Source organism: Puccinia triticina, chromosome 7A (genome assembly GCF_026914185.1).
Source record: "Puccinia triticina chromosome 7A, complete sequence".
In the NCBI taxonomy this organism is placed as follows: Eukaryota; Fungi; Basidiomycota; class Pucciniomycetes; order Pucciniales; family Pucciniaceae; genus Puccinia; species Puccinia triticina.
In genome coordinates, this window is record NC_070564.1 from 2,610,685 (window position 1) to 2,681,898 (window position 71,214).

General features: G+C 47.2%; 8 protein-coding genes across 8 annotated transcripts; 5 read left to right on the plus strand and 3 right to left on the minus strand.

Annotated features, from left to right (window-relative positions):
• Positions 1–3,157: 3,157 nt before the first annotated feature.
• Positions 3,158–4,093, plus strand: PtA15_7A319 (uncharacterized protein; the record flags this gene model as incomplete). The annotated part of the gene is made up of 2 exons (XM_053170914.1): positions 3,158–3,306; positions 3,679–4,093. The coding sequence occupies 2 exons, from the start codon at positions 3,158–3,160 to the stop codon at positions 4,091–4,093; spliced, it is 564 nt and encodes a 187-aa protein (XP_053022148.1).
• Positions 4,094–15,396: 11,303 nt separating this feature from the next.
• PtA15_7A320 (uncharacterized protein) lies at positions 15,397–15,741 on the minus strand (the record flags this gene model as incomplete). The annotated part of the gene is made up of 1 exon (XM_053170916.1): positions 15,397–15,741. One exon carries the CDS (start codon positions 15,739–15,741, stop codon positions 15,397–15,399), a length of 345 nt encoding a protein of 114 aa, XP_053022149.1.
• A 4,030-nt stretch (positions 15,742–19,771) lies between these two features.
• Positions 19,772–20,889, minus strand: PtA15_7A321 (uncharacterized protein; the record flags this gene model as incomplete). The annotated part of the gene is made up of 4 exons (XM_053170917.1): positions 19,772–20,140; positions 20,226–20,391; positions 20,466–20,623; positions 20,692–20,889. The coding sequence occupies 4 exons, from the start codon at positions 20,887–20,889 to the stop codon at positions 19,772–19,774; spliced, it is 891 nt and encodes a 296-aa protein (XP_053022150.1).
• Positions 20,890–32,093: 11,204 nt separating this feature from the next.
• PtA15_7A322 (uncharacterized protein) lies at positions 32,094–33,112 on the minus strand (the record flags this gene model as incomplete). Its single annotated transcript, XM_053170918.1, has 4 exons — positions 32,094–32,360; positions 32,422–32,587; positions 32,649–32,806; positions 32,867–33,112. 4 exons carry the CDS (start codon positions 33,110–33,112, stop codon positions 32,094–32,096), a joined length of 837 nt encoding a protein of 278 aa, XP_053022151.1.
• A 201-nt stretch (positions 33,113–33,313) lies between these two features.
• On the plus strand, positions 33,314–35,218 carry PtA15_7A323 (uncharacterized protein; the record flags this gene model as incomplete). The annotated part of the gene is made up of 3 exons (XM_053170919.1): positions 33,314–33,511; positions 34,498–34,786; positions 34,887–35,218. 3 exons carry the CDS (start codon positions 33,314–33,316, stop codon positions 35,216–35,218), a joined length of 819 nt encoding a protein of 272 aa, XP_053022152.1.
• Positions 35,219–37,006: 1,788 nt separating this feature from the next.
• On the plus strand, positions 37,007–38,193 carry PtA15_7A324 (uncharacterized protein; the record flags this gene model as incomplete). The annotated part of the gene is made up of 2 exons (XM_053170920.1): positions 37,007–37,772; positions 37,856–38,193. The coding sequence occupies 2 exons, from the start codon at positions 37,007–37,009 to the stop codon at positions 38,191–38,193; spliced, it is 1,104 nt and encodes a 367-aa protein (XP_053022153.1).
• A 1,288-nt stretch (positions 38,194–39,481) lies between these two features.
• Positions 39,482–40,163, plus strand: PtA15_7A325 (uncharacterized protein; the record flags this gene model as incomplete). The annotated part of the gene is made up of 4 exons (XM_053170921.1): positions 39,482–39,534; positions 39,597–39,727; positions 39,833–39,994; positions 40,069–40,163. The coding sequence occupies 4 exons, from the start codon at positions 39,482–39,484 to the stop codon at positions 40,161–40,163; spliced, it is 441 nt and encodes a 146-aa protein (XP_053022154.1).
• Positions 40,164–41,215: 1,052 nt separating this feature from the next.
• Positions 41,216–42,048, plus strand: PtA15_7A326 (uncharacterized protein; the record flags this gene model as incomplete). The annotated part of the gene is made up of 4 exons (XM_053170922.1): positions 41,216–41,251; positions 41,355–41,560; positions 41,633–41,860; positions 41,928–42,048. The coding sequence occupies 4 exons, from the start codon at positions 41,216–41,218 to the stop codon at positions 42,046–42,048; spliced, it is 591 nt and encodes a 196-aa protein (XP_053022155.1).
• Positions 42,049–71,214: the final 29,166 nt, after the last annotated feature.

Genomic DNA, 71,214 nt, shown 5'->3' on the forward strand with positions numbered 1-71,214 from the left:
GGTTATAAACATGTCATGTGACAGAGTCAGGGAAATTAGTCTATTACAATACAACTAAAATACCCACAGCCAAGCCCTTTTCACGGCTACAACCCTGGATACTCCCATAGGGAGAAAAGGACTCAGTGTTTACGCCCACTGAAGTCCCCTCTATAAATAGAGGCCTATTTGGCCCTCAGGAAAAGATCCCCCCGACCATTCACCGCCCATAAACCGTAAGTTTGCCGTGAATATTCTCCTCTGCTACTACTGTAGCCCCTTTTTCCTTTAAACCATCCCCAGCACGTAAAATCCACTGGATTAAACCTTTAAATATCAAAAATCCCTTATTAGCATATTTACAAGCTTTATCCTTAAAAGTAGTTGCCGTGAGACTCCCGCCTCTGACAAGCAGCCAATCAGCTTAAGCGCTTACCACCTACTTTTTACGCCAAATTTATTCCCTGTAATTAATAATTATATATTATTAATTACATAATAAATCCTCCTCTTTTTAAAGAGTGTTTAAAACCCTTTTAGTGGCCAAATTACCACGTAACAAGTTTAGTAATTTACATTACTAGTGTTATATCAGCACAGTTATAGTGCTAGGGCCCAAAAAACCCTTATTTTGACGGGTTTTTGCCCTAAGCTTCATAAACAGAGCTGTCAGGTTCAGCTGCCTTGGGCCCTGCAGCGGCAAAGCCGCCTTGGCCTCTAGTCAATAGAAAAGCTTATTATTGTCCTCTGTGAATTTATTTGGAGTTTTTTGAAGCTTCCTTGTATGCTTAAAAATCCCACCAATAAAAAAAACAAGTACAGCCATTTGGGGACCTGGAATTCATATTCCCACATGCCAAAAAATCTAAGGGCCTGTACCATAGCCGGGAAAAAAACAGTTTTTCCCCCGGAAATTAATTTATTTGCAAAAAAACTGTTTTCACCAAAAAACACGTACCACAGCGCCTGTTTTTTGACATATCCGGAAAATAGTTTTCCTCGAAAATGGGTGCTTTTCAAAAACAGGTCTGACCCTGTTTTTTGGAAGCTATTTTTCCACTTCTCTGCACTGCACCAACATCCAAGCAGCATGCCGAAGTCCATCGACAATCTCATTGACCCTGTTGTCCTAATGGACACCATCCCACCACCCACATCGGAACCCAACCTGCCAACAACGCCTGCTCCAATGCCTCAATCCAAGAAATTCAAGCCCAATAAAGTCGTCTGTACTCGAGAACGACGGCTATTAATAGGAGTACACTCCCTCCTTGATGCCCGGTCCGTACCTGCCATCAAAAGTCACTCGCCCAATTCTCGATGACCGGCTTGTTCCAATCCTTGAGAGGAGTATGTACTTCCCAAGATGACCGGAACGAGCCGGTCATCAAGAGGAAGATGTACTGATCAAGATGACCGGTTTGTTCTGGTCATCAAGGAAGTATGCACTCCTCCCGATGACCGGAACGAACCCTTCCCTTGATGACCGGGTCGTTACGGTCATTTGGAGGAGTGCATATTCCCTCGATGACCGGAACGAACTGGTCATCAAGAGGAGTATCTACTCCTCAAGATGACCGGTTCGTTGCGGTCATCTTGAGGAGTACATCTTCCACTCGATGACCAGTTCGTTCCGGTCATCAAGGGAGTATGCACTCCTCCCGATGGCCGGAACAAACCGGTCATCTAGAGGTAGATATGATGACCGGTTTGTTCCGGTCATCTTGATGAGTACACCCTCTCGACCACTGGTTTGTTCCGGTCATCTTGAGGAGTACACCCTCCTCTCGATGACTGGTTCGTTCCGGTCATCGGGAGGAGTGCATACTCCCTTGATGACCGGAACGAACTGGTCATTGAGTGGAAGATGTACTCCTCAAGATGACCGCAACAAACCGGTCATCGAGAGGAGTGGATCCTCTGGTCATCTTGAGGAGTAGATACTCCTCTTGATGACCAGTTTGTTCCGGTCATTGAGGGAATATGCACTCCTCCAAATGACCGTAACGACCCGGTCATCGAGGGAAGTGATTACTCCTGCGGTCATTGAGAGGAGTAATCACTTCCCTGGATGACCGGTTCATTTCGGCCATCTGGAGGAGTAACCAAAGGACATTGAGGGGAGCTCTCGATGATCAAACGGACCTGTCATCGAGGGGAATAGTCTCGCATCTGATCACATGGTCTTTTTATTGGGTATTGGTCAGCTGGATCTCCGATGATGTCGATGCAATGGTGGTTGATTGTGGATATCCTGGAGCCATGGTGGGATGTTTGTGGTACACGTTTTTCACATTCTGTTTTTTCAGAAATGTGTTTTTCAAAAAAACAGAAAAGCGCAAAAAAAAAAACTATTTTACCTGCACCAAAAAAACAAATTTTGTATGGTACAGGCCCTAAATAGTTTAGTGAATCCAAGTTTATTAAAGACACAGATTTGCTGGAACACTAGAAAAAAAATTCAAGGGTTCCCCCTGTAAATACACAAAATGAGAAAAAAAAAACATTGGTTTCCCCATTGTATAAAAAACCAATGCAAAATCCACAGCTTTTCCTCAATCAATGTGAATCAAAAAAAATGTAGCTCTCTAAATTCTCAACCTAGCCTTCCAACATCAGCAGTGCTGTGCCCCCAGGCTCAACCTCCAGCCCGCGTCAAGCGCGCGGGTCAAAAAGGTTGGACGTGAAGGCCCCTGGCCTGCAACAAAGGCTGCTGACCAGTGGGGGGCCCACTCTTTGCTGCTCAAACTGTGCATGTGCAACAGCGGAGGGGTTGAGGGTGATGGATAGCTGGAATTGCAGCATCTCCAATCACCCTGGGGAAACAAGAGACTGCCAGCCTATCCACATTTTAAGCTCTCAGCTACCTCACCGCTTGACTTGACACCCTCACCCTCCCCAGGCCAGAACTTTGGTTGCATTCTCCGCAAAGGCCACGCCGTGGCGCCGTAACCATAAACGATTCCACAGCAACCACACCAAATCAGAAACCGGACTGTATACACTCGCCGCCACGCAATTCACCTTAACTACGAACAATCCTCGCCGCGGCCCTATGATACTGTTCGTATGTAAGTCATCCCATTGCGTTCAACGTTACACGGACCCCTGTTTAGCCAATTCTGTTTTGCATACACCCGCAGAACCAGTTTCCTAGGATCCATCCAAATCTGTTGCCATGGCCAGCGCCACTCCAATATCCTCGCAAATTCCACCGTATCAACCCAGAGGCGACTCCAAAGGTCAATCAGCTTCATTACATACCTTTGATCCGCGCTCAGGCGTCCTGCTCAACTTTCCGGAGCTCGGCAGCTTCGGCCGGGAGATGTAGATCCAGATGGCCATCTTCAACTGCTTCTCCCCCATCTTCTCAAACACTCTGATACACCATAACACCAAACAAAAGACAAGAAGCAGCTAGAAGCAGGCCTTTATGGCCTGTGAAAAGAATTCAGTCAAGACAAGGAAGGCAGCGGCTATCCCCTGGCCAAGTTAGTGCTCTTTATAACCCGGTCGCGCGCTTCGATGCAAAGTCAACGCTGTTCGTACTGAAACAGACAACACTATTTTAATCAAGGAGGACTTCAGTGAGATTACATTAAGGCGGCGATATGCTCACGGGGCTGGCCGCGATCAGCTTCTCTTCGCCAAAATATTCCGGTCATCGCTCGAGTCACTCCATACTGATCTTTTGTTCAGCTTCGTCTCCCAGGTCATGACCCAGAAACGTAAACATAGCCATCATCTCGCCGATCGTTGGAATCAAAGACCGGCAAACAAACGCAACCGGCCCATTCTGACCGCTATCAACCCCAACCAAAACATCCCCAACGGCTTGAACAGCACCACCACTACCATCCTTATCGCCAGCCTCCAGCCGATCCTGTTGCTTGCGCGCGCGATTTCGAGCGTCTTTCCCTCTCCCACCAACACTTTCCTCCCCTCAAGAGTACGCAGACAAACTCACTCCATAAACCCCCATCACAATTCATCCCAGAGCTTACTATACTCACTCAACTACTCCCGCCCATCTCAAACACCCATCCTCATCTCCTCCTTTTCTGCTACCAACACCGTCGGCTCACGGGATCTTCAAAAAAATAGAAACCACTAAATCGACAGTCAGTCTTCAAAAAAACTGCCCTCTCTAATCCTTGTCCACAGTCACTCATATCCTCCTTCACAATGGGACAGCTATTGTTCGGAAAAGACGGCCCGCACACCGAGCTCGACAGCGCGTCCTTCAATAGCAGTGAACTACCGCTTCCCTCGTCCTTTTTTCTTAAGAAAGCTAACCCAGAGCTTCTGATTTTCCTCTTCTTTGTAAGTTTCAGCGAAACTCGCCTTACCAACCGCTCCACTAACAGCAGCGGTAATAAGATCAAAGAAAAGTTTGGGAAGAGAGCCTGGCGAACTCATCGCGGCTCTCAATCTCGGCCGGGTGCGCTGTCTGCCTCAGTTTGTCACCACTAGCTTCTCCGTCCTGGAGGATATGAGGTGGGGCACGCCAGTCACTCCAAACCACATTTTCTCCAGGTTTGGCTCTCTGCAGATCAGTCAACGGTAAAATGACCAGCTCACTGCTGTTTTTGGCAGTCTCTATCTTATCTCTGATGCCTTGCAAATACATACTGAATAATACTCATAAACAACCTACAATCAGTTGAAATATTTGTTCTTGCTCCCCTTCAATGTCTAGCTGTTTTCAATATTAAATCCACCCAATATTCCAAATCCCAAATAATTAGGTGTCTCTTGATTTTGTCAGAGATGCTTGGCCACATGTCTTTTTACAACTGGCCATATTGGCAAACCACCTGCATATATATGAGCAAAAAGCAAGAAAATGAAAGCAGCTCACCAGAGAGGGATTTGAATACTTCCAACAAAGCAGTGGTGTTCTCCTCAATTGAGCCCTCCAAATTATCTGCATCTGAAGAAAAAATATATGGTGGTGGTGGCGGTGGTAGTGTTGTTGTGTAGCAATGGTTTATCTGTTCCAGTAAGATGGCCTGGGGCAACGGTGTATCCGCTGCGCTGCGTTTAGCGCAGCGAAGCGGGTAGCGCAGCGATTTTTCGGGTCGCTGCGCTACGCGCTACGCGCTTTTTGATTTTTCCGGAAAAAAAATCAAAAAATAGCGCGCTAAAGAAGCAAACACGTAGCGGTCAGCGTCGCTATTCTCTATGCCATGGGGAACCAAAAAAAAAAAAATGAAAAAGGTTTTAAACCACATAAAAACATGTTTAGAACATAAAACTGTTCTGCTATCCGCTAATTTAGCGGGTAGCGTAGCGAATTTTCGCTTTCGCTGCGCTTTTGCTAATGGCCCTGGGAGGTAGCGGACAATCGCTGCGCGTAGCGAGTAGCGCAGCGGTGTTCTCGCTGCGCTATCGCTTTTTGGTCTGGTCACGTAGCGGTCAACCGCTGCGCTACGCTAAAAGGCCGCTTTTTTTAGCGTAGCGCAGCGGATACACCGTTGCCTGGGGCCAGGTGGGTCCAATCTTTCATCCCCTGATGTATTCATGTCATTGTCTACATATCATGACCTCATTGGGGCTCTTTGGCAGAAAGGAGATCAGATTACTGGCCACTGGTTGGAGGGAAGTGCCTCACATTATATATTTGACCTTATATCATTGAAATTAGAATTTCAGAACAAAATTAGAATAAGCAACCAGAAATTAGAATAAGCAACCAAATAATGTGCAGGTTACTCAGTTTGTGTTGAGAAGAGTGATATTTATCATTTGACCTTCCTGCAGGCAACTCTGACCAGTGTTTATGAAATTAAATTGAATCTGAAGTAAAACAAGCTGGCCCCACTTTAAACTGAAATGTATGCCATAGCCATAAATATTGGTATTTTTGAGCTTTTGAGAATGGATGAATGGGAATGCAATGGGTGGGTGACTCTTTCCAAGAATCAACCTCAATATCCTGTGAACCATAAACTTAATATAGCTTTGCCACTAGATTCTACGGTCAAGAATACCCTTGGACACCTGGGAAAACATACCTCGACACCTCTGGATCAGAAGTTACAACCCCCTCAAGACACATGGTTCAGTTACACACACAATGATACCCAGTTAATTTTAATCAGTTAAATGAAAAAGAGGAATGGAAACTATTTGCAGGCGATTTGAGGGCTATATGGGTGGGTTTGTGAGCTATCCAATTAGGTTAGAAATTTAATCAACAAGAGGGGTGGGAAATGAACCTAAAATTTGCAGCGGCGAAGCCGCCTTGGCCTCTAGTCATATTAAAAATGTATTTAAAAGTTTTAGAACTTTTTGGCCACTTTGTACAAGGAGAAGGCTTTCAAAAACCAGTAACTTTTTCTCAAAATATGCCAGAATGCACCAGTAAGTGGTGAACTTTCCTAATTTTTGAAAGCCTTATTCTTGCACAAAGTGGCCAAAAAATTAAATACATATTTATCATGATTCACTAAATTATTTTGATTTTTTGGCTGGTGGGAATATGGATTCCAGGTCTCCAAATAACTGTACTTGTTCTTTTTATTGGTGGGATTTTCAAGCATACAAGGAAGCTTCAAAAAACTCCAAATAAATTCACAGAGGACAATAATAAGCTTTTATATTGACTAGAGGCCAAGGCGGCTTCGCCGCTGCACTCCCAGGTCCCAGTATCTAAGGTTTATGGAATATTTGTGGTACTCATGGAGTACTCTCTCGATTTTCTATCCAAGTTTATTAAAATCACAGAATCACCGCAGGCAAGTACATGGTTTTGGCCTGTGTTCTTTAGCAAAAGGCCCCCAAATGTTGAAAAATAATCCCCAAACTCCTGGAGGGAGCCTCGGATTGACCTTCCAGCCAGTGCAGCAGCAACAGGCAAAAAAAGGCCGGTCAAAAATGATATCAAGAAGGCCCTAATCAAATGATTAGTGGGCTCCAGGGAGGGGGTAGGACGAAACCGGATCCCCTGGGGGGGAAACACCCCTCCCCCTCCCCTATTAAATAGCCGGCGGGTTGCCACCCAACCCTCAATAAACCCGCTGTCACACGTCGCAAATGCCCCGGCCCAAGCCTCGTTGTCAATCCACAACGGTCTCGCACGCGACCTATCTGTATCGACCTCGACCATATTCGGACCCTTCCCCCTCTCCCGGGTGGGGGCTTGGAAGCTCATTGGAGCGGGCCCCGCAGATGTCAATTTAGACCAGAAAAAGCTAAAATATCTTTATACCAGCCAGCCGAGATGTCTTCCTCTCGGCTGGCTGGTATACATCCACCAGCTCGCCGAGAGGGCTTCCTCTCGGCTGGCTGGTATACATCTACCAGCTCGCCGAGAGCGCTTCCTCTCGGCTGGCTGGTATACATCCACCAGCTCGCCGAGAGGGCTTCCTCTCGGCTGGCTGGTATACATCTACCAGCTCGCCGAGAGGGCTTCCTCTCGGCTGGCTGGTATACATCCACCAGCTCGCCGAGAGGGCTTCCTCTCGGCTGGCTGGTATACATACACCAGCTCGCCGAGAGCGCTTCCTCTCGGCTGGCTGGTATACATCCACCAGCTCGCCGAGAGGGCTTCCTCTCGGCTGGCTGGTATACATACACCAGCTCGCCGAGAGCGCTTCCTCTTGGCTGGCTGGTATACATCCACCAGCTCGCCGAGATGGCTTCCTCTCGGCTGGCTGGTATACATACACCAGCTCGCCGAGAGGGCTTCCTCTAGGCTGGCTGGTATACATCCACCAGCTCGCCGAGAGGGCTTCCTCTTGGCTGGCTCCTCTCGGCTGGCTGGTATACATCCACCAGCTCGCCGAGAGGGCTTCCTCTCGGCTGGCTGGTATACATACGCCAGCTCGCCGATAGGGCTTCACGCCAGCTCGCCGAGAGGGCTTCACGCCAGCTCCCGAGAGGGCTTCCTCTCGGCTGGCTGGTATACATATACCAGCTCGCCGAGAGGGCTTCCTCTCGGCAGGCTGGAACACGTACACCAGCTCGCCAAGAGGGCTTCCTCTCGGCGGGCTGGAACACGTACACCAGCTCGCCAAGAGGGCTTTCTCTCGGCGGGCTGGAACACGTACACCAGCTCGCCAAGAGGGCTTCCTCTCGGCGGGGTGGTATACATACACCAACTGGCCGAGAAGGCTTCCTTGCTTACTTAGCCGCAAAAATTCTCCACACCCGCGGGTACCTGCCGCAGGTACCCGGGTACCTGCTTCCTGCTCCTCAGAGGGGTGCCGGTGCGGGTGCGGGTGCTGAGAATTAGTGGTTTTTTGGGGAGGTACCCACACCTGTGGCGGGTACCCGGGTATCAAGTGACATCTTTATGCGGTATACCCAACGTAATGAGTTCATTCGTGTGCAACTGAAATTGACAACACTTTTTTTTTGATATTTAGCTCGGTGCCAGCACTAATCCTTGCGATTGGGACTACAAATGCTTGGGGTATATTGCTGATTGCAAGAGTGTTTTCTTGATGATTCATTTCAGTCTAGCACGTTCCACCCCTTGATATGAAAGCTTTTTTTTTGTTAAATTTTGATGTTTGACAATCTAGATGGCCCATATCTCAGGACTGATAGGCAAACCAGTGGAAAACAACCCCTTTGAGGAGTATGATGTGGTGATAAAGACAAACAAAAAATGTCACAATGACCACGGTCAAGAATGATATGTTTCTGAAAGGATAAAAATGAAACAATCAAGGATTGAATCTAGAAGGCGGTGTTTGCGGGCTGCCAGGGCGGGCCACACAATCACAAAATTGCGGCCATAGCTGTGGCTAAGCCGAGCTTTGTACATTAAGCGTGCCTAGCTTTGTAGATTAAGCGCAAGCGGTGATCAAGAACTGCAAGGCTCTTCTGGCAGAATTGTTGAGCTTGGGCATAACTGGAAGCAAGGTCAAGAAGATCCGTGATCTATGTTGATTCCACCCCTTTGTTCAAAAAGGATCCTTCACTTTTTGCCTGAAGAGACTCTCACTCTTGAGGTGATTCCTTTTTTTCAAGACTTGTTTACTATTAACAAGACAATTCCATTTCTGGTGACAACAAGCCCATGTACCACGATAAGTCCAGCTATGAAGGTACCTCAATAATCAGCACACGTCTTAGGAGATGAGTGAGAAGGCCAACTTCATGCATTGCGTTGTCCAGAAGCTAGATTTTTGACGCTTTTGAGCAACCTTTTCTTGTCATCATCTCACTCCCCGAAGCCTTCAGGCCAAAAGCAGTCAAGTACTTCATCAACCATTCCAAGACAAGGCTGGTTTTCAACACCTGCCACATCATTCATGAGCTGCACTACGCACATGTGAACTTGCCCATTAAGGTCATCATCTCCGCCAAAAGCACAGGAACTCCAGCCTGCTGAGCCCAAGACTGTCTTTGCTGGGGACCAGCCCCGGCGCCTGAAGTGATTGGACTAACAGCGTGGCAGCAGCATCCAAGAAATTGAAGCAAGGATGTTGGACGCAGCACTTTCTTTGGGACAAAAAGTTACACATGTGTACTGAAATCAACACCCTTTCACCAAAGCTTGAAGTTGTTCCCATCCTACATCTCACATTCCTTCAAGCCCAGCCTCACTGAATTCATTTGGCTGCACCTCTGGGATGCTTGGGATGCTCAAAGGAGTTGCATGACTCAATCAAACCATTGCTCTTGTGTGGTTGGGCAACTGACCTGACTCAGGTTGGAAAAGGGCACAACATTGTGTTCTTCTCTAAACTCAGTGGCTACTGTGTCTCAGCCAACCAACCTATATATTTGATTGCAGCTTAGCTATGTTTTGAACTGCACTGATGCTCTGGTTAGTGAATTCTGCCTTTCTTTTCCCCCTCCCCCCCACTTCCCCCACATTTTGTTATTTGTGACTCCTTTGACCTGCCAATTTCAGTTTATTTTTTCTGATGCTGGAGATTAGTTGGTTTTTTTTTCTGCAATGCCATGCATCCTGAGGGAAGAAGAAAAATCAAAATGAGGCCTGTCCTGATTGGGTGTTATTTTTCTTTTTTTGAGTTTTCTCAGATGTGTCAAACTGTGGTGAGTGTTGAATGAGTCCCCTTGAATCTTTTGAACTGACTTATTTGTGATCCATACTTCAAATAAGAAGAAAGCAAAGTTTGATTTTCTCAAACTTATGGGTCTTTTTCAAGTTCCCCCAGGCTGTTCTGCAAAATCATGCAATGGTTATACAGTGCCCTATCAAGTGTTTAGGGTGGTGCCAAAGCTTTTCCACCAGACCTCTGGCTAAAAAAAATTCATAGGAACCTGTACATACCTGGTAAAGTTGCTTTGTTGAAAGGTTTTCCTCCACTGAAAAGTGGGAGAAATACTATGGAAAAATTTTCAAGTTTGAATTTGAGCTTGGTGGCCTCTTGCTGTGCTGGGGTTTGCAGCGGCGAAGCCGCCTTGGCCTCTAGTTTATTATGATGCCACAATTATACCCCTAGCCTAAGTCTGAAAATCAAAATCCTCTTCCTCAGGATACACATACATACTTTGGAAAGAGATTAATTGAATTAGACATTGATCTGACCAGAGTACTGTTTTCAAAGTTTTTAATCCACAAGGAGGTGGAATATATTTCTATGATTGAGATCCCCAAGTTCTCTCAGGCTGGTATTTAGGCTGTACAGTTGCACGCAGCATTCCACTGTACAAGGTTTTTGTCTGGTCCCAAATGTTGGGGTCCAAAACCTAAAAAATACAGTTTTTTCACATATTTTTGGGCGGCTGGGACATGGTATGGTGTCCTAGCTATGGTTTTACACCCACCAGACGCTACTCAAAGCACTGCATGACAGTTTCTGCCTTCATGTGTGGGTTTAGTGCCCAACCAGAAGGCATAAGTATGGGTTTAGGAGCCCATACATATGTACTTATGCCTGTATTTGGGAGGTGGTTCCCAAAATATGGGCTGTGAACAAAAAAAAATTGGCTGGACCAAATTGGTTGCCACTTTAGATTTGGAATCCACACACTCTTTATACTCTGTTAGAGTGCTGGACCCCCGACCCAGTTGGGGTTTCAATTTTTGCGGGTAGCTCTGTACAGTAGAATGTTGCGCGCAACTGTAGATGTACCTTTGAATTGATATTAAATTAATATTCTCTGAATTAAAAGCAGGATAAGCCTAAATGTACTCCAAACTTGTACTAATTTTTGGCTTTGGGGGAGGTGGGTTAGGAAGATGGTACTCCAAAAAATCTGGAGGGCCTATTTTACTCTTAAATCCATGTTTGTTGGAGCACATGCCTTGGCACTCCAAAATACACCAAAATGGGATGCACTCCACCCTGATTTTGGCTTTGCACTCCAGTGTTCCAAAGTGCCCACAGCAGTCATCAAGCAGGGCACACCCCACTTGATGACCAGCTAATGTGCAACTCTTCTCAATGAGCAGTACAGACCAGTCATTGAGAGGTGTGAGACCCCTCAATGGCTGGTACAGATCAGTCTTTGGGAGGTGTGAGACCTGATGGCCGGTCTGACCGGTCATTGGGAGGTGAGAGATCAATGGCCGGCACGCGACCGGTCATCGTACTGCGGAGCCCCCCTGATGACCCCTCGATGGCCGGTCCGACCGGTCATCAAGAGGTGTGAGACCCCTCGATGACCGGTACCAACCGGCCATTGAGGGGTATGAGACCCCTCGATGGCTGGTCCGACCGCTCATTGGGAGGTGAGGGACCCCTCGATGGCGGGCACTGATCTGTCATCGAGGTGTACTGTACTGCGGAGTCCCCTCGATGACTGGTACCGACCGGCCATTGAGAGGTATGAGACCCCTCAATGGCCGGTCCAACCAGTCATCGAGAGATATGAGATCCCTTGATGGCCGGTCCGACCAGTCATCAAGAGGTATGAGACCCCTCGATGGCCGGTCCGACCAGTCATTGAGAGGTGTGAGACCCCTCAATGGCCGGTCTGACCGGTCATCGGGGGGTGAGAGACCCCTCGATGACCGGTTGGACCGACCATTGAGGGGTAATTTACTGTGGAGTCCCCTCTTACCGGTACAGACCGGCCATCGAGAGGTATGAATCTCCTCAATGCCGGGCTGTTCCGGTCATCAAGAGGTGTTACCTCCCTCAATGACCGCACAGACCGGTCATCAAGAGCTATGACTCCTCTCGATGACCGGCACGGACCAGTCATTGGAGAGGAGGAGAATCTGCTCGAAGCCGGTCTGTACCGGTCATCAAGGGGACTCCACAGTGCATTACCCCGCTATGGTTGTGTGAATCCCCCCGATACCACTACAGATTGGCATCAAGACGAGATGGAGACCTCGGGGAGGATGCCTCTCCGGAGCATGTCTTGATGACCCTGACTGGTCATCTTGAGGATTCAAGCTCTCAAGCTGACCTGTAAACACTCAGATGAGTGTGTACAGGCCAGCATTGTGTCTGCCCAGGTGCAGGGCCCTGGCAACCAAAAGTTTTGGTTTGAAGGATTTCAGGGCCCTGTGAGCTTGGTCGGATACTTAAAGGGCTGGGGGGGAGCTGTTTGTCCCCCCAGGGGATCTGGTTTCGTCCACCCCCTCCCTGAAGGCCCCCTATTTCATTTGAGTAGGCCCCTTCTTGATTTCAAAAAACAAAAATTCCAAACCCAAACAAAACTTTAACAATTTAAACTTTAAACTCACACAAAACAAGAAAATTTAAACTTTGAACTCACACAACACAAAAAAATTTAAACTTTGAACTCACACAAAACAAAAACATTTGAACACAATCAAAACACACAAAAACATAAAATAAACTCACACAAAAACAATAATTATATAAACTCAAACAAACCATTACTGAAAAAAAACTTAAACTTTTCAAACTTAAGGAACACAAATTTCAAACTTCTAATTTCTTCTGCCTGCAATTTCAATGAAATGCAGCATGAACCCATGAAGTCAGTTTCTGTGAAACTGTGGTTTTAATAAACTTGGATTGGTCAAAAAATAATTTGAAAAAGTTGCGCCCTTCACGCGCAGTGCGCGAAGTGTTTGCAAACTTCGCGCACTGCACAGTGCGCGAAGAGCTTTTTGCAGTGCGCAAAGTAAGTCCGTAAATTTTAAACTTGTTTTTGGGGTGGATGATTTTTACAAATTTTGTTTTAAAATTCCCACCCAATTGTAAACGGGGGGGTTGTAAAAATTTACAAAACAGTGAATTTAATTAGGGAGTTGAAAAATCGACTCCCAGGAATTAATAAATCGACTCCCAAACGTCGTTTACGTCGCGCGGACCGACTGTTGTACCCAAACGCCCTAAAAGGTTTACAGCAATATAAATACACTCTTTAGAGAATATTGTGAGCTTCGCGGCATTAGTACTCCTCAGGGAGACCCTGTGTAGCCGGGGGCGGATTTGGCGGATTTCCTACTAAGGCAAACCCCCGAAACCTTATCTACAGTGCTCCAAAAAGCCCCAAATTGTTTTAGCTATAAGAATACACTCTTTAGAACATATTTTAAGCTTCACAGCATTAGTACTCCTCAGGGAGACCCTGTGTAGCCGGGGGGCGGATTTGGCGGATTTCCTACTAAGGCAAACCCCCAAAACCTTATCTATGGTGCTCCAAACGGCCCCAAATTTTTTCTGCTATATGAATACACTCTCTAGAAAACATTATAAGCTCCAAGGAGATATTACACATCAGGCACACCTTCTATTGACTGTGGTGTAGCGTAGCACAGCGCAAATGCACTATTTTTTGTGTAGCATTAGCGTAATCGCATGTATCTGCGCTAACACTACACTATAAGCTAAATTAGCTTTTCACCCTGTGAAATTAGCTTTAGCGCAGATGCGCTTGATTTCGCTCACGCTACGCTAAAAAATAGCGCATTTGCGCTGCGCTACGCTACACCACAGTCAATAGAAGGTGTGCCTGATGTGTAATACCTCCTTGGAGCTTATAATGTTTTCTAGAGAGTGTATTTGTATAGCAGAACAAATTTGGGGCCGTTTGGAGCACCGTAGATAAGGTTTCAGGGGTTTGCCTTAGTAGGAAATCCGCCAAATCCGCCCCCGGCTACACAGGGTCTCCCTGAAGAGTACTAATTCCGTGAAGCTGAAAATATGTTTTAAAGAGATTAACATTATAACTAAAAAATTTTGGGGCCATTTGGAGCACCGTAGATAAGGTTTTGGGGTTTGCCTTAGTAGGAAATCCACCAAATCCGCCCCCGGCTACACAGGTTCTCCCTGAGGAGTACTAATGCCGTGAAGCTCTCAATATTCTCTAAAGAGTGTATTTGTATTTCTGTAAACCTTTTAGGGTGTTTGGGTACAACAATGACAAGATATAATTTTTTTGTATATTCCGTCATTTTTTGTTAAATTAATGTATCGACTCCCATCCTTGAGAGGGGAATTAATTAATCGACTCCCAAAATACTTTTGCGGCAGCGGGAGGTCGCGCGGACCCGGGGGAGACGTCCCGAGACGGTCCGCGTGACGTAAACGACGTTTGGGAGTCGATTTATTTAATTATTGTTGCAATTTGTGTGGTCCCAACCATGCAACGTAAATTAGCCCCATGTAAATAAAAAATTGTAATTTTTACCCAGGGGCCCCGCAACCTGTATAACTACAAGGTACCATGCCACAATGTGTGTAAACAGACATGTAAAACTGTACATAGCCTACCAATAAATTAAAAGACTTACTTTGTGCACTGCAAAAAAGACTTTGTGCACTGCAGGCAACCGGTCTGCGACGTTGCAATGCAGTGCACGCCCTCTGTCAAACATTAATTCATGCACTGCAAATTCCCCCGGAAAAGAAATGAGACTTTTGCCAATTTTTCTTTGATGAATTGGTAGATAGGGTCTTCATTATCCTATAGCAAATTTTTGGAAGTATTTTTGGCATGCTGGCCATTTATTTTGAAGGCCCAATCTATTGAGGCACAGCATTGTGCTGCGGACTGGGTTCTTTTAGGTTAGAGTTACATGATGAATCATAGATGTATATAGTTCAACCTCGCTTCCTTATGTTGCTTCTCTATTCATCTCGTTTGCTTTGTCAATCATACTCACTCAACTCACTCGGTCTGCAGGTATGCCTTCAGTCTCTTTCTCTCATTATCTTATGTACGGTCTCTTATCTGTCTTTGTACGGTCGACCTTCAGGTGTGCATCCACCAGCTCCTTCATCCGTGTTCGTCGTGATACTCACAGTGCAGTTGCTGCTATAGGTTTATGTTGTGGTTCCATTGTTCTCATTCATCTTGTTTGCTTTGTCAATCATACTCACTCAACTCACTTGTTCTGCAGGTGTGCATCCACCAGCTCCTTCATCCGTGTTCGTCGTGATACTCACAGCGCAGTCGCTGCTATAGGTGTACATCCACCAGCTCCTTCATCCGTGTTCGTCGTGATACTCACAGCGCAGTCACTGCTATAGGTGTGATCCCCCGGATCCTCGTTCTTTACAATCAGCTTGGGTGAACAGGAACCGACTTGGTTGTGAAAAGGGAGGGAAGGATTGGGCAAAGACTGACTTTTTCAAGCAGCTTGAGGAGCTCATGTTGGATGTTGAGAGCTGGAACTCCCAGGTCAGGCGGGGGCTTGATACACTTCTTGACGGCTTCCAAGACGCCATTGTTGAGAATTGCGGGCGGATGAGAGGATAACAGTGAGGCAGACGTCTTGGAGTGATAATGTGGAAAGGCTGAGTACTTTCGCATGACAGATGTCACAATCGGTAGCATCATCAGTTTCTCCGTGGCTTGCCGACGCTCCTCGCTCTCTTGGTTGTGCTTCTCAACCTCATTCAGCATCCATGAACGTAGCCGGGAAACTTCCTCAGTTTCATCCTCTCCAGATCATCATTGCCCCCTTTCCGTCGACGCCGTTTGCCTATTGCTTCATCAATCTTCTGGTAGAGCTCCTTTTGTCGCTCTGGTAGGAATTATTGGGTGGTCTTCTTCTTGTACTGGAGTTTGCTCGTCTCTAGATCTAGATGCGTTTTTGGGCAGAGAATTTTCCTCGTTGTTTGGTGGTACGGAAGCCATTTAGGAGTTGAGAGGATTGATTGTTTTAGGCGAAGGATCTTCCTTGGTGTTTGGGGTATTTAGTGCAGAAGCCGTTGGGGTGGTTAGAGGATCCATGGTCTCAAGTCTCTTGATTTACAAAAACCCCCGAGGGGCACATATTTGTTATTTTTGGGATTTAATCAATAATTTCTTACATTAGACTGAGAGCCAGAAACACCCCAAGATTTTTCTATATGGTGATGAAGACCCTATCTACCAATTCTTCAAAGAAAAATTGGCAATGGGTATCATAACAGGCCTCTTTTTTTGAGGCTGTTACTGGTCAAGCAACATGTTATCCTTTGAGGTAAATTGTTATCAAGCAACAAAAGGACAAATTAGCCCTACCTCAGAGTCTCTGTAGAGGGAAAGATGGAGTCTGGGGTCTGGGGTTCTGTATCCTGAGTTGGTAGATTGCAGAGGGTTGAAGGAAGAGGTAAAAGTGTTGTGATCAAGGAGGTGTGCAGTGGGGATAGACAGGGTTTTGGAGGTAGTCTCATCCTTTTTCTGGGGGAATTCACAGTGCGTGCAATGTTTGACTGAGGGCGCACACTGCGTTGCAATGTTGCGGACGGGTCACCCACAGTGCGCGAAGTAAGTCCGTAGATTATCTTTACATCACCGTACCTTACAATGCCCCAGAACTACAGCCCAAACAGGCTTGTGGAAGCTCATAACTTGTTGCTAAGAAGCATATATCTCCAGACTCCGCTGCCCCGACCTAGGTATGGCTATACTGGCCCACCACCAAGTCAATATCTTGGCCATGATAGAATTCAATCACTTTTTTTTAAAAATTTACCATGGAGCCATTGATTTTCAACCTTAATAGACATTATTCACATACCCCAAGTGCTTATTTCCAATCAATTCACAATCTTCATAGCCTACAAGCTTTAAGATTATAACCTTACTCCATACCCCTTATGTACCCCTGTGATAATGGCCTGTAAAACAAAAAACACCCACAGAAGCCCTCCCAACCCTCCTCTCAACCCTCCACTCAAAGATACCTTGATATCCCCTACCCCCATGCCCGCGATACCCCCTAACCCAACAATAGCTGTGCCTGAAAGAAAACCTACTCTGACTGTAACCAACTCCAATAGTGGTGATACAAAGACATCTAAAAACCCCCACAGCCCAGAACCTGAACAGTCAAATTTGACCAAACTTCAGGAAAATCAAAACTGGCAATTGGCCTCCGACAACAGTGGGCCAGCTACGCTAACCGTAGCATTAGTGTGGCGTAGCGTAGCGGAATTCCGCTAACTTTTAGCGTAGCATTAGCAGAATTGCGCCATCTCCGCGCTAACGCTCTGTGCACAGGGTGTGCAGCTAATTTAGCTGTTAGCGTAGCGTTAGCGCAGATGAGAGCAATTGCGCTAACGCTACACCCAGACGGCGCCAAAGAGCGCGCGCTAAGCTGCGCTACAGCGCTTTTAGCGGAAAAAGGCCTGTTTCTCCGCTGAAAGCGCTGTAGCGCAGCGTAGCGTAGCGTAGCGACTGTAGCGGCGCGCTAACGATAAAAAAAATTGGTGCGCTGTTAGCGCCGCTGAAGACTAGCGCAGCGTAGCGGTGCTAACAGCGCGCCAACGCTATTCAAAATTGGCGGGCGCTTTTTGCCGCTACGCTAACGCGTAGCTCTGAAATAGCGTAGCGTAGCGGCCCACCGTTGCCTCCGAGAAGAGGCGCAGCCATCTAGAAAATGGGGTCTTCCAGTCAAGCAGCCCGCCGATGCAACTAGCATCACCTTCAACACCCCTTTGGAAGATTCTGACTGGGACTGCATGGTTGACCATTCTGAAGCCTACGGGATGGCTCATTGGACCACCAAGAATGAAAAAATAAGGTCCCAGAATCCTGGTCAAGTGAGTAAGTTGCAGCTTATCAAAATGGAAAGATCTGAACATTCCTCCACCACCACCTCAAAGAATATCATTTCTGCTGCACTTCAGATTCCTGTGGTATTTTTACAATGCATGGGAATTGTAAAAATCATCAGCCCCCTTGTTTTCTGATGGTTGTTGAGCTGGGATAATTGCCATGGAATCTGCAGTGGCACAACCAACACTGAAACAAATGCAATACAATAAATGTATATTGTAAACGTTTCCCATTGAAGATACTTACCTACATGTCAAAAATTTTGTTTTTAGCCATCACAGTTGCGCAAGGCATCCTACTGTACAGCCTTGCCTGAAAAAATACATTTGAGACGCGGGCTGAATGTACAGCCCATCATTTGAGTAGTATGTCGTGTAGATGACATTTATGAGCTTTTTGGATCATGTAGATTCCAGTTCTAAGTGGGCTAAGGTTTCTGACCAGCCAAAAAAAAGTTTCATTTTTTTTGGGTCTGAAATTACGGACATTGGCCTAACTACATACTGTAAAGCCATACATATCAGCTTACATATGCTAAACCCATATGTATGGGTGTATTGCACCTATAAGTCCATAGATATTGCACCTCTGATCAACATTCAAACACCTCCGATCAACATTGAAGGCCCTCTGAGCAACATAGGTAATAATCAAGTGTTTCTCAAGTCAACTAGTCACAAACTCACAGCAACAATCTTCAAAGAACTTAGCTAGTTCAATAACGTGGAAAAACATTGGTTCAGGAGGCATAGTTATCAAGCTCAAGGAGTCACAGCGTTGGTTTATGGTTGTTCTTTTTGCTTAGCTTGTTAACTCATTTACTAAACTATCTTGTTTTCTCATTTAGTTATTTTGTCATAGTCTTTGATTGTTCTTTGTTTGTCGTCGGTCGTGTTCAGTTTACTTGTATAGATTGCTTCTTTATTCCATTAGTTGTTTTCTTTTGTTTTCATCTAACATTCATTGCGATTATCACTTTACTTATTGTAAATTTGATTTGTCTTGGTTTTCTACTACTACTACTGGCCAAAATTAAATAACAATTTTCAATAAAGAGAGACCTGGCGTAACGTCACAGGGAGTATGCAGATGGAATGAACAGTGAGTTGTAAGGAATGAATACCAGGAAAGCAATTTTTTTTCTGTTCCTGATACCATTAGGCACGCCAATGTGCCCCCCCTCCCAAACCAAAAATCACAAAATGGGCTCAGTGCGCACCAGAACTAAGAGCAACTCCAACTTTGGCCCATACAGCCTTGATATCCCAGCGGAATCCTCTTGGCAGCTCTTGGGCATAAGGACTGTACAAGTTCCAAAGGACATAAGAATCTCCCTTCTTGGCTGACAAGACTGTAGAGTCTTGATGGCCAAGATTATCCCTATTTGGGTTAGGTCAGCTTCTGGTCATCAAGAAGGCCTTGGGGGTGGACTCCTTTGTGGAAGAATGGGTTAAGAGGGACCATGGGCTGATGAGGTTAATAGGGACTTAACTGTAACCTGTAGATAGATCAGTGGTTCTCTTATCTAGGTACAGGTACATCAGAATCTCAAAACTGATCCTCGACACCAGCAAGATGTACCTGGCATCCTGATTTTTTCATCCCTGAGATGTGCTGGACCAGACTCTTCCGGCAAACGGAATGAATAAGAACAGGATTCCAATGCACCACTGTGGCGCTTGACAATAAAACAAGACACATGATGGTGTCGAACTGGAGAAGGGCCGATAAATGCTTCACAAAGGAGTGTTTTCTGCAGCGAGACACATGGTAACAAGTCGAGAGGGACGAACGCAGGATCGGAGAGGAGATAGAAGAAGCTTTCGGAGAGAAAGATGAGATGGAACAATCGGCCTGATATATGTTAATAAGAGGGGGTTTCTTCGACTCAGAACAAGATGGTGAAAACAGTGGCTGTGGCGAGAATGGCCAGGGAGGTGAAGAGGGGGATGTCCATGGAGGTAGCGGAGTTGGGGGCTCCGCCACTAGCGGGGTTCTTGGATCCGTCGCCAGGAAGGTTGGAGGATGATGGCCCGGTGGAAGTGGCGATGGTGTCGGGGATCTTTCCGTCGGCAAAGGAAGCTCCGCACATGGCGGTTGCTCCCGACGTCAGGTTTCCAGTGCCGCCGGAGCCAGCCATCGATTTGCCGTTCATGGGCATCGAGGCCATCGTCGAGTTCATAGCCATCCCGGGCATGGATGAGGTCGGCGTGAGGACAGTGACGAGTGCATGTCCACAGTCGTTACATACGCTTTCCTATGGTGGTGGGTTATTTTTGGCAAGGATAGGTTAGCAACAGGCGAGCTCATGACAAAATTCTCCATTCCTGCTGCCCACTGACCTTGGGCATTTTGGAAAGAACTGGGGTTAAGCTGTTGACGCCTTCGGTTAAGAAGCCGCTGACTTCGGTCAAGGTGAGTGGACGACCGGCGGCTTTCTCGGCATTGGCCAAGAGGTCGGAAGCACATCGAGTGTGATTGGACTTGTATCCCAAGCACAACGCATTGCTGCCGATATGGGAAAAGCATGAGTCAAAAGGGGAGACAGCTGGGTGAAAGATTGTGGATAAATGTATGCTTACCGAACAGTTTCGTAGTTGTTGACTAGCGTGGTCATTTCAAGAGCAGCGGCCACTCCCTTTTTGGCATCAGCTTCACAGCCACCTTTGACGCTGGTCGCGGCGGTAGTAATGGTGGAAGTTGAGCAGGGAGGCATGCCACAAACGCTATCGACCCATGCCTGGGACGAAGAATCAGGCAGCAATTAGTGAATAGCCACTTTCAAGGCGAGAGAGCAGGTCTGCTTACATTCCACGGGGTGAGAAGGGAGCCTTGGGCGCCCAGGATGTTGACAAGGCCCATGAGGTTGCTGCAAGACGAGAATTCGCTGGTCATCAGGCCGCCGGCGGCGGCTTGGCACTGGGGAGACAGGTTGCCAATCAGCGCTTTCATGTCCATTTGGGCCGAGGCGGCGGCAACCCAAGCAAGCAGGATGAATTGACGCATGGTGTAGTCGCGAGTCCGTTACCGTTCAGCTGGAAAGAAAAAACAAGACAAAAAGTTGGGAGAGGGCGGTTGGAATATTGTGCAGGCGTGGGCGGGAAGATGAGGAAGACAAATCTGGACGGGGATGAAGCTTTTTCAAGTAAGAACGGTGGCGCAGATGTTTTTCCATCTCGTTCACGTCAAACAGTACTTGGACAGCGCGTGTGTACATAAAAATATGGATTTATAGGAAGCGCAGTTGAGTGGCCCTCAGCCGTCATACATCGTTATGTCAATACATCTTGTTGCCACAGATGTTGAACTTGCACGTCCGAGTCTGGTCGAGTCTCGACCAAAGCAGCACCGAATCGATGTTTTCGGCGCTCGCAGTCATACAGCTGTCACATGTGTTATTGATACCCTGTGTTAACTGTAATGGTGCTGTTTTAAAGTTGGCCGAGTAGTTTTATCCACGCAAAGCCATAAACCTTCTTTCCAGGGAAGGTTCCATCCCGAGAACACCATCGCTGCGGCCAAATACAGGCCTTATAAATATGACTGGCTGTACCACAGGCTGAAAGCCTCTTTGTGCTGCACACTGTGAATATTCAATACTGGACTACACAAGAGAAATGAGATCGCCCAGAGTTCTTGGCTGATTCAAACAGAAAAGGGCATGGGTCATTGGTGTTGAGGTTTTGTGTTCTTTTTCCTCTTTTTCTTTCTGTTTTCAGTGTGCTTCCAACCTATCACTTGTCTTTCATCTTTCTGTGACATGTTGCATGTAGGCATCTACATAGCTCAACGGGCGTGCATGGAAGGTCCTTCTTCTCATCCTTCCACGCACGTACACCACGGGTGCAGTCTGACGTCCATCCGACGTCGCAATTTGCGTCAGCGCCCACCTTTCCAACGCCGCGCTAAGCCGACGTGGAATTCACATTGGGAGGCAAACCGTCGCGTCGGCATGATCCCGGCGTCTGAAGGGGTACATAGTCGCATCAAACCAACTGTTGAAGTGAGCAGTCGGTTTGATGCCAACATCAAGTGTGATGTGTACCCAACCTTTTGGGCGGGTGGGTTGAACTGACCCCGACGGCAGCAATGGGAGCAAATCCCATCCTCATCAAGCAAAAAGGACAACCACCCACAGTCGTCGAACTCCCTACCTGAAGCATGGGATGGTCACTTCACATCATGAGCCGCTCGGATACCACTGCACCAATGACACTTTAGGGTGTAAGCCTGTACAATCCTATACTATCGCACTCCAACCCCTTACCAAGCAAAACCTTCCTGAAATTTGTGGTAAAGTTAAACCAGCTGGTTTATTTTTTATTTTTATTTTTTCTTTCTGTGTATGATCTGCCGATACTCTTCCAGATCATTTTGGTATAGGTCAAGGGTCACTTTTTTGAGGTGGATGGAAACAATGTCAATCTCAAGACTATTATTTCGCGTGTTCATGGTCTAACGGTCTTTGTCCGAGCTACTCCTCAACGCCGTCAGCAATTTCAAGGGATCATGACCTCAGTTGATACTCAACACTTGGATCAATCAAAGTTCAAGCATCTTTCATCCTCCAAATTACAGACTGAAACCACAAAAAAAAACGCCAAGGTACAAACGGAAAGCAGCTCCAAAACCCTTATCCTCGATGTAAAGACACGCTGGAACTCAACCTATCTCATGCTCGATCGTGCTCTTGAACTTAAAGATGTCTGCAACATGTACTGTCAACGACCTGAAGCAGCTAAATTTTTGCTCACCTCGCTTGAGTGGGAGAAAGTCTCCCAATTGATACAATTCTTGAAACCACTCAATGAAGCAACCGAGTTTCTTTGCTCCGTACAATACCCAACCCTCAACATTTCCATTCCAGTCTACATATCCTTGATGAAGCAAATCACCCTCGCACAATCGGCCTACAACTCTAACCAGCTCTTGCCATCTGCAGACCAGATGATTGCAAAACTCAAGAAATATCTACGACTCGCTTTGAATAAAACAGCCCCATTATGTGCGATGATACTTGATCCGCGCATCAAAATGGTGTACATCAAAAAAAACTTGGATTTCATTCGAGAAGAGATTGCTTTTGATTTCAATCCCGCCGTTGTTCTCAGCAATTTCAAAATTGAGGCCCGTCGTTTTGATCGTAGTCCTGCAAGATGTGGTGTAACACAACCCCAAAAAAACCAGAGCTCCATTCTATCCAATATCTTTGGTTTGGAACAATCATCAAACGGCTTGGATGCAGAAATCCAGAACTACTTCCGCGCAACTAACGAGTCTGGCAACACAAAAGTTCTTGAATATTGGAGGAGCAACCAATCCATTTATCCATCACTTTTGGCGATGGCAAGATGTTATCTTGCCATCCCTGCCACCAGCGCTCCCTCTGAACGAGTTTTTTCCAGATCCAAATCTATACTCGGTCCTCAACAAAGCAGTCTCAGCCCAACATCGGTTGAGCACCTCCTCTGCCTGAAGGACTGGTATTGCTCAATCGGAACTTTAGACCCAACCCCTTATGATGAAACTGAAGACCTCGATGACTCCCCAAATACATAACGAGTCAGCACCTCCTCAATTTTTCTTTGATCCAATTATTGTTCTTTCTGTCCACTTGTAATGCAAAGTCGGTCTCCGACCTATTCTGAGACTCCTCCCGAGTCATTTACCCAAGATATTGGCTCGGGTAAAACCCCCCCCAAAAAAATCCTGTGCTCCGGCCAACCGGGTCGGATAGTCGGGTATACCCGACTGGCCTCGGGTCGGGGCCCAGCCCTATGTCTGAGGGCCTTGTCAGACAGGTCGGCTTGTCTACTCAGACCGCCGACTGTCTGACAACTGTTGGAATCTGAAGGTCTCAATGTGCTATTCTACGGTCCTACGGTTCGCAACCCGCGCGGTGCGGCAACGGCGCAACTTTGACTTATGACGTCAAGAACTCCGAGTGGCGATACTGCATTTCTGGAGCAGTTGACCGTCCTCTTCCGAGGCTGTTGACCGCCACTATTTTCCCTTTCCTCATCTCGACTCCCACTTCATTCGCGGCTCATCAAATCGTCAATCATATCATCGTACGCCGCGGTTCACTTGTCGAGGTCACTCGGTCTAGGCTGGCTATCCTTAGGTTCTTATATTTTCATTTTTATTCCTGTTGACTGTTGTGGTATTGTTTAATCTGATTACCTTTTTATCCAATTAGCCTCAAAGTCCTAGTTTTTGTTATTTCTGATTTCTCTCATAAGCTCTCATCCACAACCTTGTTCCTGTTTTATTTAGGTAAAAACTATCTCACTTTCTCAAATTGTATTTTCTTTATTTTATTGTCTTACTGAAACTATTTTATTTAGCCCAAATTTGTCACATTATCAGTACGGTGCTCTAAAAGAACAGGAACAAACCACAGAATGTCGGACGTAGATGTCAAGGAAAAATCCAGTTGATTGTCGATCGGGAAACTTGACAATCTCAACTATCCGACGTGGTCAGTAAGGATGAGAACTTACCTCAAGAGCAAGGATCTCTGGGAAGTTGTTACTGGAGAAGGTGTCAGTGCTCCGAGTAAGAAAAAGGTCAAATCAGTCGCAAACATCTTAATCAGTCATCTTAGCGAGGTTGCGTTACAAGCTGTTGTTATGATCGAGAATGAGGAAAAACCGGAGGAAATCTGAAACGCGATCATCGACCGATACGCCTCATCGTCGATTAACAACAAAGCAAGAATTTGGCTTAAATTCATGCGCTATGAATATGGTGGTGACCTGAAGAATTACCTTGTAGATTGTCAAAAAATGATTAGGGAGTTCGCGATTGTCCAACTCGGTATTCCAGACGATATAATTTCCATTTTGGTCCTTGCTAAATTATCCAGAGATTATTGGAACGTGGTCGACAATATCATCCTAAACGAGTCGGTCATCTTCTTCCCGAGTCGTACTCTCCAAAAATTGCAAGAGCTCGTATACATGAAAGAAACTCGAGCTGTCGTTTCCACCTCCAAATCCGAAGCGAATATCAAGACGGAGAAGGATACAGTCTCTGCCTTTAAGTCTGAAGCATCCGATAAGAACAAGCGACCGAAACCTGGTCATCCCTGTTCCAAGGGAAAGCACAATCCCTTGGCCTACCATCCAGCCTGGCGCTGTTTCAACTTAAGCGCTGCAGAACGAGATGCTTTACGACCGGCTGATCCAGAGGCTCATTTGGTATCGGCCGAAGTCTCGGACAATCCATCTTACGACAAAATCTCCAATGAGGATGACTTCTGTCAGCCTTAGAGTCAACACAGCTGACCTAAAAGCTGCCTTTTCTACCTTTTTACATATGAATTACTTCATATCTTTTTCATCTTAAGAGATAACCTTGTTTTGACTTCATATTTTGTTTTCCCATGCAATTTTAACCCTAGTTACAACTTATCACTTCTTTGTAACTCTACTCCTTCCCTGAGTTCTTGAGTTATGGCGCGCATGCGCAGTAGTGACGTGGCAGCGCTACCAGGCGCGCCAACCACTTGTACATATGTAATTATGTAAGCAAACTCTGAAAATTTTCGAAGTCAGGATCCCCCACAGCCTGAGGAGGATCTACAGACTTCAGCACACCAGAACCATACCCCAGAGACACCCAGGATCACTAACCAGAGGCCACTTCACTCCCAGTATCACTACAGGATATTGACAGTAAGTACCCTCTTCTGCTGACCTTGTTTATCTCAGAGGAAGCTCTGTTGCTCTTGACTGCTCTCTCCCTTGCTTCTGTTTCTCTCTTCTGCTTCTCAAGATCTATAGGTTATCTCTTCTTAAGACCTTTAAAACCAGAGCAGAGTAGTCAACCTACTTCTGAATCCCACCACCGTTTCCTTGGTGTGAGTGGAGACTGTTGCATCTCTAGCACAGTTGGCAGCCTACTTTTCTAGGTAGAGCTTGGCCCATATCAAATTATAAATCAAAAGATCAAGTTTCTCTCTTCTCAGTTTCTCTCTTCTATTTCTCTTCCTCCCACTGCTTGTATTTCTTTATACCTAGAAATTCAACCAGTGTCCCCCATTTTCCTTGTGTCCTGTAGTCACCTTAGAGACTCAGGCTCACAACTTCGATATTGTGGAAGCAGCGGCTTTTGTTATTAGCTCTTCGAGCAGTGGAACTTCAGCTGTTCTCGACTCAGGCGCTTCTCATCACATGTTCAACGATTTAATGATCTTCACTAAAGTCAAGGATGTCAATATAAAAATCTATACCGGTAGTCAAGATCAACGTGTAACTGCGACTGCCGTTGGTAAAATTGTCATCCTAGACAACTCCGGAGCTCGTGTTGAACTCAACAATGTTCTTTATGCTCCTAGCCTTCATAGACCTCTTATCTCTATGAATCGCTTATTTAGTATGATTACTTCCCTTTCAAAAGACTCCAATAGCTTTAAGATCAACTTTGACAACAAATTTAAATTATCCGGCAAAGTTACCAACCATATATTAGAGCTATCGAATTCCTTTGAAATTAAATCTTCTATTTCTTCGTACCACTCGGCTCCCAAGTCTATTGACTGGCATGCGAGACTTGGTCATCCGAGTTTCCCCTATCTTAAGCGGATCGTACCCACCTGTGAAGAGTTCGACTGCAAGACGTGTAAGATGTGTAAAGGAGTGAAGAAGCCTTTCTCTGGTAACTTCACTCCAACGTCTGAAGTTTTAGAAGCAGTTCCTCTAGATCTGGTGGGACCCTTCCAGACACGATCAGCTGGCGGAGCCCAGTACTTCTTATTGATTGTTGATCAACATTTGGGTTTCAAGTGTGTAAAACTCCTGAAGCACAAATCTGAAACTCTGAATAAATTCGAAGAGTTTGTTCTGTGGGCTGAAAATCAGACGAACCATACAATTAAACATCTGATCTCTGACAACGGTGGTGAATTCAAGAACATCTTCTTCGAAGATTTCTGCCGAAATCGTGGTATTGCTCAACAGTTTGCCCCTGCCTACACCTGAAAATAATGGCGTGGCTGAACGGTCAAACAGAGCAATACTTGACAAGGCACGCTGCCTCTTTGCTCAAGCAAAGCTTTCGCCGCGCTCTTGGGCCGAAGCCATAGTTACAGCCACGGATCTTTGTAACTTGCTGCCTTCAAGCTAGAGATGGCCTCTTGCACCCGGGTACCCACCGCGGGTGCGGGTACCCGCCTGAAATTTTGCAAATTCTCAACACCCGCACCCGCACCCGCGACCCGCCGGCGTGTGCTCGGCGGGTATACTGGGTACCTGCTGGCGGGTGCCGGGTGCAGGGGCGGGTACCCGCTCTGATATACTCACTGCCGGTGAGAAATCCCTCCCGGTCAGCAATACATACACTCGCTGACCGGGAGGGATTCCCACAGTCAGCAAGCTCATCGCGATGACCGGGAGGGAGTCCTCCCAGCCATCAAGCCATTGATTATATCGATGACCGGGAGGAAGTCCTCACAGCCATCGATTATATCGATGACCGGGAGGAAGTCCTCCCAGCCATCAATTATATCGATGACCGGGAGGAAGTCCTCCAAGCCATCAATTATATCGATGACCGGGAGGAAGTCCTCCCAGCCATCAATTATATCGATGACCGGGAGGAAGTCCTCCCAGCCATCAATTATATCGATGACCGGGAGGGAATCCTCCCGGTCATCAATATACTCGCTGACCCGGGGATTCCTCCCGGAGTCACGGGGGTATAGTACCTCCTTGACTGGAGGGATCCCTCCAGTCGAAGAGGTGCACAAGCTTTTCAACCGGAGGGACTCCTCCGGTTGAGGAGTCCAAACGGGTACCCAAGTGCCATCTCTACTTCAAGCTCTCGAAAATTTTCGATTCCGTACAAAGTATTCTTTGATAGAAAATTCAATCTTTCAAAGCTTCGCCCGTTTGGCTGCTTAGCATATTTGCTTATCCCTGAAGCCGTGAGGTCATTGAACAAACTGCTGCCCAGATCTGAGAAAGCTATTTTTCTCGGATACGCAAATGATTTCTCAACATATCGATTCATCAGAGTGGAATCTAAATCGTTTTGCACAAGCAGAAATGTGACGTTCGATGAATCATCTTTTCCGTCTCTAGTCAACGAAAGCTTGGATGATTCAAGTTTTTTCTTCAATCCTTTTGAAATCGTGGCCAATGAAGATGAAGAAGATATCGATAATTTTCGCCCTTTTCCTGATCAAGAGGTGTTCCAAGCAGCTGATGAAACCTCTAGACGTGCCAATAACGAAATCATCGGGGATGTATCTAGTGAGAACATACTGTCTCATCGCCGGAGGGGGGTACATGAAAACTTCAACGCTGAAGTCTCGTCCGACGATGATACACTTTCGTACAATCAAATCATGAGCCGAGCAGATAAGAAAAAGTGGACCCTAGCTCTCTATAAGGAAAAGTTAAATATGGAAAGCTACGAGGTTTGGGACGTCATCGATAAATGTCAAGACGATAAGCCGTTGAGCTGCACCTGGGTCTTTAAAATCAAACCTGAGTCGTCAAACCAGGCAGAAGAATATAAGGCAAGACTGTGCGTTCAAGGCTTCAAGGAAGTCTTTCGCAAAGACTATAAATTTACCTTCGCTCCTACCGGAAAATTGGTTTCTCTTTGGTTGCTCATTACTTTTGCGCTTCAACGGAATTTTCAATTCCATCAAATCGACGTGAAATGTGCATTCTTAAACGCTCCAATCAGAGAACGTATTACGCTCAATCCACCTCAAGGCTTTGACGTACCGCCCGGAAAGGTTCTACTTTTAAAGAAAGCTCTCTATGGACTTAAGCAAGCCCCTAAAGAATGGCACCTTACTCTTTCATCTTGGCTATTATCTGTTGGCTTCAATCGGAGCTATGCAGAGCCATGCATCTTCTGGTCTGAAAATACATGGCTTTATGTTCACGTTGATGATATTGCCATTTTTAGTTCAGAACCAGAGATCTTCAAAAACATGATCCGTAAACGCTTCAAAATCAAGGATCTTGGGAGCGCGATGCATCTTCTTGGAATGAAAGTGACTCAATCGTCAGAATCAGTTCATCTCACGCAAACACATTATATCGAGGAGACTCTCATCAAATATGGCTGTGACAGTTGTATTCCTTTGGCAACTCCAATGAAGCCGAACTCGCAACTTGTTAAAGCATCAAAGGCCAAAATAGATGAATTGAACAAACTTAACGTGCGATATCGTGGTCTGGTCGGAGCTCTAAACTATCTAAGTGTCACAACCCGACCGGATATAACTTTTACTGTTGGTTGTCTATCACAATTTTTAGAATCACCAGGCATTCTCCATTGGAATGCAGCTGTTCACTGCTTACGGTATCTAAAAGGATCCAAAGACTTCGGCATAACTTTGCGAAAAACTCCTGTAGAACAATCCAACTTCATCTTATACGTCGATGCGAGTTGGGCTAGTTGTCAAGTTACGGGGAAATCTACTACTGGCTACTTGATCCTATGGAACGACAACTTAATCTCATGGCGTTCAAAGAAGCAGTCAACAATCTCCTTGTCATCTACTGAAGCCGAATACATCACTATTACTGAAGTTACCAAAGAGCTTCTATGGCTAAAGATGGTCGTAGACTCCGCGCTAAAGATTCACATCTCGTTACCATTTGAAATCTTTGAAGACAATCAAGGCGCAATAATGTTAGCAAATAATGAAACTAATCATTCTGCATTCAAGACAAAACACATGAATCTTCGTTATCATTTTGTACAAGCCGAAATCATCGCAGAAACTATCACCCTGGTCTTCAAACGAACACATCTAATGCTAGCGGACTTTCTCACCAAGTCTATCGGGAGAGCGTCAATTTTCAAAGTTCTTTGTGTCCTTCGAGCAGGTATGCCCCCTGCCTGATGGGCTTGGTGCATGGGGGCGTGTTGGAATCTGAAGGTCTCAATGTGCTATTCTACGGTCCTATGGTTCGCAACCCGCGCGGTGCGACGACGGCGCAACTTTGACTTATGACGTCAAGAACTCCGAGTGGCAATACTGCATTTCTGGAGCAGTTGACCGTCCTCTTCTGAGGCTGTTGACCGCCACTATTTTCCCTTTCCTCATCTTGACTCCCACTTCGTTCGCGGCTCATCAAATCGTCAATCATATCATCGTACGCCGCGGTTCACTTGTTGAGGTCACTCGGTCTAGGCTGGCTATCCTTAGGTTCTTATATTTTCATTTTTATTCCTGTTGACCGTTGTGGTATTGTTTAATCTGATTACCTTTTTATCCAATTAGCCTCAAAGTCCTAGTTTTTGTTATTTCTGATTTCTCTCATAAGCTCTCATCCACAACCTTGTTCCTGTTTTATTTAGGTAAAAACTATCTCACTTTCTCAAATTGTATTTTCTTTATTTTATTGTCTTACTGAAACTATTTTATTTAGCCCAAATTTGTCAACAACCTTTCGGGCAATCCAACGCTCGTGCCCCACCCGTCGGGACTGTTGGCCCAATCCATGCGCCGGGCCGACCCTGATGACCAGCGCATTGGCATGGTTGGACTGACCTTCCCGTCGGCAAAGTTACCTTGGCGTCAATTTACCCCGGTTGGACAGGTCAGGCTGACCCTTTGGCATGTCCAACGTTGCGCCCGGTGGGCCTGACCATAATCCAACGCCGGGGCAAAAACAACGTCGGCACCGCTCAACAACTGGAGCCGTAGTGTACTCATCATCTTTTTCCGTTGAGCTAGGTGAGTAGTTTTATTTTCTTTCTCTCTTTTCTTTCTCTCTTTTCTTCCTCTCTTTTCTTCCTCTCTTTTCTTCCTCTCTTTTCTTCCTCTCTTTTCTTCCTCTCTTTTCTTCCTCTCTTTTCTTCCTCTCTTTTCATTCTCTCATTTCCTTTCTTTGTTATTGCCATGAACCATAATCCTTCCACGCACATACGCATCATCATCGTCCGTTGAGCGAGGTTGATTGCAAGAATTGGGAGATCCAAAGAGGAGAAGGGTTAGCATTGACTGTGGGAAGGTGGTCGAGGAGCCCACGGAGGCGAGGGCATCGAGGCAAGAGCGGGCCAAAAAAGTCGTACAGCGAGCTCCGCAGACGCCCCGTCTGTTGCACAGAAAGGCTTCCTCCCGGCTTCTGGCTTGCCTTGCGTGGCCGCAGGCCTTGTGAGCCAGATGTTTCCCACCATGTGTTCTCAGTGGCTTGGCTCTGTTGGCTGGCCCGCCCTGACTTATCACAAGTCCCTTGTTTCAGAGGGCCCTGGTACAGCCTGGGCTGGCGCAAAGCGCGACCTCCGAAGGAGGGACTTGCAGGTAAAGCCAAGAATTTGGCTTGAGAGCTTTCAGTGTTTTGGTGGGAGTTTTTTCCCGCTCCCCTTTCAGGGGTCTTCTCCTTGTGTATTCCTATCGCCTGTGGTGCCAGATTAAAGGCCTGATTTTTCTCTTTCTTTTGGTGTCAATCACCACTTTTTCCCCCTTCACAAACTCCTTCCATCCCCCTTTGAAGTGTGTGATTGTTTTGTGTTCGGCCAGAAGTGTGTATGCAAATTCCAAGAAGATCCATTTGGACTCAATTTAAATACAGAACTCCATCATCCATCCACCTTGACTGCTGAGCAAGGGCAACACTCTCCTTCAATTGTAGATATCACAAAAGTGACACTACATTGAAGCTGAGATGCTCAGCTATCCCGTGTACTTCAGCTCGCTGACTCACAATGAGTGCGCGCTGTGTAATGTAAATTTGATTCAAAAAGTTGGCCAAAAGCCACAAATTTCCTGAAGCTCTCACGCGTAAAAGAGCCGATAACTCATAAGCCTCCCATTGGGAATGGGAGATGCTTCACATCAGGGTGCTCCGCACCTCCAGTCCCGGGAGGCTTAGTTAAGTCAGGTGGACTTGCAGACGGGAACGGGCTCGGACGCTGCAGGCATCCAGCTGCAGGCGCCATCCGCGACACTCCCCACTTCCTCCCAAAGCCGCCACAGAAGCCGCACCACCAGCGCACAGAGAGAGACGGAAGGCCAGGTTACATGCATGACAGTGACAAGGTATGCAAAGAAACGATGTGTGTGTGGAAGGATACAGTCAATGGGAAGATAAGGAGGAAAAACGGGGGATTAATGCATAGACATGGAAGAGATAATGATAGGGATGGCGGGGGGGGGGGGGGGGGGGGGGGGGGGGGGGGGAGGGCGAGACTGGCGCCGACCTGGGCAACAAAAAGGAGGGTCAGGGGGGGAGTTGCTAGACGAGGAGAGCGGCGAGGAGGATGGCGGGGAGGAGGAGGGCGGCGCGGTCGAGGGACAGGGAGGGGGCGGCGTTCTTGGCGGCGTCGGCGGCGGTCTTGGCGGCGTTGCGGACGGAGGGCGGGAGCTTGCCGTCGACGAAGGCGGGGCCGCAGGAGGCGGAGATAGAGGCCATAGCTGCGGGCGAGGATTGGGCGGAGGAGGCGGCCATGAAGGCGGCGGACTGGGTGACCAGGGCGTGTCCGCAGTCGGTACAGTACGCGCCCTGCCTCTCAAACCACCGTCAGCCTCGGCTAGCCGAGAAATAAGGGGGGAGGGGGGCTTACGGGGGACACGGCGGCGAACGCTTGGCCGGCCGGCGTCGCGCTGCCCGTCAGCAGCGCCGTGACCTCCGAGATGGTGATGTTCTGGCCCGTGGCGGCTTGGACGTTGGCCAGGACGGAGGGGATGCAGAAGGTCGAGTTGGCGGCGTACTGGGTGCACAGCAAGTCCCTACCAACACACATGTCCATCAGTATCGCGGCTGTGTGGAGGGGGGGGGAGGGGGGCGTACTTGGCGCCGCTGTAGTTGGAGACGATGGTCTGCAGGGCCGTGGCGATCGCGGAGCCTTTCTGGATGTCGGCGGTGCACCCGGAGGCGACGGTCTGGTTGGCGGTTCTGAGGGTGTCGGGGGAACAGGGGGCGGCGGCGCAGACGGCGGAGATCCAGGTCTGAGGGCTTCGGAGTCAGCACACATGCAGAGAAGGGCAGGGGGGGAGAGAGACGCTTACGGTGAGGGGGGGGACGACGGAGCCGGGGGCGCCGATGACGGAGACGAGGCCCATGATGTTGGCGCAGGCGCCGAAGTCGCTGGTCAGCAGGCTGCCGGCGGCGGCCTGGCAGCCGGGCGACAGCCCCGAGGCCAGGGCCATCGGGCCGCCTGAGGACGAGGGGGTGCCAGCAGCGGACGAGGAGGTGCTGTTCGCTTGGCCGTGGACGGCGGCGGCGAGGACGGAGAGGAGCAGGAGCGAGAACATGGCGGGCGGGTGTCGATAGTTGTGGGGTGGGGTGTGTGTGTGTGGGTGGGGGTGGGGGGAAGAGAGTCGCTCGGGGGTATTTAATGGGTGGGGGTGGTATAGGCGACCGTTGGTGGGCAAACCTTATTCCTGGAGGGTGGTGACTGATGACATGATCGCAGCGATCGGGCGCCAGGCGGTGTGGGAGAGTGTCATGGGCCCATGCGCACAGCCCAGCAGCACTCGAGCCCTTCCATGGAAAACGGCTCTTGGCTCACAGCCCGCCAAGACTCGCCATCGCGAAGACTGCCGATCCTGCCCCAGCCATCCATCCGTGGCCTCGAGATTCACGGAGCCGGCTATGTACCCGCGTCTCCAGACCAACAAAACACAATCCGGAATGCTGCTTGTGCGGAGGCAGTCGACGGGGAAGTGCAAAAGAGGGGGGGCAAAAGAGTATGGAGTACCTGGGAGTCGAATCCAGTACCTCTCGCACACACCGCGGGGGATGCTAAGCGAGCGCTCTACCGATGAGCTAGAACCCCGCCTGTCCTCTGCGACTCCCGGGGCCTGGGTGGGGGTATATCTACCGCGATAGCCCGGCGGGAAGGCCCTGCTCTCTCTGCGATGAACATGGAACCCCGCAACTGACGAGGAGAGGAAGTCCTCTCCGCCCCCCCCAGTGCTCCTGCGCCCGCCGCGCGAGAACCGTCCGCACTGCTGTGAGCGCGCGAGTCATCGAGGGGGTGCTGTGTGGGGGCGGGGATCGGACGTAAGGATGGCCAATGGGCAGGCTTTCCAATGGGCCACCTGCGGGCTCCAATTGCGCCAATCAATTTTTTTTGGTCATGAACCAGACAAGACAGCCTCTGGGGTTCCAGACCATTTACGTGGACGAGAGGCCTGTTCAAGAAATAGCTCAAACCCCTTGCTTGGGTGTTGCCAGCCTGCCCATCAGCCATCCTTAAAATTCTTCGGACGGGATTCAAAGCAAAATGCGCGGGCGAGCAACGAAAGGCCAAGCGATGCAATGGCCGCTAATCGCTCGACATCGTCGTGCTCGATCTCGGCTGCTTCACGCACTGATGACGTAGCTGGCTGTGGGAAATGGCTCTCCCCGAGCGCACCACCGTCACCAGCAACGCCAGCGATAACGGCCAAAACTGGCTACGCTATCGTTACGTTGCGCGTTGCTGTAGCGATAGAGCTGCCCACCGTTGCGTCGAAGCCGGGCCCACCGGCTGGATATCATGCGATGGCATATGTATTAGATTCGTGTGTTGCGCACTCTGTCGGGAGCCGGATCGCTTGGCTGGCCCCGCCGTCGGGCTCGTCGGGTATCCGGAAGAGAGCCGTGTGCGAGGGACTGCTGAGGGAGATCAGGATGCCGTCGCGTCTGTCCCTAGGACCACGCGGAGCAGGAGCGGCTCCAATCGCACCCTGCTTGTTCTGTCCTAGCTGAGCGTCCGTTATTGCTGCATGCACATGTTCTCCCGTTCTCTCAACCGTTGCCTCCGCCTTTTCTCCGACCTTTCCTGCACGTCGGATCCAGGGTGTCCGGGCCAGCCCGGGTCGCCGAAGGAGCCTCCACAGATCCAGAGCTGCATGATCTTGGCGCGATGGAGAAGGGGCTGGTCGCCCGGACCGCCCAGGACCCGGACACGTCCCCGAAGCGAGCACACAGGGAAAACGCGGGTGAGATGGCGACAGGAGGAATGTCTATCATCCCGGAGCGCCCCAAACCACGCCGAAGCTCTCCCGCCACCATGCGCGGATACACTCGGTGAGTGTGCAGGTCCCGATTGTCCGCAGGACACCGGCCGGCGCGAGTGCGGCTATTGGTGGCGCGCCTCCGGCCGTGCTGTGAAGGCCTCTCTGGCCCAGAGCGATCGCGATCCGAGAGACTGTCCGCCGGCGCGCCGCTGCATCCTTCACAAACACCCGTCTGCTCGGCCCGTGCGTCTCTCGGCTCCTCCGGCCCGGCCCGGTCTGCAGGCACTCCGCGCCGTCGCCGGGCTTGTGAGTGTCCGAGTCCCGAGCCGTGGGGCGCGTGCTCCCGGCTCCGGGAGCACGGAGAGACTGTTCACGGCCCCCCGCTTACACCCGCCAAGATACATGCCTGACTGAAGCAAGGGACTTGTTACACACACTCTCTCCGACCGCCGCGCATCTTCGAAGCTCCCTCGCCTCCGCGCGCGGAAGCCTTGGTGTTTCATGAGGTGCTGGCTTTGCTCTGGTCCGGCTCGCGGACCAGGATGGACGCTTGAAGCGGTTGTGTACCTTTCTCTATTTTTGTGCGCTTGCGACATTTGCTATTTGGAGGTCGTCAACTCAGAGGCATGAACTATGGTACCCCTCGACGTCCCTTAGCTTTGTCTGACTTTTAGAAGCCCGATTTCTGGTATGATGACTGGGTTTGATCAAGCATGTTTATTACCTTGTGTCGGATTTAGTAGCCGGGCTCCTGCCGAGAGGACGTCGTCGGGCTCGTGAGTTTCCTGAAGAAGGGGTCTCGAAGCAGAATAGGAGGATGACATGGGGTCTGTCCCTAACTTAACCAAGTCCCACCCTCCTCCGTGCGTATGGGGACCGAGCGCAACAAAGCCCGCGAGTAACGAGCCCTAACGAGCCTAACAACGAGAAGTATTTTCCCAGCTGAGCGCTACATGGTATCTTGTCTACTAATGCTGTCTGTTCAGTTTCTTGCCGATGTTTCTTTATTTATCTCTCTTCTTGAAGCCAACAACTTACACAATTAGCCTTCTCCGAACATTTTTTTTTTGCAGTTTGTGTGTATGGTGATGGTCAAAGGAGATAATCCCGCAATACAGAGTTTGGGAAGCTTTGCACGATGGAGATGCTGAATTATGAGTTATAGCCAGGATTCACAAGAATAAGGGTAAGTTCAAATGGTGAGGAGTGTATAAAAAAAACCTCGTTTGGAAATGCTATCTCTTACGGAGGAATAAGGAGGAATAGCATTCAGGACTGCCGTATAGCTTGCAGATTCTTTCACATCGACATGCTCCGATAAGTCATCAGTCCTCTCCCTGAGGGTGAGATCTCGGCGTTGGACACCCCGACCAGGCTACTCCGGCCCGCCAAAGCAAGGGCGCCGACTTTGATAAGAAGTAAATTCGGCGAAGGCCGACATGGTGAATTATCTCTTCTGGGCGTTGCTAGCACCTTTGTTTATGGTTTTACTCCACAGCGGCCCGCAAGAGTGTCAATATGCTTTCGGAGCTCGATGGATCCTTACTAAGGCAAATTACGACAAAAAAAAGGAAACACTCCATCTGACAACTCCGCTCGTTCGGCAGCCCTGGGGTGGTGGGTCTCATGATGGGGTTCATCGCCCAGTTGACCGTGTTCTTATCCGAGTCTCGCCCCTTTGGGACCATTGCACTCAGACAGTCAGCAAGTTAAATAGTCGTTCATTGCTGTTAATTTCCCTCCTTTGCGTTCCCTTCTCTTGTTCTTTTCTTTTTGGTCAAGCAATAATAATCCGATCGTCCAACCATCCAACTTGCTAATGATATCATTCACCCGATACAAGTAGCCCTTCACCCGACTATACCATCTGCAACCCCTTCCAGTCAATCCATTAATACCAATAATCAATTAACAAAGAGTCTTCTCCCCGACAAACCCAATGGTCAACCGATTCTTATAGGCATTTAATTAATAATCTCCAAAGATAAATAAAGCATCAGCCACCAAAGAGATAAAAAAATTGTTGCCATCTGTAGATAAAAAGCAACGATCGTAGTTTGCAGCACCGCTAGCACTCTCTACCTACCACTGCTTCCACAAAAAATACATCAGCAAACCAGCCCGGCTGCTTGAACCGGTCAACAGGCTCCCAAGCCCAGCCCAAAATCTGTTTACCAATATATAATATTTTACAGAAGCGAAATGCCACCGCGGCCCTGCAGCTCACTTGGTTTTACCAGCAGCCCCCCAGCCAGCTCAGTCGGCATCAACCGGTCGAGACCAGGCGCGAATGCGGCGGGCTCAGCGGGGGCGGCGTCCGCTGCCGATCTCTACGCCGATCTGCTTCCGTTGGACCTCCTAGACGATGCTAACTTGTCTATCCCCCCGCCGCCTTATGAGCTTATCGACCCGATTCCGGCCGTTACGGCTCGCCTCAACATCAACGACCATGGTGCCGCCACCATCCCCGACCACGGTAATGAAGATAGTGTAAACACCAATAGGGCTGGTGTCTCAGCTCACTCGGCACCTGCATCCGCCGGCAATTCGTCAGTGAGTCGCCAGTCTGCCCCAGCGTCAACTAGTACCACCATCGCCCCCGTGCAGACGAGAGAGCGTCCATCAGGGATTGCTGTCTATCCCAAACCAGCACGCCCCCGCGGGCCTCGGCCATTGTTGACCGGCCGATCACACTCTGAGCTGGCCCCAATGAGCATGGCTGGGTGCACTGTCTTTGGGAGCCAACATCCGCCGGACTCGGCTCGGACTCCCGTCACCTTGCCGGCGCCCTCTGGAAGCCATCAGTCCGCCAAGGCTCCTCGGAAGCTGGCCAAGTATCGCCCTGCCCCGTCCAACATCGTCAATCGGGGTCAAGTCAACCAGGTCTACCAGCCAGCTACGCTCTATCATCCTCTGTCGCCATCAGAATCCGCTGTCTCGTATAGCCGACCTCCACTCAGTAACGCCTGTAAGTCGCGTGCTTCTCTTGGCTAGATCTTGGCCCGCTTTCACAGTCCATCTGTGCTGATTGGCGCTCGGTTTGTTGCACAGCAAGGGCCCATAAGATCCGGGCCAAGAGGAGCGGCGGCCAGCACCGATCGAGCAACATCGATTCCCGCTCGACCGACGCGGCCATCCTGAATAACCTTGCGAAAGCCGAACAGACGAGGAACGACCATCACCAGGCGGCTGCCTCAGACCGATCTGCCGGCCGCGCCCATACCAGCATCCTTGAGCATACTCCGGCCAACTGTCATGCTCCCTCTCGGACTCTCGGCCAGCCAGGCCGGTTCGTCTGTCCCAATTGTCGGGCCAGCTTCTATAACCATCAGCTCGTTACCTTGCATCATCGATTCATTCATAACTCTCACAGCTCTCCGTCCATGTAACATCATGAATAAGACCAACAGACCCTTAGTCCAACCTGCCACCTCCGACACGCCCACGCCCACCCCCCACTTACACTACCGATCGATTACTCCTTCCTCAGTCTGCTCAATACATCCCCAGAGTAGCTTCCTTCTCTTAGTCTTACCAGCCTTGCTTCAGTACTTTTAGTTATCTCGCAATCTCTGTCAAGTTTTCGTTCCTAAAATCACTGCCGCATAAAAACCTAGCATTTCGTCACTCAGAGCGTTCTCTCCCCCCCCAAAAAAACTGCTCGACAACTTCCCGGCCCTTCACACCCTTCTATAAGCAGATTTCCATCTCTTCCAGTTCGTTTTTTAAGCTTTCACTATGGCTGTGTATTTCTTACCATTATGTGTAGCTCGTGCTCCAGATCCTGTGATTTCGCCTTGTTTCGTTGGAGGTATATTTTGAGTAGGAGTTCAGAGCAGGAAGCGTCGAGCGTGAAACCAGAGATGAGGAGCTAGAGATATGAAAAGCATGTAAAAAACACGGAACACGCATCATCGTAGCCTTCAAATTTCATCAAAACCGTTTGTTTAGTTGTGTGTGAAGCAATCACTGCTGTTCTGCTAGATCTTATCTGGATCCTTTCAGGAGGAGCTGTTGATAACCCAATTGGCCAAAGTTCGTGCACATTTTAAGAAGGAAGGAGGGGGAGGAGAACCTCCGAAATTGGCGAGGAGGAAAGAAGCACCAAGACGTTTTTCATCATGTTTTCCCATCCACGATTGCTCAACAGGGTTTTCAAAAATTCATGTTTCCCCGCAAAATTCAAAAAACCTGAGACTGACAACTGCCACTCAGTTGCTTCCTTCAGGTAAATCAGTTAGGTCAGTTCGGCTTTTCCTCGTGTCCATTCCGAAAGGATAGCTCTGAGCATTATTCAAGCATCTAAATGTGTAGACACATGAAGGCGGTGTCAATTGTCTACATGCCTCTGTTGTGATGCCAAATTTTTAGGTACCAATTTACCTTTGAGGTTCTTCTGCTGCTTCGGGAAAACAATTATATGTAAGACGCAGCCATGAAGCGGCATGTCCATTCGGATTGCAGGGAAACCACTCGAGTCTGCGCCATAGAATGCCAAGCATGACGGGATGGATCGCTGACCAAAAGCCACTGAAACTTCAGATCTGCTTTCGGGAAAGAGCGAAGAAAATCGTCCACCCCTGCTTGGTCGCCCAAACCAGAATTTGAAATTTGTAGATTCCTTTTGGGCAGTCGGTCCGGACTCCGCAGGACGAGTCTTGTTCACGCTTTCACCAAATGAGCACATTATATATACCTGGTGCCCGGCTGCAATCCCTCGCCAAAGTCTCGTACGTCGTGCGACTAAGAATTCCGCCTTAACATCAACAGTGGACCCTATCCAACTTACCAGCTTGCGTCTCAGCGATAAAAGAATGTGCCGCGGATTACTTGTGACTTCATTAATGCTCAACTTGATCCACAGCGCGTGGTGTTTAACGACTCAACCCCGTAATTACATCGCTTCCGGAGAAGCTCGTTACTGTATGTCATTATCTGCTCCCAAATCCTCTGCGCACAACATCTAGATGGCTGATGTAGATCTCCTTCCTCGGCTGTACTAACGAAACGCGTACTTTTTGTTTGAAGATGATGTTGCCACCGGTGCACAAACCACTTGCGGTGGATATCATTCCAGTTCGGACAAGATTTGCGCAGCTGGTCGATCAGTTTTTGGCCAAGGACGTCGCTGTGGACAGTCTCTTGTAATTTATTACGGCTCTAAGCGTACAACCTGTATCTTGGATGATAGTCAGTATCAGCTTGAGGTCAAAGAATTCATCGGCTTCTGGTGCACTGACGCATGCATGACCTTCTCGTCGCAGAATGTCCAACGTGTGGGGGGAACTCTCTTGATCTGTCTCCCGCCGTGTTCCAGGCACTTGCACCATTACCGCAGGGAGTGTTGCGAGTACGTTGATTTCAAAGCACATAAGCGAAGGTGCCATCCACTGCGAGCAACATCGAACCAAGGTGCTGATCGCTTCACTTCCTGCATGATCACCAGGTTCACTGGCACTTTGCTTGAATTTTACCACTCGTCCTCGCGATATTTCGGAACCAATCTCAGTGACACATTCCAATGACAAAGGACATTCTCGACGACAATTTGCCCTCTTTCAACTTTCATAATACTCGCTGCAGTACCAGATTTGGCCTCGAAATTCATCACATACCCGTTTTTACTCGGCCGAATGATCTCTTTATCAACACCATTAATAGTCTGATCAAAGTGTCTGCATTTCTTTTTCTTTCTATACAAAAACCCATTTATATTATTTTCGAGTAGTGGTTTCAAAGATTTGGAAAAAGAGAAAGCAAGTTGCTCACCTTCAATTTCATCCAATATGGGTTTTGATCCAGTTTATACCGGGTCCTCATTGGCCATTGATATCCATTTCAGCGGGTGGATATCAATCGTGCAATTTGGCATCGCAACCCATGCCCTGCCCCCCTCCCCGGGTCTTCGGGGGGGGGGGGGGTGAAAACATGTAATTTCGATGGGGGAAGAATATTTTTGGGAGGGGGATAAAAGGCGCGGTTTTCTCAACCTTTCCTGTGAGAGCAGGTGAGAGCTGTACCTGGATCAAGCTGTGCTTCTCCTATTTGACAGGATACTGGAGGAGTGAGTGCTCCGGGGTGCCTCGGGAGGTGGGGCATCCTGTGCGGACTGCGCCTTTACCACCACGAACCAACCTGTAACCTAAGCTGGTGATATATCACCTGTCACGCAGTCCCGCCTCTTTATCCGTTCCAGCGACCCACGCGATAATCCGTCCACATCCACGAAGGTCACGCCCCCGTCCGCCGGTTCCAGCAGGTTCAACGAGGTATATATATGCCCATCTTACTCAGCCTTCAATATGCTCGTCTCGGCCCCGGATGACAGTAGCTTACGCTTTCCAGAGGGTGATCTAAATTGCTTTAGATTCACTGTCTCCTGTCCCACAACTCGTCTTCGCATCCCCGAGAATGTCAGCTCAGACGAAAATCTTGCGAACGGCTAACGTGAGTCAAATGCCGGGACCCACGTCTCTTGCCACTATCCACCAGTTCACCATTACTGATATCGGTCGCTGCTCTCTTTTCCCTTTTCTATATTCAATCTTAGGCCCCCCGCACAACCCCCGATGAGACCGAGCTTATGGTAGCCCAAGCTATCCTCGATCTCGAGACTAACGTTCCCGATCTCACCGCCGAACTTCGTCCTCTCCAAATCAGCGCTGCTCGTGAGGTTGAGGTCAAGGGTGGACGCAAGGCCATTGTTATCTTTGTACCTGTCCCTCAAGTCAAAGCCTTCCACAAAGTCCAAGGCCGGTAAATCGATCTTCATCCTCAGTGATCTCAATATATCACTCAAAGCTTACTCGTCGCCCTCTTTGCTTGCAGACTGACCCGGGAACTTGAAAAGAAATTCTCTGACCGCCATGTCGTCTTCATTGGTCAGCGCCGAATGATGCGTAAGCCTACCCGCGGCACCCGACAAAAGCAACAGCGCCCACGATCCCGTACTTTGAAAGAAGTGCATGAAAAGATTTTGGAGGACTTGGTCTACCCTACCGAAATCACCGGCAAACGAATCCGTTTCCACACCGACGGTTCCAAGGTCATGAAAGTGTCAGTCTTTGATTTTCCTCAACCCCACTCTCTTACAGTCTATTGAATGTATTTTTCTCCGGTACAGCTTCCTTGACTCGAAGGATGCAACTTCATTGGAATACAAGTTGGACTCCTTCTCGTCCGTCTACCACCGACTTACTGGAAAGACTGTTCACTTTGAATTCCCCACTGTCCAAGAAATTTAAAGCACATCCATTCTACCTGGACTTCACTTTGAATTTCCCACTGTCCTAGAAAAAAAAGTACATCCATTGCACCTGCACCCCAGGCCCAGGGGGGGGGCTGAGGTCCTTCCGCAGCTCTCACCGCATCTGAATAGCCCGAAGGCTTTATCGGGCGATAAGTTACCCCGGATTAGGGCACTTAGAGCATTCTCACCGCGGGCGGGATTTCCGGGGCACTAAAATTTGATCTCTGGGAGTGCACAGCCAGTTTTAGCACCCCAACCTGCTGCAGCATACACTGCAATCCTCCAACGGAGTCTAAAAATCCATGAAACGCATATGCTATCGCCCCCGGTCCACTACCTACACCCCGGGAGTACCTCCACGTGCACCTAACTGAAAATTTCCGAGGATTCCTCGGGAACCCGTGCGCGAGGTCGGACCTGCAGGTGATGGTCCAGGGTATCACGAGGTCACCACCCATATCTCAGGGGTGGCCTCGACGGGATCAACCCAAGAAATCCACGGATGCCATGAGCTTTCCGTGGACACCTCGAAGCCTCCCCATGATACAAAACATTTGCAGCGCCCACGGGTGCCCCACTATCCGACAAGTGGTCGGTTCCACGTGAGTTCATGGTGCGCTCCACTAATCTGATGGGCTCATCGGGCTCATGGGAGGTACATTGCGGGCTCCGGATTGTGCACACCGGCTTACAATCTGTCAGATATCATAGGGGTACCACCGGGGTATCCGTACTACATTGCATATCAGTGGCCATTGTGAGAGGAAAAAAGGGGAAGGAAAGAGGTAAAAGGGAAAAAAAAAAACATTTCTGAGGTGGGAGAGAGAGAGAGATAAAACTATGTGGAGGGAAAACAACTACGAAATCAGAAAATCTCCGCCGGAATGTGAGCTTCCTCATTGGCGGTCGGCGGGGCAAGGCTTTGGCTAGTGATCTGCTCTTGCACCTCCTCATCAGAAGGGAGAGCAACTGCGACACCCTGAATGTCAATTGCGGTGTTTGTACCATCAAACAACTCGGCATCGTAGGCAATGACCATACGGGCAAAGCTGAAAATGGCCCACAGTCAGTTTACCATTAAGATTTTTGCTCAAGCAAAAAATACTTACACAATCTTGAAATTGTTTGGCTTTGTTCGCATTTATGGTTGTCAAAGTTGAATTTCATGCATGTATAAATGCATAAATCATAAATTCATAAAACTTTGTTTGCAGGGGATCTCACCAATCTGCTTAAGTAATCTTTGGCTTTCCCAGCCAAAGAATTTTTATGAATTTATGATTTACGCATTTATGCATGCATGAATTCCAACTTTGACAACCATAATTAGTTCCAAATGTCAATCTATTACCTCCCAAGGTGAGTGAGGTGGGGCGGTGGTTCTGTCAACCTGTCGCTGAATGAATAAGTGTAGGCAAATGTACACCATCTGTACCCTCATGCTCGCGGTGAGGGACTGGATTATGCTGGCCCGCTCTTCCAGTTCATGACGTGGTGAAATTGCCTGTAAGATCTGATCACCCAGGGATCAGCTACATAAACAAGTGTTAGATTGATTGGACAAGGTTAGCACTCACCTTGACAATGAGGTCATTCAGCTTGGGGATTGGCTGGGGATTACTACTGCAACCTGGCCTTGCTCCGGTCGTAATCTAAACACAAACATGTCAGAGGTACATGGGAAAAAGGGAAAATAATCGAGAAATGAATGACTCACCAATTTGGCAAGGGTGCTCTTTTCATACTTGAGCAACTCTTGGATGAGGCCCCTAACTCGCGTAAGTGCCTTGTTTTCTGGGGTGAGATAACCTGGGGCATGAACGTCTCCTTCCACTCATTTTGCATCATATCAATTAGGGTGTTCAAAGTTGACTTGCATAAAATCAAAACACCATAAAATCACAAAATACTGAGGTGAAAAAAATATGTACACCCAAACACTCAAATTAGAGCAACATTTCTAAAATGGTACATATAAAATCATCATTTGAAAGTTTTATGATTTTATGATTTTATGTAATGAAAATTTTATGATTTCAACTTTGAACACCTTAAATGCTGGCCTGCAGTACCGGCCAAATTCAGCCAAATTTACCTTGCTAGACCGTCAAAGTTCTACTTGGGACTTACCTTTACTAACACCAGAGGTGTCCCAGCTATGAGCAAGCGATTCGCCACGGTTTGGGTGCAACCGTTGTGAGAACTCCTTTGGGATGGGTTGGCAGTCCTTTGAGGGGCAAATAACAATATGATATTCCAGCTAAGTAATACTACCGTTATGGGTGGTTTGAAAGACCTGCCCCTCTATTATACTACAGAATTCTGACAACAAATTTATTTATTGTTGTGGCGTGACTTTATGATGGAGAAAACTTGTATGTAGTAGTCCCTGTCAGACCTAGATCAGTTTTAACAAGTACAAGATGCGTATACAACCTCTATATGGCGAGATGGGCAAAGAATATAATCAAGTGAGAATATGTTTTGTTGGGTTTTTAATGGTTTCAGCAGAGGGAAGTGATGATGGAGTGTGATATCAAATTTCTATGTTAATGTATGATGACTGTGTCTTCCGTGATGATGGCAAAAAATGATGACTGGTGACCACTGAGCTGGGGTGCCTGGGTGATGATGGAAAAATGGTGGGAGGAGGGCCTCCTTATATATTCTTTTCTGAGTTATTTTTGCTGGTGAGGGCTGCACTTGAGGCATTTCTGCTGGTGGTGACCCTGTGGATTGCACTGCCTTCTGCAAGGGGTGCATAACTTACACTGATGTTCCGCATGACAATGTGTGATTTGTACTTTTTAAGGCAAAGTCCGTCTAGGTTGGTTGCACTGCCAAAGTGGAGGCTTTCTGACCGCATGCATTGATGTAAGGTCCGCGCAAATTTGTTGAGTTTTTGAGTGGAGGCCTAGTCAATGCAGTTTCCAATGTGCAGGTTGCGTGAGGTGATCTGTAGCTAATAGTGGAGGCCTGCCAACTATGCTCTTATATGTATGCATGCTTTCTATTATTTAAATGACTTTCCACCTAGGTATGGCCTGTACTAAACCTATATTTGTAAATAACTTCTAAACTAAAAGAGCTAGCTGGGTAGTTGAAGTGAGTGACTAGGGTTAAATTTGTATGTAGAATCTATTTCTCTAATAATATTCTATCATATGCAAGTATTTTAGGCTGTGGGTTGAGGTTTTGGCGGTTTTGTTGCGCGCAACAGATCTGGATCACCACACCGTAGGCCTGGAGATTGGACAAGAGGAGGTGTTCTCAAATCTTCAGGCAAATGAAATCCTGTGATGTGGAAGTTTCATTTCAGGTCAGGCACGCAAGGAATGCCAAATAAGAAACTTACCTGGACGTTGGGGTGGAAAACAAAGTGCCTGGTTACTTGTGGAGCTGGTCCAACTTCCTTGGGTTGAATTGAGCCAGTTTGCTCAAGTTGGTAGCGTATCCATTCCAGATACATGAGGGTGGCAAGCCAATGATTTTGCTGCACAAACTAAATAAATAACAGATTAATCTCATTATCAGAATCATTGAGTCAAGTATCAAGGAATTTGACTTACTGTTGCCGTTTGTTGGATATTCTCAATCTGAATATCCGGGAGTCGCAGGAATTCCCCAAGCTGTTGAATGATTTGGATATCCTCGTCCTCGGGGGCAAAAGGACCACACTTCTTGTGAATTCATTTCCGGATGTAAATTATTATTCTTTTCAATAATATCATCCTCCCGTTTGACCGATCCATCTGGTATGTCTCCCAGAAGCGTGCAATTATCTTCTTGAGGCCGCACAAACTAAATAAATAACAGATTAATCTCATTATCAGAATCATTGAGTCAAGTATCAAGGAATTTGAATTACTGTTGCCGTTTGTTGGATATTCTCAATCTGAATATCCGGGAGTCGCAGGAATTCCCCAAGCTGTTGAATGATTTGGATATCCTTGTCCTTGGGGCCGGATGTTGGACCCGGGCCCAATTCAGTGAGTGGGGTGTCATGATTGTCTTGCTCTTCCGCAGAGAATAGAGGATCAATATCTGAATTCAAGCCCAAACTTGCACCTGCAACTTGAGCAGCCGCTGCAGCCAAGTTGGGATGAATACTAACATTGTCTGCAACTTGATCGGGTCCTTTGGTCACGGCTGGTGCTTGATTGGGGCTGTTGGCTGGGTAGGGGGCTGCTGACTCTTGAGCAGTGGTGTTTGATCTTTGGGAACGGCGAACAGGCCCTGTAATGGTTTGAGTTCAACTAAGTCAGTAGAGTATACTGGATTTCAAGAGCAAACAGAAAACTAGCGCTTACCTGTGGCTGGCTGGCGTGCGGCAAACCTGGGCACAAATTGTCTCACGGGACTGGCAGACATGATTTTGGTATATTGATTGGAAGATATAGGAAGATAAGGTGTGTCAAGGCTTTTCCAATATCTATCGGAATATTAGGGAGGATAAGTTGTTTCAAATGCAGGATGTAGCTTGAGACGTGTGAGGGGGAGTATTGACTTACCAGGCCAGAGCCCACCAGAATTGTTGTCTTATATCACGGTGCATGTCAGGTTGGAGAGGGCATGGAGAGGTCATCATTGTTTGATCAGAGCAGGCGGAGCCGGGGATGAAACTTGGGAGGAGCAACAATGGGAAGTTACTTACGTTACGTTATCCAGCGGGATTTTCGTAACGTAACTTCCCACCGTTACCAGATAACGCGTTATTGTTATCTGGTGAAATATTCCTGCGCTATTTTGGATAACGTAACAGAGGCGAATTTCCGCCTTGATGCCGCAAAAAATAACGCCGATAACGCGCTAACCGCGTTATCTGGCGTAAAAGCACCGTAAAATAGGCAAAAAACCCGCGTTATCCGCACGTTATCCTCCTCAGATTGCGGGGGATAGCGTAACGGGTCTAATAAAACAGAAAAAAAATCAAAAAATAACGTAACTAAAACAATGCTGCCGTTAGCGCAAGGATAACGGCACCAATTTAGTTACGTTATCCGTTACTTTTCGTTACGGATAACGTAACTTCCCATTGTTGGGAGGAGGAGCGGCCAAGCAAAAATCTCTGATGGTGTTTCACACTTGACACATCATGGTTCATGCAGCCCCGTGGAATTGACCGCTCATCTATTGAATTTCCCGACTTCAAAACCCAATCAGCCCAACTATGCATACACGCATTCAATATGAGAAGACACGTCAGCACCTTCAAAACTCAAATTCCCCTCTCGCGCGGTTTTTCCTTTCTTTAGTCAATCAATCAAATCAACAACTAAAGAAAGGAAAAACCGTAAGTTCATCGATTCACTCATCTCTCTTGGTTGGCGGTAATGATGGAAAACTAAAGGTTTCTGTTTTGTTATGTTTTCTTTGTCTTATGTTTCTAGTCTGGTTTTATCGTGACTCCTATTTTCGTCGTGCCGTTCACACTCCACTCCGAACATTATTGAATCTCATCAGGTCATTACAAGATTATCGTCTTCTTTTATCATCATCATCATCATATTAATATTTCATATCTTATCATTATTTTTATCAGGTTCTCTTATACTAAGCTTCATTAAAGTCGGGCAGATCTAACCCGCACATCATCAACTCATTTCAGGTTAGAGTCAGTATTGTTTTATTGTTATTGTTATTATTCTTCCTCTTTAGTCAATCAATCAAATCAACAACTAAAGAAAGGAAAAACCTCTGGTTTTATCGTGACTCCTATTTTCGTCGTGCCGTTCACACTCCACTCCGAACATTATTGAATCTCATCAGGTTCTCTTATACTAAGCTTCATTAAAGTCGGGCAGATCTAACCCGCACATCATCAACTCATTTCAGGTTAGAGTTCTCTTATACTAAGCTTCATTAAAGTCGGGCAGATCTAACCCGCACATCATCAACTCATTTCAGATCCTTGTCAAGATACCCTCCATAAATTATATCTTCTGATCCCATTGGATCCACATCTCCATCAACCGCTCTTCTGATCCCATTGGATCCACATCTCCATTCCATCAGCCTGACACCCACCTCATTGAACCAATACCCTGGTCCTGGTCACTGCTTCGCCCAAATCTTTAAGTCTCCACTGCTTGGAGTCACTACTTTGAGTAATAAAAGTAATAAAACCCCATTATAAAACACGGAATAAACAGAATAAAACCCAAATAATTAAACAAAACTTGAAATCACAAATCATTCCAATTGTTATCTAATCCTAAATTGAGAATTAGAGTGAAATTTACATGTGTTGATGACTTTATGCCACATTAAATCCAATTGAAAATAAGATATCCAATCAAGAAAATTTCTTCCATTCCTCTTTGTCTGTTTCTCTCAAATGGCTGAATTACCTGGTGAGATTTATTTTCCTATTTTGTTGGTGGTGTTTCTCATTTCTCTCTTTGGATTGGCAGACTTCACAAGATTTGTAGGTGCACATGGCACTACCAGTGTGAGCCTGAGTCTCTATAGTGACTGCAGGACACAAGAAATGGGGAGGCAATAGTTGGATTTCTTGGGATAAAGAAAATACAACTATAAGAGGGAGAGAGAAAGAGAAAAGAGAAAACAGAGCAAGATCAAGATGAATAGAAGTACTAGGTTATTCTAGTGGGAATGCACGTCCACTGGCAATGCTACTCTTCAGAAGAGTGCTGCTAATCTGTGCTAAGAAGTGCTACAGCTTCCTCTCAGGAGGGTATCTGGATTAGATGAGTTCAATCCAGCCACAATTTTTTAGCTTCCTTCTGGATAGTCAAGGTTCTTAAAGGGAAACCTGAGGGACAGCCCTGAACCTAGATTTTGAGGCAAAGGCCTGATGATAAGAAGGGACAGCCCTGTGATCAAGATGGAGGCAAAGGCCTATAGATTTGGAGGGACAGCCCTGTGATCAAGAAGAAAGCAAAACCAGCAGAAAGAGAAGATCAAGCAAGACACAGAGTTGTACCTCTGAGATAAACAAGGTTCAGTGAAAGAGGTTACTTACTGTCAATATCCTAGGCGCCTGTGACGGTAGGTGTACTGGGAGTATAGTAGGCTCTTTGGTGGTGATCCTGGGGTTATCTGGGTGGTGGTTCTGGTGTGCTGAAGTCTGTAGATCCGCCTCAGGCAAGGGGGATCCTGACTACGAAAATTTTCACAGTTTGATTATGTAATTTACATATGTACATGTGGTTTGGCGCGCCTGGTAGCGCTGACACGTCACAACTGTGCAAGCGCGCCACAACTCAATAACTCAGGGAAGGAGTATAGTTACAATGAATTAATAAGTTGTAACTAGGGTTAAAATTGCATGAGGAAACAGAATATGAAGTCAAAACAAGGTTATCTCTTAAGATGGAAAAGATATAAAGTAATTTATATGTAACAAAGGTAGAACAGGCAGCTTTTAGGTCAGCTGTGATGACTCTAAGGCTGACAACCAGGTACCAATGCAATTACTGCTGCGGTCACCTAATCACTGAAGTGGATTGTCACTTGAACTCAGCTACACACCAGAGAGCTGTCAGAAAGTTTATAGAATATAACGGCCAGTTTAATATTAGGCCGCCAGTGCAGCCAGTGGAACAGAATGCTTCAGTAGATATGGATCTGGACCACACCTGGCCAGAGCAAGATACCTTTGACACTGAAATGCAAACCCCAGTGGTAGAAAATCATGTTAATGTTATGGATGATGATGATGATGTTGGTTTTGCCTCAGAATCATCAGGTGTTCATCCACCCCCCACTGACCATTCAGAAGAATTTATCTCATTGGAGGTATTTGGAGATCATTTGGGTGCAATTACTTCAGAAATAGAACATCTGCCTCAACCAAAAGACCAAAAGAAAGAGGATTGGTAACCTTTCCATAAACAAGAGGTACAACTTTATCATTTCTTGTCACATTATATTCTCTGGCTATTATGTGTTAATGCCCGGAGTATTGCTCATTTAGATTGCTCCTTTTGACTTATCAGGAATTCATTGCATGTCTTATCCTGGGATTTTTGAACCACATTATTTCCCATGTGGCATACATCCATATCAGGACCGTACTTAAAACAAAGCAATTGGTCCTGCCATATTGGGATGCTGCATGTCGTACCAAAGATAGACTAAGGAAGGATCCAATTGAAAGCCTCTATCAGAGCTTCAAATGGAGAGAAGATTTACCCCGTGATGTGCGGGTGCAGATGGTCTACAAGAATTTCAACAAACAATTCAAGCATTTCTACATATATGAACCCACAAGGCTGATATCTGGTCAAGTGGTTATCCCAACATTTTTTTACAAGGCTCAAGGGAAACTGTATGCCAAATGCTGTGTTCCTGAATACGAGACAAATGAATCAGGAAAAGGTTTCAAACTCATTATTCCAAAAGATATCGAATTTTCTGACTCCAAGCAGCAGGTTGTGGATATCATGGAATTTGATGAGATGTATTCAGAAATTAAAATGGAAAATCAGAGTTATTTGAAAGCAGAATGTAGGGGAAATATGTATGGTGAGTGAATTATTCTCTATCACTCACATGGATTTCCTATTTGACCAATTACATGTTTATAGAGGAAAACGATAACCATAAATTAACTTCAATTGAGCTTCCAAACCCTTGGCAAGAAAAAGCCAAAGGTTGTATCATCCAACATTTGCCTATTAACCTTTATGCGGATGACACATCTGGGAATTGTTCCAAACAATTGAACAAGCATATATCTTACTATTTTACTTTATCTGGCCTTCATCCGCACTGGTCAAATCAGGAATACAATTGCCATTTTGTGTCAACGTCCAATGTGGCTAGTTGCTTAGAGTTAGCAGATCCAATACTAGAGGAAATTAAGATGAATATATAAATGAAATATCCTTATAGCGTCTTATAAATCACTGATGTGTGGGGATTTTATCACTTGAAATAGTGAGATAAGCAACAATGGACATTTTGCTTATGACAGTGAAATCAATCAGAAGGTCCTCATTATGAGTATAGTATTAGTAGCCCTGGGAGACTCGCCCATGCATGCTGAGATGACCAGCACTCCCATGCCTGCTAATGCCAACAGCCCATGCCGCATGTGTCAACTCTCAGTGGCAAAGAAGGAGGATAAATTATTGGTGGGTTATGTGAAGGATTTTTTACGTTTGACCACATGGGGAAATGTGGTAAGTAAATTGACTAATTTTGTTATTCTGAAAAGATCTGACAAGTTAATACCCTTCAAGCCTCCCCCTCCAAGAAAGTGGGAAGATACCATATCCAACATGAAGAAGTTTTGGGATGAATCTAAGAATGAAGCCAAGACAAAGTATGATGACAAAACCAAGGAGAATGGGCTTAAGGACAACATCAATGTGGAATTTGTTGAGCGGTACCATCAGCGTAACAAGCCAGGGCAGAAGGAATCAATAGATGCCTTGGAAAAGGCTGGTTCAGAGCGGTTGTTCAACCGTTTCTACACCTTGAAAGGTGAGACCAAGTCAAGAAATTAATTGTATTTATGAAGCTGAGCCCTTCCACTTTTTTAATAGGTTTTGATGGGAGTAAAGATACCCCAGTTGAAATATTACACGTCTTGCAGCTTGGGGTGATCCGATACCTTCTGCGCGACTTCATGGAAGGCCTCAGTGAGGGAGATAAAATAACAGTAGAGGCAAATTGGCAGGCATTCAACAAAGATTCACTCAATATTCCTTCTTTGAGAGCAGTTTTCATGGTTAACCACTACAAAAGCTTTATAGGAAAACACATGAAGATAGTAATTCAAGCTGCCCCCTTTGTCTTCTTTCCATTGATGAACAGACAACAAAGGGATCTATGGATGTCACTGTTTTACCTGTGTACTTTTGTTTACCAAACAAGAGTTGAAAACCTGGATAGATACAGTGAAGATCTCAAACATCACATTGATTTATTCCTTTATCATGTGCTGAGTATGACTGCACAATGGGTCAATAAGCCAAAGTTTCATATGCTCATCCATCTTCCAGAATCAGTCAGGCGGTTTGGTCCACCCTGCTTGTTTTCTTCTGAAAAGTTTGAGGCTTACAATGGAATTATGAGAAATGCATCAATTCACTCAAATCAACAAGTTCCAGGGAGGGACATTGCCGCAACGTTCTCTGATTACCAAGCCATGAGAATCATTTTTTCAGGAGTGATACTATTTAATCATACAATGAAATATTATTTCCAACCCTCAAAACATATCACAGATTTATTCAAAACTAACAAAGAGGTACAAAATCTCATGGGAATTGACCTTTCTGAACCCATAAGATATCCTGTCTTGTATGATGGCCATGATTCAGTCAAAGGAGATGTGCTCCTCCTCTTTTCCTTGCTCAACAATTTCCTGCTCAACATTGGATGTTGGTTTCAAGCATTAAAACTGATGAACATGATATAGTCCAGAAAGGAATATTTGTAATGGTGAGTTTATAACATACTAGGGAAATTGTGGCTGCGCCGCGGAAAAAATAGTTTGCACAAGTTCCTTCAAAAGAACAGACCTCAAACATTCAAATTGAGTAGTAATCAGCATGAGCAAAGACTTTTTTGGACACAATCATTACTACAACAAATGATGATATAGCATTTTTTTATACTCAAAGTGAATTGCCAAGCAATGTTGTAACTAACGGTGGGTATTTATTGCTACAGTAACGTGTATCGTAATGACAACATAACAAATTTTCGCCTTTATTGTTATTGTTAGCGGTAACATCAGTGCAATATCAATATCACACCAAGAGTTTTTTTTTGTGACGGCCGTTACTATATCTGACCGCGGAGTGACAGATATTGGGCGAGATAACAAGCAATAAAAGGCCAAAATAGGTCCAATTTAGCCTTTTATTGCTCAACAACGCGTTAATTTACCCGTAACAGCCTCAAAAAAAGAGGCTTGTTACATTATGCGTGATGCCGCTGTTTGCGCGTTACTGCTAACAATAATGGCGCAAAAAGTAAAGGTGGGCAGTTACTTTACAAAAATCTCACAGATATTAGGGGGATTCAAAGTTGGCCATGTACAACTTGCATACACTTTTGCAAGTTGGTGTTCAAGGCTTTATTGAACACCAAATTTCAAAAAAACATTCAAGAAGGCTTAGGGGGTGTAGTACAGTGTGGCTTGCACGCACTTTTGCAAGTCGGTGTTCAAGTTCATTCTTGAACACCGACTTGCAAAAGCGCATGCAAGTCGCATCTGGCCAACTTTGAAACCCCCTATGGTAAATTAAAGTAACTACCCACCATTGTTGTAACCGTTGTGCGGAAAATCCTCACCTGGTATTACTTTTAGTGCACTTTACATGTTTGGTCAGAGAGAAAAGTTGAAAGTTGTGCTTGGATAGGGGGAGGAACAGGACAAATTTTTCCAACATCTCAAAACTTCTCCTTCAACACCATCTTGTTTAATTAAGATGTGAAACAAAGGCTGTCTTGGTTGCCGGACAATATTCAATAGTTTGATGTATGTATCACCTACACACCATACCCAAATCAAAAGCCACTTGGGACCGTTTAATGGGGTTTGGATTTCAACAAGATCAACGCGCTGGCATTAGGGGGTTTCAAACATGGTGCAGGTCCCAGTTCAGGAACCCCAATTCAGGAAGACAAACTTCCTGCAAAATGAATTTTCAAATTATTTCTGTATGTTTTTTGGGTAAAATTGGGTGGGTGTGTTGCAGGTGCCTGGATTTTGTGAATTGGGGGTTCCTGAAACAGGACCTGCACCATGTTTGAAACCCCTTATTGTTACATATGTAGGTTCCTTCATCAAATAGGGCATGGACTTTGTTGGCCCCTTGCACACACCACTATAACAACTGCTGTAGATTACGGAATTGGTTGTGCAATCCACCTGGCCTCCACTCTGGAAAAGCAGGCCAAATGGGATCATCACATCAACTTAGCAGTTCCTGGCTATTGAAACTCCAAGCTGAGTAGTGCCTTGGCAAAACACTATTTCTGTACTACGGTACAGGAGCTTGATGAAGCTTGATTCTTGGTTAGCAACCAGAAGTATTGTGACACAAACGTACAGAGAAAACCCAATCTTGAACAGTCAACAGATCCAGGAAGAGCAGCCTGAAAAGCTGAACAATAAGGTAATAATTAGATGTGCTTGCTCAGAAGAGACCCAAGTGTCAATAAAAGAGAGGTAGATTGAATTTTGGGGCAGTATGAGGATCCTTGGTAGGATCAGCACTGTTGATGATCATGGAGGTGGTGGTGGTGGTGATGTTGTTGTTCTGGAGAAGCCTCATCCTGGGAGTTGGCGAGGGCTGTCTGCTGGGCTGAATCTGCAATGGCCTTGCCAAGCATCCAGTTCAGCTCTTCAATCACCCCGCTCTTTCGCATCAGCAGTCTGGCTGCGTCGTTCCCTTGGGCCAACAAGCCCTCCTGTCAACAAGAGCTTTTGGCCTGGTCTAGTGAGCGGTCGTGTCGGGGTGAGTCTTTGTGGTCTGTGGGCTTGTTGATTGAGCAGGCCGATTTGCTGTATTTTCCGTAGAGGGATGTGATCTCATGGTTGGAAGGGCTGGAGGAGGTCTTGCTGGTCAGTTGGCGTTGGGCCTTGGCGGTGGCGGGGGGAGAGCTTGTTTTCGGCGCTTTCAAAGGAGTGTGCTGATGACTAATGCAAATTCCTTGAAGATAGCATGAGCAAGAAGAGGTTAGTCATCTGCGAGGCTGATGGTAGTATGTATAGAAGAATGGTAGCTTCCGCCTCAAAGACCCCAACCGGAAAAAATTATCAAAAATAGAGTCAACAGCAATCATTCAAGCTGTCATATGGCGACCTGCAAGACATGATTTTGTAAAACAACATCAAGAAAGGTATTGCATGGCACTTTGTGGCAAACCGAGTACAGCCACTTGGAACTAGAGACGGGATGATGTGGTGTCCCAAATGGACTCCGCTCCAGATCCAGAATTGAATCCCTACAGAAGTCACCGTCCACCAGGACTGCCGCCAAGAAAAGCATTGGCCTCTCTTTCTTCTCTTTGTTGTAATATGTATATCCTCTCTCTGATCGGACACTCTTGTCTGGTTCCTTGTATTACCTTCCCCGGCCCTCTGGCCGTACATATCTTCTAACCCCCATTCTGCGCCCTCTGGCTTGCTTTCTTTTTTACCGTACATTCCCTCCAAACAACCACTTTGACTTCACTCAACCGCTTTTAGCGACTTCCCAACCTTTCGTCTTGAATTCGCCAACTCGTCAAACGTAAGTTCTATTTTTTGGTTTTTTGGGGATTTTTGGTGAAAATCCATCCGACGGTCTTTGGAAACACCTCTGGGTGCGGGACCTGTGTGCCCAAGCTGTACTTTCTTGATGGGGCCACTTGACGTATCAGTGTGCTCCAGATTGTTCGTGGCGATAGACCGCCTACAGACTGTTTTTTTCGGGACACTAACAGTGGTGTCTCTTTGTTTTTGCGTGTTGTTGGTGAAACAGATGCCTGTTCGACACTCCTTGACCGACTGCAAGGTCAACTTGGATCAAGCCCCGGCCCCCCCTGCCGATGGGAAGACTTACACCCCTGCCGAATGTGAGGGGATGACGGCCAACCAACGATTGTTTGTGGCGGCGCACCCAAACTTCTGGAAGACTGCTCCGGACGATGAGTCCGATGACGACGAAGAGGAGCCAGCCTTGCCCACCGGTTCGGGAGCCCGACAAATGGATGCCCCACCTCCAGGAGCTTTCCCTGGTGAGAAGGCCCAAGATGCGGCGACAGCGGCTGCTACCAAGCAGATCCGCAAGCTGAAAGTAGAAGCTGATCCGATGGATGTGGATTAAACTCCGGTGTACGTCAAGCTCTATCGCTTGGCAGCCATGTTGGACCACCTCGATACCAACCTTGGTAATGTTTTCCGGGGCTGGAACTACAAGAACTGCCCCTACTACGAGGGCTCTCTCGGCGTTGATGTTCGCCGTTGGTTGAACACATTGACAATCAATTTGAAGAGCCGCCAGGCCCATCCAGACGTCTGGCACTTGGCAGGAATCCGACTCCTCCAAGGCAAAGCTTACACCGACTATGAGGACTCCATCGCCTTGGAGACCGCTCCGGAGGACTGGGCCAGTTTCACCACCTGGCTGATCGGACTCAACCCGATCTCCGTCTCACAGCAAGTTATCGCCAAAGAGTGCGACGCCCTTGCCCAGCTCCCGAATGAATCCTGTCAATCATTCTACGATCGGTTCCGCGAATGGCAGTCACGGGCAAAGAACTACAACTTCCCCTACCATGAAGCAACGGGGTTCGTGAGCCGACTGAACAAGGCTCTCAACCGCAAGATGGTCGCATTGATGAACACCGAAGAGCGACCCGGCACCCCAATGATGTTTGCCCAAATTGTGGTGGCGGCTTTGGATGAAGACCGATTGTATCGAAAGGGTCAGGCCCTTCAAGCAACCGCCTCCAACGCCTCTGCCTCCGGCTCCGGTTCCAACAAACAAGCCTCCAAGGGCACCGACTCCAAACCCAGAAAGAAGTCCGGGGTCACCTGTTACAACTGCAGGGCCGAGGGCCATGTCTCGTCCAAATGTCCCGAAACCAAGACCAAGAAGCAAAAGGCCTATGAGGCCAAAGGTAAAAAATCTTTAAAAGAGTAGTCGGTGGACAGCAGTCTCTTCCACTGACGTTGTTGTCATCTTGTGTATCCCCTCCAGATTCCCTTTCTAGTAGTATTAGTCCGGAAATCTACCCAGTGAATACCTATGTTGACCCTGAGCGCGCTAAGTCTCGAGCTGTTGAGCCGAGCATTGTTGAGCCTAAGGCCTGTGAGCCAGAAGCTAGTGAGACCGCTGATCACCCAGGCATGGGGACAGCATTGCCCTGGAGTCCATTGAGCGACCTCGAGGTTTTGAGAGACAGTTTGGGTTCGTCGAGTAACGACCAACTGTCATCCGTCTTAGATGAAGACAAACGTTTGTGTGTAGATTTCCATCACACAGTGGCGGGGCGCCTGGCCAGGCTCCTCCTGGACACAGGCGCTGGTTCGTCTTATATGTCTTCCAAACTCGCTAGTGATAGAGGATTGGTTTTGCCCACCTCTAAGGACACATTTCAAGTGTCTGGGGCTTTCGGCGATGTCATTAAAAACAACAAAACTGCCGATGTACCTGTATGTTTTGCCGGCATTGGCATGATAGTCACATGTCGAGTCGCACCTTTGTCCTCTTTCGACCTCATCTTAGGTCGCGATTGGATTGCGGAGCACGTAGTCTCCACCAACTGGGGGACCAATGAGTGGGTCCTCCGCGATGAAAATACTAATCATATTTCTTTCTTCCCTACAGCCTCTTCCCTGACACCGGTATCCGCCCATACTCTGTTATCTATAACAGAGGAATACGGGCAGCCTCTGTCGAAGGAGCAAGTACGGCGACGGGCAGCGGCCTTCGCAACAGACTGCTACCTTAATTTGATTTCAGACGGTACAGTTTTGGGTCCTCAAGAGGAGCCCACCTCACAACTGCCATCGACTTTCCCAGCCGATGGGCCTCTAAAAAACAAACTCATCACGCTGACTAACGAGTTTTCCACTCTGTTTGACGAGCTTGAGCAGGCTACAGATCGTGAAAGGGTGATTGAACACCTGATTGACACGGGTGACGCTAAGCCGGTATATCAACCGGTCAGGCAGATGTCGCCAATGCTGCTGGGGGAATTGAAAGATAGACTAGCTAAGTTACAAAAAGCCGGATTTATTCGGCCTTCTACTTCTGCCTGGTCATCCCCCATCCTTTTTGCTAAAAATCCCAACTCGGGTAAACTTTGTCTGTGTGTAGACTACCGGGCTCTGAACGCGGTCACGAAGAAGGACCGCCATCCCATTCCTTTGATTCAAGAATGTTTTGATTTGCTCCGAGGAGCGCGCTACTTCTCAAAGGTGGACCTCCAACAAGGATTCCACCAAATGAAAATCGCCGAGAAGGATGTGCCGCGTACTGCCTTTGGTACGAAATACGGGCACTACGAATGGCTTGTTATGCCATTCGGGCTGGTGAATGCACCCAGTACTTTTCAGCGTATGATGACGCATATACTCCGTGAGTTCATTGATGTGTTCGTCCAAGTCTACTTGGACGACATCTTGATCTACTCTAAAGATGAAGACGAACATCTGCAGCATGTGCGGAAAGTCTTCGAGGTCCTCCGCCGGGAGGAGCTCAAGTGCAGCGGCGCCAAGTGTTCCTTTGGCCAGACTGAAATTCAATTCGTGGGACACATTGTCTCTCATAACTCCATCCGTCCAATGCAGGACAAACTCGATGCCATCAATGAGTGGCCGCGCCCAGCGACGGTCCATGATGTGCGCTCTTTTCTGGGATTGAGCAGCTACTACAGGCGCTACGTGAAAAACTTCTCCAAGTTAGCTTCGCCTCTCCATGACTTGACTGCTGGTAATGTTACCAAACGTCAAGCGATTTCGTGGTTACCTGTCCACAAGGTCGCGTTTAAACTGTTAAAACAGGCTCTGACTTCAGCACCGGTATTGATCATGCCGGACCTGACCAAACCCTTCACTATCAAGACGGACGCATCCGACTATGCTGTCGGCGCGGTCCTACTGCAAACTGCCAAAGACGAGAAGCCCCATCCAGTTGCTTTCGAGTCTTGTAAGCTCAACTCTGCACAGCGCGGCTATCCAGCGCAGGAAAGAGAATTGTTGGCCATCCTCCATGCTTGGAGGAAGTGGAAGATTTATCTCGAGGGGGCCGTCGCCACGACCGTGGTGTACACTGATCATGCCTCTCTCCAATACCTCGCGACCCAAAAATTACCAACGCCTCGCCTCATCCAATGGATAGATGAGTTTTCCAAAATGGATATAAAAGTAAAATACAAAAAAGGTTGCGAAAATGTTGTGCCAGACGCATTATCGCGCCGCGCAGACTTAGCCTTGATCAATGAAATAGGCGATAACTTCCATGAAACTGACTGGCCTTTGATTATTCCCTACCTGAAGGATGGCCGACCCGTGCCGGACGATGTCCCAGAAGGTCTTGTTAAACAAGCAGAAGATTCTGCCGAACTTTTCGAATACAATCCCATAGCCGAGACCCTGATGTATCTGGGCCGGCCAGGGCTGAAGGAGCAATCACCGTTCATCGCTTTCCCTCACCGTTTTGCCCTTCTTACCCAGCTGCACGATGATATGGGCCATTGTGGCAGGGATTGTAACCTGCAGCTCCTCCAGGGGCGCGGCTGGTGGCCTCGACGATATGAGGATGTCAAAAACTACATTCGTACGTGCTCTTCTTGTCAGATCCACGAGCGGGCGCATGAATCCCAGGAGACGGGACCGCAGATTCCCCTCCCGGCAGTTGGCCCTTTTGAGCGTTGGGCCGCCGACTTTATCTCCATTCCGGAGAGCTACGCTAATAAGTATACGTGGATCTTAACAATGATAGACGCGAACCTGAATGTAGCCTAAACAAAGATCACCAATATAATTTGGTTGTGGATTTGCAACAACAGCAAAAAAAAGTGCAACAAAAAAAAGCGACCGACATGCCGAGTAGCCTCCCCGGGAAGCGAGTGCTTTAACAGCTGGAACGGACCAGTCATTGAGGCTCAATGACCGGAACGACCTGGCCATCGAGGGAGTTGTGTGTTCCCCCTCCCCGTGGCCGGTTGTACCGCTTGGCGCTCATCTACATGTGTCAGCATATATCGGCGATCACGCTTGATGGCCGGGTAGCTGGTCCGTACCGGTCATCAAGGCTGAACTCTTGATGCCGGGTGTGTATATTCTACTTTCTCATACATCTGGCCATCGAAAGGAGTGTGAAATGTCCTCTCAATGGCTGGGGTCATCGAGAGCAACACACTACTCGATAGCCGGCCATCAAGAGGGTGTACACACTCCCATCGATGGCCCGTCTATTCCAGTCATTGAGGGGAGTGTGAATCTCCTCTCGATCATTGTCAGGTACACACTCCCTTTGCGACCTGAAGAACAACTCACCAAGCCTTCAATGGCCGACCCCGACCGGTCATCGAGAGGGGATCAAACTACTCCCCTCAATGAACATTTCATTCCGGCCATTCTGGTCCGTTCCAGTATGACCAATACCCGCGCCGGCGATTGGTATCGGTCATACTGGATGAGATCCGCCCGCGGCTGGGTGGGAGGGTGGGCACCTGAGATGGTCAGCATACGTACTTGACATTTTTTTTGTGTGTACATAACCACGGTGATTCTACCAAAGCAGAATTGCTTAGGCTAGATTCATCTCCCCATGATAGACCACTGTACTTCTTGGCCGATTGCTATCCCCATGAAGGAAGCAACGGCAACGGCCATTGCGGAGGCACTTCTTAATCACGTCATCACCCCGTTTGGTTTACCACGGGAATTTCTGACGGACAGAGGAGCAAACTTTCTAGCTAAAGGCTTAACTAGCTTCCTCAAGGCTGGCAAAATCAGCAAACTCAACACTTCGGGCTATCACCCCCGGACAAATGGCAAATGTGAGCGTTACAACGGCATCTTGGAGGCCGCTCTGTTCCGACTCAACAAGACCGGTGATCCCTCCAAATGGGAGGACTTTTTACCGGCGGCTTTATTCTCAACGCGTATCGTGTGATTGTGAGCGATAGCAGCGGGTTTTCACCCTTTGAACTCACATACGGAGTTAAACTGCGACTTGCCTGCGACCCCGTTCCAGCAATTGCATCTGATGCGGCTTTCCTGGGAGAGGAGGAGCTGCGTGCTCGCATTGGCGAGATCAATAAAACTCGCCTTGAGGCTTTGGGACAAACGGCCGTCCGAGCCGAACGTAACAAGGCCGCCTTTGACCGCAAGACTAAGTTTGCCAGGGATTTTGATTCCTTCGTGGTCGGTCAAGCTGTGAAGCTGCGCAACAAGTCCCATACCAAGGGACAGGCGCGTCGGTTTGGACCTTTTGAGATTAAGAGAGTTCTTGAAAATAATGTGTACATCCTACGGGATCAAAACGGCGACGACTACTCCCGACCAGTAAACGGCAACGATCTCCGACCGGTAGCCCTGCGATCTCTCATCCCAAACAATATGTGGTCGACACCTCCGGCCATCATTCTCAAAGACAAGCAGAAGGCCGCCCGTGTCGCCAAAGCCCTTATCAAGAAGACCAAATCGGTTGCCAAACTCCCGCCACCAAAGTCCCGGATCAAGATCACCGGCCGCTTTGCTACTGCAAACCGTTTGGAACCCTTGGCATCTTCCGGGGATGGGACCTCCCCTCCTTAGGGGGGGGGGATGGTTGTAGCCGTGCCCGTGACACCCGGACACCGGCTCCATGGTTCACCTGACCCTTGCCCTCCCAACGGGCTTGGGCCTTCATCTCGTTTCAGGATTCTCCGCCCTTCCGGCGGGCTCCGACTTCACCCTCGCCCTGACGACAGGCTTGGGTATTCTTACGACCAGCGCCCCCGCCTCAAGATGACGAGGGCGCCCCTGCCTACGGTTCTTTTCTCCCTATGTGCTTCCATGTTTGGGCTTTAGGCCCGTTTCCGTTGTTGTATTCCGGCTTGCTCCTAAGATACCTCGCCGGTTACCTTCCATTTCTTCTTGTTACGCCCGAGTCTCTCAGGGCTCTCCCTGAGAGAGCGCTTTTCTTGTTGACGACTTCTCATGATAGCCGCAGGGTATAAATAGACCCTGCTGGCCCGTTGTTTTCCCTTTTTCCTCACTCTTCTACATAGTACAAATTACATACGTACTCCTTTGAGCTTTCACACTCTTTACACGTGCCATTTCACACAGCTTTCACCTGTCCCGCGTAGCCTATAGCCTACCCCGCTATACTCACACAACCGGTCATCCAGAGGACTCATACCTCTCAATGACCGGTGCGGACCGGTCATCAGTCACACCTCTCAATGACCGGTGTGTACCGGTCATTGAGGGGAGGTGCTACTCTCGATGACCGGTCTTTACCGGTCATTGAGGGGACTCCCACCTCTCAATGACCGGCGTGGACCGGTCATCAGTCACACCTCCCAATGACCGGTCACCACTGGTCATCGAGAAGACTCACACCTCTCGATGATCGGTCAGACCGGTCATTGAGGGGACTCACACCTCTCGATGACCGGTCATCTCCGGTCATCGAGGTGAGTCACATTTCTCAATGACCGGTCAGACCAGTCATCCAGGGTAATAACACCTCTTGATGACCGGTGTGTACCAGTCATTGAGGGGAGGTGCTACTCTCAATGACCGGTTGGTCTGACCGGTCATTGAGAGGAGATGTTACTCCCCTCAATGACCGGCACAGACCGTTCATCAAGAGGAGATGTTACTCCCCTCGATGACCGGCACAGACCGGTCATCAAGAGATGTGACTCACCTCAATGACCGATCATCACCGGTCATCAAGTGTTATTACCCTTGATGACCGGTCTGACCAGTCATTGAGTGGTGTGAGCGGTGTGAGCCCTCTCGATGACCAACCGGTCATCGGGAGCATCGAGAGGTGTGAGTCCCTTCGATGACCGGTCTGTGCCGGTCACCGAGGGGAGAAGCACCTCCTCTCGATGACCGGTCAGACCGACCAGTCATTGAGAGTAGCGCCTCCCCTCGATGACTGGTACACACCGGTCATCCAGAGGAGGTGTTATTCCCCTCGATGACCGGTCTGACTGGTCATTGAGGGATGTGACTCACCTTGATGACCGGTCATCACCGGTCATTGAGAGGTGTTATTACCCTCGATGACCGGTCTGACCGGTCATTGAGAGATGTGACTCACCTTGATGACCGGTCATTGAGAGGAGGTGTTATTAGCCTTGATGACCGGTGTGACCGATTATCAAGGTGTGAGTCCCCTTGATGAACAGGTCTGTGCCGGTCATCGGGAGGTGTGACCGGTCCGCGCCGGTCATTGAGAGGTGTGAGTCCCCTCGGTGACCGGCACAGACCGGTCATCAAGAGGAGATGTTACTCCCCTTGATGACCGGCACAGACCGGTCATCAAGAGGTGTGATTTCTGTGATTTCCCTCAATGACCGGCGGTCCGGTACAGACTGGTCATTGAGAGGAGATGTTAATCCGCTCAATGCCAGTCTGTACCGGTCATGGATATCAGGAGGATCAAGTGGGGTGTGTTTGTACATAGCCCAGTTGAAGTTGTAGGCACTCCAGCTCTGGCTGGAGTGCACAGTACTGCACTCCCCTTTTGAGGAGGAGAAATATCAGGAATGGAGTGCTGAGGGAATGCACTCCAATCTGATGGAGTGAGACTCATGGGCACTCATTACATTTCCTGGCCACTGGAGTTCTTTGTGGTGCACTCCAAAGAGTCTTGAGTCCCCGGTTCTGCACTCCAATTGACTTGGAGTACTCTAGTCTGTACTCCAACAATCATTGGAGTGCACACTCCATACACTCACTTTTGGAGTGCTTTTGGGATTTTTTTGGAGTGCATTTAGGCTGACCCAAAAAATACTTCGCAACATGTCTATACTTTTTTAATCAATTCAGATTTTTGTTGTGACCTGCATTTGGCCAAGCTTGGAATAGCTAGTCGGGTTGGGCAACAGCATTTCCCTGTCTACACCAAGGCCAAAAGTTGGGGGGACGACAAATATAAAAGGGGGCCGTGGTCGGAGAAGTGTCCCAGTCAGGCCCCTGGGAGGTATTGACTGGCTCTGCTGTAATTGTCGTCCTCCCAGAGAGTGTCTTACAGTAAAAATCATTAATTACATTGATAACTCCTTTTGTCGCGCAGCGTTCACAGACCCTACAGTGGGGAAATGCTGCGCAAAAAAAGGAGTTGTTGACGTAATTAGTGATTTTTAATATTTTGTAGGTGCCCAACATGGATTTATCAAACCAATTCCACATGATGTAGATATCTAGGCCCAAAACACACCCCATTCACCAGGGGAGATTTTGACGCACTCTCCAGAGAGTGCCATACTGTACCCTTTTTCCGTAACTGTGCTGGATGCCTTTGATGAAAGTAGTGCAAGAATTAATGAAAAATTCTGGAACTAATGCACAAATGATTTGAAACTGATCTTGGATTCATGCATAAACCATCCAGAAGTCATGCAGAAGTCAACTGGAAAACAACTGAAATGGAGTTGAAAACACTAAGAAACAATGGCCACAATCAAAGCATAATTCAATTTGAAGTGTTTGGTAATTAAGATGAATTATTGGGTTTCAATTCATATTATTTATATGTGCATGAAGGTGGTAATTGTTTTCACTTTGCTAATGTAACTGTCATGTGTGCGTGTGTCAGTTGGTTACAAATTGCAGGTTGGGCCTCCTTCAGATCAACAACATGTACATCCCTGTTAGAATGATGTGAAATGCCCATCTGAATTGGTATATTTCCCTAAAGAAGGCCGGTATCATCTAGAATTGAGCCAAAAAAGGATGAAAATAGGGTGAAAATATGAGTCAAGTCAAGCTTGGAGGTGTGTGGTCCCAGATTTCAGATAGACATCCTGGCTTCTTAACATATATAAGCTTGTGAGTTGTTTTTGTGTTTGTTTGTTTTCCAATGTCTCCATGTACATGCATGTGAGTTTTTTTTTCCACTTTGCCAATGTCACCTTTGTGTACACGCGTACATTAGGGTGACAGATCACTGGAGGCGCCTTTCACAGCTCCATTACAAGCAAACACTGGTCAGAAAGCCATGAAAGCCCCCGCAGGTCACATTTACATTGTTTGGAACCCCTTTGACATAGAGAAATTGATCAACAGAAATTCACCATAAATGAGTAATAGTTGGGCATTGATTAACTATGATTTAATGACAGATTGTAATTAAGTTATACATAGAAAATTAAATGGTTCTATACAACATTGCACAAGGTCCTGTGATCATTCCGCATCACTTCTGACACACTTCCCATTGACTTCTGAAGAATTTATCAATGATTTCCTAATCCACATCTGACTCACATCAGACCCAGAACAACATAAAATTAGACTCTGGCACTCTCTGGAGAGTGTGTCAAAGTCTCCCCTGGTGATTATTGGATCAATGGAGTCAATTTGGAAACCATCACATTTCTATGCCAGGGCTGAAGTGAGACAGCCAATATAAGTCATTGAGATATAGGGCACACAAATTAGCACAGATTCACAGCTGACCAAGCATATCTAAAACACATAGGATGTGATATGTTGTCTAAACTTCCAACATAATTGCTATGATGCCAAGTGTCAAGTATCCCTGGAGGAATCAACCAGAGGAGTGAGACAGGGACTCTCACCAGACACATCTTCATTTTACAGTCTCTACCCCGCGCGAAGTTGGGGTGATTGGATGCCCCAATCATGCAGATCGTGGATTGACTGGATAAACCAATCCCAATCATGGAATAGGTTGGTCCAACGTTCTCCAATCAGGTAACGTTGGACTAAGGTGGACATCTGGCAAGTCGGGTTGGGTACCGGGTATCCCAACAAGAGATTCGGCATACCCAAACCCAACATCGGGTATCCGGATCTTCTGAAACTGTACATGAGATATTTGCTGTGGGCACTTGAATCCTCAATCAAGATGCTTCCAAAACATACAACTGACAAATACGAGATCTCCTTCAACTCAGAACTCGAAACATTAACCCCTACGTCACAGGAAACACCCATACGGGCAATCAAGAAGAGCTGGGTCTGGCGGTACTTCAGGATGGTTACAGTCAAAGGCGTCACTTACAACATCTGCCAGGTCAATTCCGGTCCCGGAGGTACAGAGATGTGTCTTTCAAAACTATTGGTTGACAAAAAAGGATCCACAAAAAGCATGGCCAACCACTTGGATTGTATATATCACATATACGAAGACAAGGCGGGCACAAAGGCAATCACCAATTTCTTGAATGATGGCAAGCATATCAAGACACTCAACCACTTTTCTTTTACTTTGGCGGTGACTTGCTTTTTTGTCACCTGCAATGTATCTTTCCACACTATTGAGGATGAAAATTTTTGCCGCTTCCTTCAACTCTGCAACTCCAGCATTGATAACGTTATCTGCTCCAAAGGCACTCTAGCATCCTGCGTTTGACAAACCTTCCAAGAGGGAAAGAATGTGCTTTGTGAGCAGCTTTGCGGAAACAAATCACAAATCAACCTGACTTGTGATACTTGGACTTCGCCCAACAACTCTTCTGTACTCAGGGTCACAGCACATTGGATTGATGCCAATTTCACACTCCATTCAATAATCCTTGGTGCTTGACTTGTGGAAGGAAGTCATACAGGAGTCGCACTTGGAGAACACTTGGTTTAGGTACTCAATGATTCTGACATCGGCAACAAAATCTTCTGCATTACCTCGGACAACGCATCCAACAATTGAACAATGGGTGCCCACCTGAAAACTCTTGTCATGTTTGACAATGAGAAGTGCCTACTAAACTGTATGGCACATGTGATTAACCTTGCAGCTCAAGCAGGAATCAAAGCATTCTCCAAGCCTTTGCAATCATCGACTTCAGTACTGGGTGGTTCATCAACTATCTTGAATGATCAACCTGCTCCAGTTGAAGTCAAGTCTATTGTCTCTCGGCTCAGCGGTCTTACATCTTTCTTGAAACACTCTCCCCAGAAATCCGCGTCGTTCAAACAGATCACCTTTGGAATGCATGGAGAGGAGCTAAATATGGTTCAAGATGTAGCTATACGCTGGAATTCTACATATTACATGCTTGAACGTGCCTGGAAACTTTGGTCTTATAATTCAGCATTTTGTGAGACCCGCAACCTGTCCGAGAAGTATGGCCTTGAACACTTCGAATGGCTTAAACTCAAACAGCTCTGCGACTTCTTGAAGCCTCTCAATGATGCAACTCAGACAATTTCCCCGGACAAGACTATCACTTTAGTGCTCGCAGCACCAGTATACCTCATGCTGTTACAGAAACTCGATGAAGTAGGCTTTTCTTGAAACTGCTTTGTGATAAAGTCAGACTAAAAGAAACATGATTTCAGTAAAAATAGAAATAATATAGAAAACAACTATAGAGAATTTTACCTAAAAGAAACAGGAACAAGGTTGAGATGAGAACACAATAGAACCTAAACCACCATACAACTAGGACTTTAAGGCTAAGACAGGAAATAAATAGTTAGATAATTATGGTCAACAGGATAGATAAAAAGAAAGAAAGATAAAACTAAGAGTTGAGCCGCCTAGACTAGTGACCTCGACAAGCAACCGCGCTTTGATTTGATGTTGTTTGACTTAATCAACGGTTGGAAAGAGGTTGTTGAGATGAAGGAAAAGGGAATTGATGACCGACAATGAATCGAGGAGTAGCGGTCAACTGCTTCCGATTTGAAGTCTTCACACTCATTGACATCACTGAGAACCGTAGTCACAAGCTGTACCACTGCGCGCCGTGCGCCTCAGAGCGCCTGCACATTCCAACACCTGTATCATCAAGAAGCTAACTGTTGTAACTGCCCATTCATTACAGGCATCGAAGACTTACAATGCTCGTGAACTGATACCATCCGCCAATGAAATGCTCAATAAGCTGTATGGCTATTTCAATGCAGCTATTTGAAAACCAGTATACCTCTTTTTCACCTTGCTCAATCCTTGAATTAAAACAAATGTGTTCATGCCCGAGCTCGTGGAAATCATGAAATGTGACAAGCAAGCTGTTCTGGACAACTTCAAGATCAAAGCTCAGAAATTCACAAACAAACACTACAACAAAGATCAAATGCTAAATGACCCAGATCTACCGGCTGCCAGAAATACCCTGAAATCTAGCTTGTTCTTGAAAAAGAGAAGAAAAATCTGCTCCCTGGACAATGAAATCAACTACTATCTGGCATCCGAATGCAAAGACAAAGATTGTGATCCACTTGTGTATTGGAAGACCAACTCCGTACAGTTCCGATCCCTCGCCAACATGGCGCAAACGTACCTCTCAGTACCCGCATTGAGTGCCCCATCCAAGAGGGCTTTCTTGGCTGGTCGTCACATTCAGGACTATACACAAAACCAGATGTGTGTTGAGACACTTGAGGCCCTCATCTGCTTGAAGGACTGGGTTGATGAGGATGTCATTGATATCAATTGCATCTGTACATCAAGCTTGTCCACTTCATCTGCCTGATTTTCATTCTTGATTGCATTGCAATTGATGATACATAGCTTGTTGTTCAATGATACATAGCTTGTTGTGGATATTTTGTTCTATTTGATGACCAGTAACATTGCAAACAACAATTGGTCACCCCCACTGACAGCACAATTGGCTGGGTTGAGGTTATCCCAGTTAAACTGGGATGAACTCAACCAATTTAAGCTTGGTTGATCTCAACTGATGAAATATAAATCCAAGGTCCCCCCTTGGTTTTATATTTCATTGGATAAGATCAACCCAATTTAAATTGGTTGAGTGCATCCCAGTTAAACTGGGATGACTTCATCCCAGCCAAATATGCTGGCAGTGCCCAGGACCAATCCTCAATCATAAAATAAGCCCCCAGAGGCTGGAGACAGACACTTGCCAAGCTCAAACTTAACCAAGTCCCTCCCCTGCCTGAGGCATTGCCGGAGGGACTTACGCCCTATCAGGAATTCTTGCGTGACAGTATTCTGAGTTTTGGTGGTACTCAACTTTGAGTGCCCAGAACTCAACCTTGATGATTAGCTAGCAATTCAAAAATTTAATGCATGATAGGCCTACATTGTCTCTTTCTTGTGATACAATTTGGGACCATCTCCTCTTCATCTTTGTGCTGTTTTTATTTTTTGAAAACTTTGCAAAACATGATTCCCCAGGTTCGGAGCGGATCACTAAACAACAAAGCCCGTGCGCGATTGGCAGATCTGATACAACATGATATCACGTACATGCATTAGCCTCAATCAATCCTCGAAGTGGTCGTGTTTTTGGCGCTAAGTAACAAGTTGGTCTGTGCTCATAAATCCCGGTGGTATGCTGGGATATGATAGTTATTTTCCTTTTATTCAAGATTTTACAAAAAAAAAAAAAAAAAAAAAAAAAAAAATGAACAAAGATACAAAGAATGGTAAAAATACAACAAATAAGGGGATGAGGAGGCGCATCAGGAAAAATGGGTTTCAAGAACGGAGGATGAGATCTGCAGGAGTGGCGAGGAATATAACGTTTTCACGGATCAAATATCCAAAAGTCTCACGCAAGAATTCCTGATAGGGCATAAGTCCCTCCGGCGAAGCCTCAGGCAGGACTTAGTTAAGTTTGTGCCGAGCTCCAGCCTCTGAAACATAGCCTCATAGGTACCCAGTCAGGTACCCGACGGATGTTGGATGTACCAAATCGGATACCCGACTCAATACCCGGTCGGGTCTCACCGGATGTTCAGGGTCCGGATGTCCACCTTACATTGGACCAACCAACACCGATTACAGAAAGTGACCCGGTGGTGTGGGGCCAGGCCGACTTGATTGGAACGGCCACTGGAGGACTTCCTGTCGATCTGGAAAGTCAGATCTGAGCTGCCAGATTTCAGATTTCGCAGGGAAATCTAGGTCCCCGAGGATCCCCAAAGCAATCCAGAGTCCCAAATTCCAGATTTCCCTGCGAAATCTGAAAATTCAGATTTATTCAAAAATGACGGGAAGTCCTCCACTATTGGCATGAAATACAGTCAAATTTGGACCCAATCATCCAAATCCGACGAAAGCGGACACTCAACGTTGGGGAAACGTTCTTCCAACCTGTCTCAAACGACCTCGAGCCGCGGCGGCGTTCCGCGGAGGCGAGGTGGATTGGTTTGTCCAACATTGGAGGACTTCCTGTCAATCTGGGAACTCAGATTTTTCCAGATTTTGCGGGGAAATCTGGGCTCAATTGTCCCAAATCCTGGATCTGCCTAGATTTCCCTGCAAAATCTGGGAAAATCTGGGTTTCCAGATCGGCGGGAAGTCCTCCATTATCCAATCAAGGATTCGTTGGAAAAACAAACACCGATCAAAAATTTTGACCCGGTGGTGTAGAACAGTTGATGTATGTATCTTCGTAGACGTGAAACCTCGGATTATGTATAACCTAGGCCACACGGCTACAGATCACAGGCCCTTTGTTATCACCTTTTGTTATAATATGGGGGTAAGTTAATTTTGCAAACCATTTTTTACAACCCATATGGGTTGTAAATTGGATCGGTTGTAAAATTCTACTTACCTAGGGTTGTAATATAATTTTACAACTCATGCTCCTAGTTTTGAGGATTGTAAATAGATAGTGTGCAAAACATGGTTTGTAATTTTGTGCCTGGCATGTGCATAGAGTAGATTCACGAACTATGTTTTGCAAGTCTCACATGTCAAGGTTGTGAAACTGCATAACGAGCTGTCAAAATCGAATTTCACAAACCATTTATTTGCAATCCATTATGTGTTGTGAAATCAAGGTTGTGAAACTGCATAACAAGCTGTCAAAATTGAATTTCACACGCCATTTATTTGCAATCCATATGTGTTGTGAAATAAGCTATGCAAATAAGCATTTTTGGGCCGTGAGATACAATTTTACAACCCATCTGGAACTGAATTGCAACACATCGTTTGTGTGATCCTGCATGCACCAACAAGCTCAACAACCAAACAAAAGAACAAAAATGACATCAGCAAGACCTCCCGGCTGGATCGATCAGTCTTCCTTTCCTCCCACACTCTGTCCAACCGCCATTGACGAAGACAACGACGACGACTCTGACGCCAAAAACTCTTGCAACAATGGATCCGCCGCTGTTCAATCCGGAGTCTAGTCCGTTTTCCTCCAACCCTTCGACGCCTGACAGGTTTAACCCAATTCTCCCACCTTTCGGAATTGACTCAATCATTGGAATCGACTCCAACTCCTCCATCATCCCACGACCTGAAATCAACTCGATAATCCCAGATCTTAGTCCCATCTCTGGTTTCCTAGTTGATTCGTCCGATTCGTCCGATTCCTCTTCCTCCGTTTCAGCTGAAGCCCCCGTCTCAAACTCAGAAAAAATGCCGCCAAAGCCCCAGCAGCCCGTTTCAAAACCCTCAAAGCCCTCCAAACCAAATTTGCCAAGCAAGAAAAACAAACCAACCAAGCAACACAAGACGCACAGTCCCTCCCCAAAGGCCGAGCACCCAAGTTCTGAATTGACCTCTCCTGACAATGCGGATGACGAGGGCTTTGAAGATGAAAGCAAATA